This window comes from Nannobrachium achirus, assembly GCF_963921795.1.
Source record: "Nannobrachium achirus genome assembly, chromosome: 10".
Taxonomy (NCBI): domain Eukaryota; kingdom Metazoa; phylum Chordata; class Actinopteri; order Myctophiformes; family Myctophidae; genus Nannobrachium; species Nannobrachium achirus.
Genome location: NC_137819.1, coordinates 8,335,236 through 8,407,324, shown reverse-complemented (window position 1 = coordinate 8,407,324; position 72,089 = coordinate 8,335,236). Strand labels below are relative to the sequence as shown.

General features: G+C 43.2%; 2 protein-coding genes across 2 annotated transcripts in view; both read right to left on the bottom strand.

Annotated features, from left to right (window-relative positions):
* sdhaf3 (succinate dehydrogenase complex assembly factor 3) overlaps positions 1 to 9,762 on the bottom strand; it is a 17,749-nt gene extending 7,987 nt beyond the window's left edge. Inside the window, exon 1 of the mRNA XM_080735159.1 lies at positions 9,365 to 9,762. Within this exon, the coding sequence (XP_080591285.1) occupies positions 9,365 to 9,538 (174 nt within the window). The 5' untranslated portion in view covers positions 9,539 to 9,762. The remainder of the gene's footprint in view (positions 1 to 9,364) is intronic.
* Positions 9,763 to 15,092: 5,330 nt separating this feature from the next.
* col28a1a (collagen, type XXVIII, alpha 1a) lies at positions 15,093 to 63,245 on the bottom strand (the record flags this gene model as incomplete). Its single annotated transcript, XM_080735213.1, has 35 exons — positions 15,093 to 15,265; positions 16,385 to 16,661; positions 17,664 to 17,824; positions 19,473 to 19,800; positions 20,596 to 20,822; positions 21,103 to 21,139; positions 21,345 to 21,380; positions 22,061 to 22,141; positions 22,961 to 23,029; positions 23,124 to 23,192; positions 24,190 to 24,258; positions 26,136 to 26,204; positions 28,752 to 28,820; positions 28,919 to 28,987; positions 30,048 to 30,116; positions 31,219 to 31,290; positions 31,989 to 32,057; positions 38,644 to 38,715; positions 40,103 to 40,171; positions 41,309 to 41,377; positions 42,112 to 42,180; positions 42,276 to 42,344; positions 42,991 to 43,059; positions 44,124 to 44,192; positions 45,935 to 46,003; positions 47,098 to 47,151; positions 50,347 to 50,391; positions 51,785 to 51,811; positions 52,797 to 52,841; positions 52,955 to 53,008; positions 58,460 to 58,519; positions 59,076 to 59,248; positions 60,282 to 60,546; positions 61,597 to 61,805; positions 63,119 to 63,245. The coding sequence occupies 35 exons, from the start codon at positions 63,243 to 63,245 to the stop codon at positions 15,093 to 15,095; spliced, it is 3,558 nt and encodes a 1,185-aa protein (XP_080591339.1).
* Positions 63,246 to 72,089: the final 8,844 nt, after the last annotated feature.

The following is a 72,089-nucleotide window of genomic DNA, read 5'->3' as shown; positions in this document are numbered from 1 at the left end:
CCGTGATGATCTACTGCAGTGTTTCTCAACCACTGTGCCTGGGGACCTTTGATGTGCCCCTGAGAAGGGTCGAGTGTGCCCCTTGAAACTGCTTGAAAGCCAGAATTGTATTTATCATTTTAAAAATGATTTAAACTAGTGAAAACAGCCGATCTACAAGCACACAACGCCTCGCACCCGGTGCGAGGCGTTGTGTGCTTGTAGATCTGCTGTTTTCACTACTGTTGTGCAACAGCCTTGTATGATGAAGCAGGGAAGAAACGTACAAATTTGAAACTTGGGAGATACAAGGTTTCTCCCCGACAGCGACGATATTTACACCCCCCGTATTATGTTGGTGTGCCCATGGATTCTTGGGACATGAAAAGTGTGCCCATGCAGAAAAAAAGGTTGAGAAACACTGATCTACTGTACAATAGATTGTCTAGTTTATGCGGCAAGTGACATCGGCGCGTCACGACATCTCTCTCTCTCTCTCTCTCTCTCTCTCTCTGCAGAGAGCTAGTGTGTCTCACTGCATCCATTCATTAAGGGGCCGAGACCCCAGCTCGCCCCGTGGGATCCCCCCCCCCCCCCTCCTCAGCCCCCCTCCCCACCACTAAATGGATTAGACTCAACCGCTCGCTCACTGCTGCTGCTCTAATCATATTATTTGGGGTCTCTCTCTCTCTCTCTCTCTCTCCCTCTCTCCTCGTCTGTCCCTCCCTCTCTCCTGACTCCCCTCCCTCGCCCCCCCCCCCCCCCCCACTTCCCTGCCTCCACCCAAGACACAGCAATAAGAGAGAGAGAAAGAGAGCAACTGCTTTTACTGAGCAGTTGCTCAGTAAAAGTCTCAGTAAAAATACTGGTTTTAATGAATGCAATGTTACTTTAAACCCCCAAAATGACTTTTTTTTTTATTGATTACTCACACCATGTAGACTTGAGTTCAATGATGTTTTTAGTTTTTTGTCGCATTCCTATGACAAAGATTTGATTACAATAAATGTACCCCCATTGCGTCCGGGTGGGGACCCTAAATGTATTTGGGTCCCCGTCCGGAATCAATGGGGGTAAATTTATTGTAATCACATTTTTGTCTTAGGAATGCGACATCTTTCTTTTTTTTATTGAACTCAAGTCTCCATGGCGTGAGTAATAAATAGAAAAAAAGTCATTTTGGGGGTAAACTACTCCTTTAAACTAAAGTATAGCCTATGTGTGTGGTAGAGATAGTTCATCCCCAAAATAACTTTTTATTCTATGGATTACTCACCCCATGGAGATTGGAATTCACAGATATTCTTTTATAGTTTTTGTGGCTTTCCTAAGCCAATAATGTGAGGAGACTCTTTGTGTCTCCATAGGGAACCACTGCTGCTCATCAAATCATTGGCTTATAGGAAAGCATGAAGCTTTTTTCTACGGACCCTAACTAAAGACTGGATGATCACGGTTTTAATGTTATTTTTCCGTTGGAAAGAAGACAGAAGTCTTTCCAACATCACCTCCTCTGTTTACACGGGGCGGCAGTGGCTCAGAGGTAGAGTTGCCGTCTTAGAACACAAAGGGGTTCGAACTGGGTTCCCTGTTTGATCCCGGGCCCCCAGAGTTAGCGTGGAAGAGTCCTTGAGCAAGACTCTGAACCCCTAACTGCTCCTGATGAGCAGGTTGGTGCTGCGCATGGTTTCCTCTGACATTGGTGTATGAATGTGTGTGAATGGGTGAATTTAATGAATCTGTGTGTGAATGGGTGAATGTAATGAATGTGTGTGTGAATGGGTGAATGTAATGATTGTTTGTGTGTGAATGGGTGAATGTAATGCACAATCTCTGTAAAGCGCCAAACAAAAAGTGAGGGGCTGTTCGGATGTGGGAGGAAGAAATGCACGTACGTGTGCGCACGCGCGCGGCGCACACACACACACACACACACACACACACACACACACACACACACACACACACACACACACAGTAATCACCCATCCACTTCATTAGAGAGATTACCTGCCCCCCCCCCCCCCCCCCCCCCCCCCTCTCTCTCTTTGTAATTCATAATTGCATGCAGAGTAAACATTGGGCTGTGGCTGCGATCCCCTGTCCTCACATAAAACAGCTCTGGCTGGCAGGCGTTTTATTTTGGGGACAAAATGATTAGTGGTTCTGTGAACCTGTGGTGTCACATGATGTATGCGAACATGGCTTGGCTGTCATCTGCAGAGTGGGGCAGGGGGGCCAGCTGGGGGGGGGACAAAGCTGGCTGCCATCAGCCCACATCAGGGCCCAGTTCTGGGTCCGATGGCTACCTCCCCAAAGTCAACAAAGGAAAGTTGCTTTGATTATTTTAGATTTTTTAGATTTTTTATTCTGACCATCAGGTCGCACAGTTACTACCAGTAAGACTCCCTAATCGGGAGATAAGCGACCGTAGGTCGCTTATCTCCACAAATAGGGCAAAAATGTGTTTTTCCAAAATGTTCCTGATCCATGTTGATGACATGAGTGTAGACATACTGTGTAGTGATTTTTGTGATTTTAGGGCAAAATCTGTAGGAGCAGTGTCCAAAAATGTGTTTTTAAAAATCGGCCTGAAGGTGGCGCTATATGGGACAGATTCATGTTGATGGGATGAGTGTAGACATACTGTGTAGCGATTTGCGTGATTTTAGGGCAAAAACTGTAGGAGCAGTGTCCAAAAATGTGTTGTAAAAATCGGCCTGAAGGTGGCGCTAGAAGAGGGCCATGTGAGAAATGAGGGGTGGGGTCTCCGCGTTGCCTTGGCGGACGAATAGGTACCGGCCCCGGCTCTCCCGGACGCTCCTAGGCCGAGTTAGGGCATTTTATGTGAGCTGCAGTGGAGGGGGTCCTCCACTGGGGGCGCCACCACTTTTGCATCCGTTCTGGAGCAGCAGGAGTGGGTGGTCCCCAGGAATTCCCCGTGAGCAGCCCCGTGGGGGTGGTCATTTGGTCATTTTTGCACATTTGGTCATTTTTTACACCTGGGGGTCCCCTAGGGACCTGGGGGTCCCTGGAGCTCCGGGGGTCCTTGGAGGTTGTAGTTTGGCAGGTAAGGAGTGTGTGTGCAAAAGTTGGCATGGATGGGGGCAACGGTTGTGGAGATATGAGCAGGGCAAAAGTGTGACGTGTGACGTATGACTCACGGACGGACATTTTTTTACACCTGGGGGTCCCCCAGGGACCTGGGGGTCCCTGGAGCTCCGGGGGTCCTTGGAGGTTGTAGTTTGGCAGGTAAGGAGTGTGTGTGCAAAAGTTGGCATGGATGGGGGCAACGGTTGTGGAGATATGAGCAGGGCAAAAGTGTGACGGACTCACTCACTGACTCACTCACTGACGGACAGCCGGTGGAGGTTTTGGTAGTAAATGCGACCTACGGTCGCAATGAAAACCTACACCGGCTGTCCGTCTGTCCCTCACGTCACAGTTTTGCCCCTACTCTTATCTCCAGCACCGTTGCCCATATCCATGCCAAACTTTTCACACACACTCCTTGGCTGGAAAACCACAACCTCTGCCCCTGATTTCTCATATGCCCCTCTTCTAGCGCCACCATGAGGTTGTTTTCTGAAGTATAAATGCTACCTGACAGTCTCCCCCGATTAGGGAGTCTTACTGGTATTAGGACTGTAAAGAAGAAACTGCGGCGGCACAAACGTTTGTATTGGAATCGTCAAATGATTGTATTACTGTGGTAAATACATGGTAAATGGTGCATTTATATGGCGCTTTATTCAGTGATGTTTTCTTTACCGGAGGGGCGGTCATTTATTGATGTCACGTTGAGGGTGTATAAATAGTAGTCAGTTTTAGTCTTTGAAAATGTTAATGAATGCATAGGAGCTGAAACTAAAAGTTTGCTTTGAATTAGTACAACCCTCTTCTGCTGTGTTGGTGCCTGAGGCATTGTTGCATGCAGACAGGTTAACAGTAGCAGCCCTACTGAAGCCAACATGCTGCGTTCAGTGCAGGCATCTACGCGAGGTGTGAGGAATGCATTTGCACACTCCCTTGTAAAGCTGTTATGCAAAGTAGCCGGTTGGGGTTACCGTTTACGGTCCCATCCTCTTTTACAGTACACTTTAAGACATAATAAGACATAATAAGACATAATAAGAAATAATGTGTTGGTAATTAGAGCTAATATATTTTATTAGACAGAAACAACGACAGAATAGTAGAAAGAGCGAATACATTCTCTGGCACCGGCACCTGCCGCGGAACTGCAGCAGCAGACACTGCCGCACGACCGGCAGTTCGCACTGCATCGCCGGCGATAGGACCAGCAGTCCCGCCAGTAGGACCGGCGGCCGCCGCATGGACCGGCAGGTCCCATAGCGGTAAACTGCCCGTCCGTGCGGTGGTGGCTGCCGCGGCAGTTACCAGCGATGCCGGTCCTACCTACCGCTGGGACTGCCGGTTGAACTGCTGGTCTGTGCAGCGGTGGTGAAGCAGTCTTATCACTGGCTATGCAGCGCGACTGCTGGTTGAACTGCCGGTCGTGCAGCGGTACCTGCCGCTGCCAGATAATGTATTCGCTCTTTCTGCTATTCTGTCTTTTTTTTATCTAATAAAATAATATTAGTTCTAATTACCAACACATTATTTCTTATTATGGCTTTATTCTGTCTTATTATGTCTTATTATGTCTTAAAGTGTACTGTAAAAGAGGATGGGACCCCGTTTACTTGGCTCATAATCTCTCGAGACAGCCTCAGAGTCGCTATGCTTCTGAAAAAGGAAGAGAGACAGACCGAGTGGGCATCCCCTTTACTTTGACGACAGCTCGTCAGATTGCTTGGCTCATGAATCGAAGGGTCTCAAGAGGGACACGGCACGCGTTGTAGCGTGCACATCCGTACCGTACCTGCGTGTGCATGTGAGAAAAAAAATGACAGCCAAACGCTGTTGTACCGCGTTCAACGCCCAAAGCACCACTGGCTTTATTTCCAAAGCGTTTCACATACTGTAGATTGTGCATTACATTAACCCATTCACACACAGTCAATACATCGATGGCGGAGGAAACCATGCGCAGCACCAACCTGCTCATCAGGAGCAACTAGGGGTTCAGAGTCTTGCTCAAGGACTCTTCCACACTAACTCTGGGGGAGCCCGGGATCGAACCGGGAACCTTGCGGTCACTCTACCCCTGAGCCACTACCGCCCCAAAACTCCAGCCATGTGAACATAAGATTAAATAAGAACTTGATCACTAAAGAAGTCCTAGACCATTGATTATCGATGCTTTGACTTCAAAATAAGTGCAAGTCTAAAGTTACCATTGGAGAACATTTAACTTATAGGCATCAAACTAACTAATGAATGAATAAAAAGGTTTTTCTTTTTATGGATAAAAACTTCAATGTGAAAAATAAGTAACATTTCACTTTAATTATACAACGAACAATCAAACACGCTAATCTGAAATAAAGTAGCCTCACTTCCATCATCTGTGCTGAAATTCAGATCATTCTCCCGCTAATGCATTTTTAAGTGGATTTAATTTGCTTGTTTTGGTAATTAGGAATTTAAAAGCGAAACAACTGGAAAAAAGAAACAGTGTCACCATCAAATCACAGAGGAAAGCACTTAGGCTGTAATCATTACTGAAAATATTTCTTTCCAAAGTGGTCCTCGATAGATAGAAAAACAAATACATGGAAATAAACCAATCTACGTAAACAAACTAATTACGGGTTATAATGCCCTACAAAGCCAGAGTTGGGTAAGAAACTACAATTACACAAAGACCCAGAATATGCCCCCTCCACCTCCACCATACGTCAGAGGGTGAACCACCCGCCCATATGGCCCGGCCAGTCACCACACCAGAACATCTCAGCCTCCCAGGCACTAATAGAGTTGTTCTAAACCTGTGGGTCGGAATGATTAGCTTAATGTGCAACACTGTTTTCTCTCTCAACAATAAACAAACTAACATAAAGTTTAAGGGTATAAAGGGTATCTGCACATTTCTAAAGTGGACTTTTTAATACCTCTAAAATTACAAATTAAACATTGGCCAAATTGTCAAATATTAAAGGCAGAAATTGTGAAAATAGCAGATCTACATGCTCACAACACCTCGTGTTTGTGAGGCGTTGTGAGCATGTAGATCTGCTATTTTCACAATACAACCATGTTATACCAAATATAATGCCTCAACTCTTAGTGCTCGTCAGGGCGGGGGGTTCCCAGTTAAAAAATATATCCACGACTTTCCAACGCCCCATAGTGCATTGCGCAGACGCAGTACCGAGCTTCCGGCGCCGCAGCAGGAAACAGGTGGATATATTCTTTTGGGGGTCGCAGCCTGAAAAGGTTGAAAACCACTGCTCTAATACACGCACACTAGACAGCAGTGGTGGAAAAAATACTCACATATTTTATACTGCAATATAGAAATACTCTATGATACAAGTAAAAGTCCGGAATTCAAAATGTACTCAAGTAAACGTATGCAAGTTTTGGCACCAAAATGTAAAGTACCAAAAGTATAGGTAGAAAATGTTTAAGCATTGCTTAAATAGCAGATATTTCGATAGATCGGCTATTTTCAAAGGAGAGGGGGTCATATTTCTTTATGCATACCGGTATTTCCCCTGCACCTCTGATTTTTTTCCAGATTAATGTCAAAATCAAATCAACTGACTACATCTATAAAAGAAAAACATTATTATTATTGAAAATTAGGCGGGGGGAAATGATGGAACAGCTTCAGAACCCTGGGGGGAAAACCTTAGGACCTCACTGAGATCCTGACTCCTGCCATCGGGACCCCAGAGCTTGGGATAGTAGCTAAATAAACTCATCAATACTTAATTAACTATTTGGATTAATCAATAAAGCTGTAAAAGAAAACAAATGTACAACTGTAGTATTGAGCCTTTCAGAATGCTTTTAGTCAATCTATGGGCAAATCAAACAAAATGGACCCGTAACTCTGTACATTACGTAGACTTACAGAGTTACGGGTCCATTTGGTTTGATTTGTACACTGACTCTCACAATTAAGTTAACACTGGAGATGTACAATGTAAGATTGAGGTCACCGAGATTACAAAAAAAAGAAAAAAAGAAGAAAAAAAATAATAACAGGAACATGGTATCAAATCCAGTGGGTGCTCAGTGAGTGGCCTAAAGTGTGGTCCAGGGACCCTAAGGGTCCCTTTTGGGGGTTTCCAAATGACCCCATACAAGTCTCTGAGAGTGTACAGTGTTAAAGGAATATTTTACTTTCGAAACATGTTTGGGTTCTACTCAGTTTCATCCCAGACAAGTTTTTAAGTTGCTTGGTTCAGTATTTAGATATTTGATGTTCATTTTTATCAGACCCGCCCCGTTCATATACAAACCCAATGTAACTTCCAACTCCATTTTAACCATGATAGATTCATTGAGTTTAGCCTTGGCCAGGAGGAGGAGATGGGCAGTGATTTGGCCACCACTGCCGACCCTGCCATCAGGAGGGTGTAGCGGTTCAGAGTTGAAACACCTGATGAGGATGGTTACCGCCTGAAGACATCAACTCTTCCTGGCCAAGGCTACATTCACCAAATGTGAATGGAGGAGAAGCATCTTTAGATGTAATTATACTCATTGAAAACACCTGTCTGTATTATAATTATAATTTGGGGGAAATGAATGATAAAATGATAAAAATGTAATTAATTAAAACATAAATTAAAATAAACACGGCCCCTCACATATTAGAAGGTCAATGTCAGCCACCAGACCAAAGGACATGTGTTTTCAATTAATCTATCATGATTAAAATGGAGTTTGAAGTTACAATGGCTTTGTATATTAACGGGCGACGGGCGTGTCTGATAAAATGAACATCAAATGTCTAAATAGTGAATCAATCAACTTAAAACTTTCTGTGGTGTAACAGTAGTAGTGAAGTAGTCACTACAATGACCCCAAACATGTTTGAAAGTGAAATATCCCTTTTAAGTATACCTGTCCTGCAGTGCCATCATGTGGCAAGAAAAGGCATGTGCAGCTTTCAGATGTGGCAACAAAACATATTGTAGTCAAACATGTGTCCAAGTCCTAACAACAGTAGCCTATAGGGAAACTCACTCACTCACTCACTCACTCACTCACTCACTCACTCACTCACTCACTCACTCACTCACTCACACTCACACACACACACACACACACACACACACACACACACACACACACACACACATGCATTCATTCATACATAGAGATCCACCTAAAAAAGAATATTGTGTAAAAAAGCATTCAGATTCCATAGCATCTCAAATCATAACTGACTGAGGAAACATCCCACTGTACTTCAAGCAACTCTGACTTCAGAAGGTTGACATTTCTCTATTATAAATCCTTGTTTTGAGTGGTCCCACAATGTTCTATTTTTTATCTGTACATACATCAGGGATTGACACTAATAGAGGAACTTGCCCATCGGGCAAGTACGGGTCAGTAAATCGAATCGTCCATTATAAAATGATAGGTGTACGATTTGAATTACAGTTCAATTTAACACTTATTTTGTTTTACTTCCTGGGGCTTGTGGGATAAAAACATGTCATACCTAATTTTGTATCCAAATACCTACATAGATTGAATATGACTATGGGTTCACGCCTATTTTATATTTTTAAGTGTAGCAACAGTGAAAACAACATATTACATCTGGTGTTGTGTTTATAGACAGTTGCGTCCTGCACAAACAATCACTTGCCGGTCGGGCAACCTGAAAGTAAACTCCACCTGCCCTAAAGTTTTATTTAAGGCAAGCCTTAGTGTCAATGCCTGATACATGCATTCCCTAGTTTATTCACTCACGCACTCATTCATTCATAAATGTATCAATGAATAGAGGGTATGCGCGTGACATCATCATCATACCCGGATATGCAGGAACGCCTACTGAGTGGCAAAACAATACTTTCTGGCCTTGACAGCCCATACATCCTAACAGAAAAGTCCTGCTTGATTGCATTAAACAACGTTAAACTCACTTTGCCACTCACTTTGCCATTCACTTTATGCATGGGCATACCCTCTATTCATTCAACATGTTTTTGCAGTTCCTCACCTCCCATTCCTTCATAAAGGCAGCAGCAGTCTTGTGTCTCCTGAACTCATTAATACACATACTGTACATTAGTTTCTCACCTCCCATTCCCTCATATAAACGCCACCACCTCAGTAGGAGCAGCTGTCTTGTGTCTCCTTAACTCATTAATTCATACATACTGTACATATTAAACATGTTGTACAGTAGTTCCTCAGTCCTTGCCTCCCACTCCTTCATAAAGGCACCACCAGCAGCAGCAGCAGCAGTCTTGTGTCTCCTGAACTCATTAATGTACACATTTCTTACCTCCCACTCCTTCATAAAGACCACCACCTCAGCAGCTCCAGCAGTTTTGTTTCTCCTGAACTCATCCTTCACATACTGGTCCCCCAGGGCTCTCAGATCTATTGGCAGGAACCTGTGCAGCAGCAGGATCCTCTTGTACAGGGATCGAACCCTGGACACGTGAGCCGAGGCCATGCCGGTGGTGCACTGGAGTGTCTGTCAGAGGACCTTCACACTTCAACCTGTTCACACACTGTAGTTATAAACTACTACAGCTGTAATACTGTAATAATACTATGTAATGATATACTAGATGTTGCCAGGCAGAATGCATCTATTTACATGCTCCTATTTGTTGTGATTGTTGCATAAAACGCCGATCTAAAGCACAGTTAAAACAGCACTGCTTCAATGATGTTGTGTAATGATGTGTGTGTCCTTGTTTATCCAGGAAGTGATACTTTGCCCCCGCAGAGCTGACATGTGAGTTGATTTGTTTCCCTATACTGACCTCTAGTGGCCAGTTACACTATAGCATGATCTTTGACTATAATCATCAATATCAATAAGCAGTGGTGTAAAGTAACTGAGTACATTTACTTAAGTTCAGTACTTAAGTACAATTTTGATCTATCTGTACTTTACTCGAGTATTTCCAATCTCCAATACTTTTACTTCCACTCCACTACATCTTGGATCGAAATAATGTAATTTTAATCCACTACATGTATTTGAAAACTGCATTACTTTGTAGATTCATTATTATTACAAAACATACATAACCCACTTCAGCCCTATGTATAAACACTTTGGCTATTTGAAAATAGCAGATCTACAAGCATTGTGAGCTTGTAGATCTGCTATATTCAAAAGACTTTTGGTACTTAAGTACATTCTGTTTGACCAGGTAGATTATTGTAATAATAGGCATTCTTACAATACTAGATATACTGTTAATGGTCATATTATTGTACCAAGTTCAAATACTTATTCAGTGAAAAGAAAAAAGTCATTTAAGCCATAGTCTATTGGAAAAATTTACCACTTAACATTCGTCTAAATACTAAATAAATCAGCCTTTAAGAAAAAAGTGCTGAGGTATTTACTGGAAAGCAGTTAAGGATTAGCTTTAGGCTAAATTCATTTGTAAGTTATTTCCTACCAGTATTTGTTTTAATCTATTTCATATTGATGTCACTAATGTGAATTAATGCAATTTAATGTTTAATGTATTTTGTAATATGATTGCTATCAATGCTATGGCATCAGCTAATGGGGATCCTTTTCAAATAAACAAATAAACACATTTCCAGCAACGTCATCATTAACAGCCAATGAGGGACCAGCATTCCTGGTGATGCCAGTGGTGATGTCACTGGCATCGCCAGTGGTGATGCCAGTGGTGAGCGCGCTCTGCTGGCGCACAAGTAGGCCATACATGGTTGGCACTTAGACAGCCTAGGCCTAGGGTTATATTATTTTTAGAGGGCTTACTGTTTTCTTTTCTTATTTAAAGGGCTGCGGGCTATTCTTTTGAGTGGTACTAACCGCTCCTGGCTTTGTCTGTTTGTAAAACCTCAGATTGACTAGCCATGAAGTTCAACAGTATTCCATTTGTTGCAATAAATGGTTAAATGTACTTTGATGTGAGTGTTCCTGACTAAGGCATAGGCTACACAGAGCTGGATATTTCATATATCCCGGTTTTTCAGATATCCACATAGAAAAATATCTAGGTCCACACGACAAAGATATCTAGGTCTAACAAGCACACACACAGTAAAGTCTTCAGAGATATCCGGGTTCCCTGTCTACACGGATCCAGTGAATGGGATATTTTTCTTATTTATCCGGTTTCAAAAATATCCAGCTTCGCAGCCGAAATATCCAGCTTCATGTGGCTGTAAGCCCCAAACGCATACAAAAATGTCTAGCTTCAGAAATATCCAGCTCCGTGTAGCCGGCGCCTAATGGCTACACAGAGCTGGATTTTTCATATATCCCGGTTTTTCAGATATCCACATAGAAAAATATCTAGGTCCACATGGAGCTGGATATTTCATATATCCCAGTTTTTCAATCTCTCCACTTATATCCGGTTTAAAAAATATCCAGTTTCACAGCCGAAATATGCAGCTTTGTGTGGCTGCAAGCCCCAACAGCACAAAAAAATGTCTAGCTTCAGAAATATCCAGCTCTGTGTAGCCGGCACAGGCCCTTTCACCAACCCCACCTAGGGCATGGGCACTGATGACGCAGAGGAGAGAGTACGCCCCCAGCGCCCACTTCGTCCCCAGCGGGAATTGAACCCAAGGCTTCTGTGAGATGACGCTCACAAAGCGCTACAGACTTCTCCACGTGCAGTCGTGCACAGTCCTTTTTCCCAACTTCTGAATGCAGTAAGTCAATACCAATGCACTAAATACTTTACAGTATATCAACTGTATTGGCTGTTTTTGTTCTAGTCTAATTCATAGAGAAGGCAAGGCATGGCAGTTGTATTGGAGAACGATGTAAACATAACTGTTTATGTATTTAGTTTGTGGTGCATCTTGGTGTATACGTCAATTTTGTGAGTGTCTGTCTCTCTCTCTTTAGCACCCACTTTAGAGGGTGAGTTGTTATATAATTTATATACTTGAAAATGTGTTTTTAAAGCTAATCTCATGGACCAATTTTTAAAACAAATCTTCTCTCAATCACCGCCAATGACGAGATTATTTTATTTCATTTATTTAATAACCGTGATGGTGCACATCTGCTGTAAAAGAATGGGATCCGGTTCCCAACAGGAAAAGGGAAGAAGGAGTGATCAATGTTCTTCCCATGTTAAATGTTGCAGGAAATATCTGTGTGAGCTTGTAGGTCAGCTATTAGTGATTTTATAATAAACAAATAAAAGTATCTTCAAATCTACTGGTAGCCAAAGCAGAGATCTGTGCTGCAGCGTTCTGTCATATTTGTCATTTTGCAGTTGTTTTCAGACCATCGAGCGTTACCGTAGTCTAAGTCTTGGACTTCACACCTACTTCCACAATACAAGTAAAAGATAAGAAATTAAATGTGAGAATACATCAAAGGAATGCAAATAAAAGATGATAATAATTATTATGTCAACAGTTAATAGGCCTATATGTGTAAATATAAAAGGTGCACCACAAAGTAATGGGCCACAAGTCAATTAAGCAATTCACCCTTTGTTGAGTCCCGCCCGTTGTCCCGCCCCTCTTCACACCCATTGGTTGCTGTGTTATGGTGGGACAACAGTCCTTTCTCTCCATCCACTACCATTGAAATTCAGTTGCTTCTTATTGTTATTTTGTGTATTCAATTCTCATTTTAAACTTGGTTTCAGTAAAAAAGGAGCCTCTGGGCAGTATAGTGACTGGGCATGTTTTTAAATGCTTTTATTTCTCAAAAAATTATGTTTTAACAAATTCAATATAAAAAGGGCGGAACCAGGGCGGGACAAGGCAGATAGAGCCTGCTGGTTGGTCAGTCAGGGACCAATCAGAATGCTAACAAAGGGTGAATTGCATACTATGACTATGTTAAAAAATCACACTTGTGTGAACTGAACGGTGGAGGCTGCGCGTGTGTGTGTATGCGTGTGTGTGTGCGTGTGTGTGTGTGTGTGTGAGTGTGAGTGTGCCTGGCCTGAACAACAGCGCCCCTCCCTTAACATGTGTGGTCAGAAAAGGTACTGCAGGCTACATACAGACAAGCACACATACATAACCACACACGGCCACGTATAGGAGACGGTGTGACCACCGCTCAAAAACATACACATAACTCACACGTCATTGATGAATGCAGCAATGTCACCCGATTTTACTTTCAAAAACAAGTTTATTCTAATGTCTTCAAAGTTGTCACTTATATACAGTCCATTGAAATGGTCACAATGTTAAATACAATGCATATACGTTTGTTATTTATTGAAATATGCTGGTTTGGGTGTGATAACCAAGTAGGCCTATATGTTTAACAATTCCTTCTAAAGCTTTTTAAAGTGTTAAAACAATTAAACAACTTATTTTACATACAGTCAAGTCTTCAAGCGTTGTCCTTTTTAAAAAAAAATATCACATCATGAAGATTAATAGTAATTAATTAATAATAAAAAGAGAGAGAGATAAGAAGTAGGACTTGAGACATTATTTACATTTGGTATAAAAGCAACTATAAGGCAGTTAGACAATAACATGGATATCATTTATTACCCAAGTTGTTTCAGTTTTAGTGTTAATTCTTTCAATGGATTAAATGTTGTTTTATTTGATGGCCTCCTTGCCCTGGCAAAAAATAAAAAAATAAAAGTGGCCAGGCCATGACCCTGAAATGACCACACACTCACTCACTCACACACGCGCTTGCACACGAACGCACACACACATGCACAGCCACACGCACAGCGACACACGCATACACAGCCACACACAATTTGTACATTTTGAATAATATTTGAAGTTCAGGCCTAAATGGGTTTACAAGTCCATAAATTATCACTTAACTGGCATCTGGTGACCCCCCCACAAGGCATCTGTGGACTCCCCCACCCCCCCCCCCCCCCTAAAGATTGTTTGGGTCGTGGACACATTTTTATGTGTCGTGAGTAAATATCCCCTTTTTTCTGTCTCCTATGTTTAAAAAATATAAACTGTATGTATTTCAAAATTATGTATAAAAATTTTAAACAAAAACAAGTCACAACTTTTCATCAATTAAAGACAATTCCAACATAAAACAAAATCAAATAAAATAAAATAATTTCCATAAATACATTTAAAAAAGGTTTAAGGGCACAGACACATCAAAGTCTATGAGGGCGGTTTCTGCCGTCTATGAGGGCGGTTTCTGCCAACTACGCTTTTCAATGGCAACAAATTACCACTCCGTTCTCATTGAAAGGCATGGTCTGAATCCACCCGCATGGGTTAAACTCCAGGTAGGTGTGACCGCCGCACCCTAAGAATAGTGAAAATGGCAGATGTACGAGCTCACAGCGTGGCGCGAACTCCGCGAAGCGACACGTTGTGAGCTTGTAGATCTGAAATATCAAATTCACCCTCCCCTACACAATGTCTTCATGAAGGATTGGCTGTTTTCAAATAGATTATAGTGATTGTAAAGTTGAAGTAATTCTTGTTTTTTTTAAAAATGCTTCTCTGTGTCAGACCCCAGGAAGATGAGCTTTTGTCATTTAAAAGCGTCATTTATAATGGGTTGATGGGTTTTATAAACCCAAGGGGCCCCCTACTGGCGACAGTGGTGAGGATTATTATTATTTTTTTATTAATTTAGTTTTCAATTTAATACAAATAGCGGCCCATAGTATCTACATATAAAGTTACAGGCTATTATATTTAGTAATTTCCAATATATTAAGGGTCTCTAATCTCCTAATCTATGGCCCCCCCCCCTCACAAAAGTACGGGCCATTTTGATCTGAAAACCCATGCAGAATAAGGTGTAATTTGGCCCCTGTTCAAAAGCTAAAAGAGTAGGTACGTTGTGACGTTCTGACGCTGAGTTTCTCTATATGGAGAATAACATCGGGTCATCTTAGAATCGTCTCACAAACCCCAAAACATTTTGAGCAATGAAACGTCTTCAGTGCATGCCTTCTCAGTCCAGCAGTGACATCATCTAAACAGGTTAAACTCTCTCTCTCTCTCTCTCTCTCTCTCTCTCTCTCTCTCTCTCTCTCTCTCTCTCTCTCTCTCTCTGGCTCCCCTAGTGTTCGTTACGTGTAGACGCAGGCGTCCTTGCAGTTGGTCTCGGTGTCGAAGTTGTTGTCGTTGCCCTGGCACCCTCCGTACCAGAACTGGGCGCAGGCGTTGGCCTCGGGGTCGTAGTACCACTTGACCACGTACTGCCGGCACGGCCCGGGGTCCAGCGGCTGCCCGCACCCCACCTCTGGAAGGACAATTAAAGCGTCAGTGAGACTGTTTTGTGTTGAAATTGTGTTAAAGGTAGGGTGATTTCACTTATAGGTGACAGGCCGGGGCCTTCCTCCAATCATGAGGAAGTGGGGGCGGGCCTTGGTGCGCGTAAGGCCCGCCCCCACTCGACCATGATTGGAGGAAGGCCCCTCTCTATCCTGATTGGAGGAAAACCTGTCACCCCAACAGTTTTGCAACTGAAACTGCTTTTTTTTTGCACACACATTCCCACTAGGCAAGAGGAAGAAATGCCACTTCAAATTTTTCAAATCAGTCTCATGGTGGTGCTCTACCGATCAGAGTAAAACGTTTTATGCCTCGCGGAATACTACATCTGGCGACTTCTGGCACCCATGCCCATTGTATGCATCCTGGCTGCAGAAATCTCTTGTTTGTTCAAAATGGCCTGTTTTCTATGGACCATAGCTTACACACAGATCATCATGTTTTCTATGGACCATAGCTTACACACAGATCATCATGTTTTCTATGGACCATAGCTTACACACAGATCATCATGTTTTCTATGGACCATAACTTACACACAGATCATCATGTTTTCTATGGACCATAGCTTACACACAGATCATCATGTTTTCTATGGACCATAACTTTCACACAGATCATCATGTTTTCTATGGACCATAGCTTACACACAGATCATCATGTTTTCTATGGACCATAACTTACACACAGATCATCATGTTTTCTATGGACCATAGCTTACACACAGATCATCATGTTTTCTATGGACCATAACTTACACACAGATCATCATGTTTTCTATGGACCATAGCTTACACACAGATCATCATGTTTTCTATGCGGCTTACACACAGATCATCATGTTTTCTATGGACCATGGCTTACACACAGATCATCATGTTTTCTATGGACCATATCTTACACACAGATCATCGCGGTAGTATTTTTTCTTCTCCGCATGAAAGAAAAGACTTTGAACGGCCGTGAACGGGAGTCGCCTCTCACACAACGTGCGCACTGCACAGCGCCACCGTAAATCCTTGGCAGCTAATCTGCATGGCAGTCTAAGTGTTAATATAAGACTTAGGTACGGTGTAGAAGAGTTTACCTGGTACAAAATGCTCTGTGAGGGGGGAGGGCTGGGGGGTGAGGGGCGGGGCGCGGGTGGTCTCGGGGCCGTAGAGCCAGTTGTTGCGCGGGGTCTGGGGTCCCATCACAGAGCTCTGCTTCCTCCGGTCCACCGGGGGCGCTGTGGTGGTGACTCCCGGCAGCTCGTTGGAGGACTCCTCCTCCTCCTCCTCGTAGAAGGGCGTGGTCTCCGTCAGCTGATCCGGGAGGGGTGTGGTCGGGGGCGGGGTCAGCGCCACCTCCACCGCAGGTTCATGCTGGGAAAACATAGCGAGAAACGAACACATCGTTGCTGTTGGGGAAACTTAAAGGGAAACTAGGTAACTTTAAGTCTATTATTTTATATATATATATATATATATATATATATACTGTATGTATATGAATATTTTTGCAGTCATTTCCCTCTATCAGCCACTATGTTGTTGTGCTGGGGTGTTTCCTTGCAGAAAGACACATCCCCCTGGCTGTATCTTTGGTTTTGTTCCACTGTCAAGTGCTCGTTGGTGATCTCTCTAATCAACAGGGGGTCCGCGACCCCTAGGGGGTCCGCGGAGGTACTGCAGGGGGTCCGCGAAATAATAAAAAAAAAAGAAAAAAAAAAAGATTTCAAAATCTTTTTTTTTTTTCATTTTTCACATTTATGTTAAAAAATAAATCATGATTCTATCCATTTTGAATAGCTTGAATACATGATCACTATGCAATTGACAGATTGTTGATATTATTTACATTGCATTCTCAGTTAGTAGTATGTTTAGAAATGGTAGTGGTACGGCCCACCCTGCTCGCTGTAACTTGTACATGTTTAAAATAAAAAATATGTCGTAGGCCCGACCTCCCACACTACGAGGTGGTAGGGGGTCCCTGCTCCATCTCCCCATCAGTTTGGGGGTCCCCGGCCTGAAAACGTTGAAGACCCCTGCTCTAATCAATGAAAGAATCAAGGCAACGACCTGTTTGATGCCTGTCATAGAGGGGAGGGAATGTGTTACAGACTTGACTACCTCCCCTTTAACATTTTATGTTTTTGTCTTAATTCATTGATCGTTGATTGAATACTTTACCACACACACACACACACACACACACACACACACACACACACATACACACGCACACACACACACACACACACACACACACACACACACACAGTGTGTGAGCCTGTGTGCGTGCGTGCGTGCGTGCGTGCGTGCGTGCGTGTGTGTGTGCGCGCGTGCGTGCGTGTGTGTGCGTGCGTGCATGCGTGCACTTACCTGTCTGTCTGGGACATTGTAGTGATGGGGAGCAGGTGTGTGGGGGAGGGTGTCATGCGTGGGAACGGCCACCAGGGGGGGTCCGGGCTGGAAGGAGTTGGGGATGAACAGCGTTCCATCGTTGTACTCACAGATATGACTCAGCAGTTTACTCTCTAGAGCTGGGGAGACAATGAATGACTCAGCACTTTACTCTCTAGAGCTGAACACAATGAATGACTCAGCACTTTACTCTCTAGAGCTGAACACAATGAATGACTCAGCACTTTACTCTAAGTGTCCTACTATTATCATTTTAACCTAGAATTAGCCAACATTTTTTATTTCTGTTTTCACCATAGGCTACCATGTTATTCAGGATATGTTTTTTTTTTTTTATAATTGAGGGCCACATGGGGCTCCCCTTCCTATATAAACCCATTGTAAGTTCATCACTGGAGCCGCGATCTGTAACTCTGTAGATGTAAAATTGTGAAGGCCCCCAATGGGAGACTGCATCTCTAGTTATTGGCCGAGTTTCCCAAAGCAATTTTAGCCCATCATAGCTCACGCATGGTCGTAGAGACCAAGCCCCGATGTCATGTTTCCGGGTTTACATGTGTTCGGGCAGAGCGACTTATTTAACCCCCTACAACTACACTAACATTCAGATTTCACAAAGTGCTTATAAAGTCTCACACCTGTCTAAATACGGTACGGCAATCTATAATTACCCGTTTAACAAGAAGCCTTTTTATCCGATCGCGTTCTGTTTTCCCATGTATTTCCTGGCGTTCCCCATGCGCACCAACCCCATTGAGATAAACAGACAGTGATCGGACAAAAAGGCTTCTTATTAAAGAACACTGAGGATACGGGTAATTATAGAAAGCCGTACCGTTTTTAGACAGGTGTGAGACTTTATTAAGCACTTTGTTTGTGAAATCTGAATGTTGGTGTAGTTGTAGGGTTCTAAATAAGTCGCACTGCCCGAACCCATGCAAACACAGGAACATAGATAGATAGATAGATAGATAGATACCTTTATTATCCCAAGGGGGAAATTTAGTTGTCCAGTTGTAGCACAGCAGTATACAGTTATTTACAAAGTTACAGAGAAGTAGGAAAAAATAGATAAGAGTAAAAACAAGAGCAGTACAGTACCAAAAAAGAGAAGGTGCATCAATAGAGGGGGCGAATTAAATATAAGTATATATACATAAAGTGTCTTACAAAAAGAGACCAAAGCAGTCAATGCTAGTTAGTGCAACAAGTATCTCACTGTCATTGTTAAACAAGACACATACTCAGAAACTACCAACACAACCTAATAGTGCAATGTCGAAAAACAGTGCAAAAAAAAACAACAGAAACAGCTCAGAGCAGAAGAAACTAGGCAGCGTGTCACCGCAAGACGCACATGAGCACTCTCCTGGAAGGTCCTTAGAGGTCAAAGTCAATACAGCAATAGTTCCAACTTAATAGCGCAAAGTAAAAAAAAAAACAGTGCGAAAAAACAAAACAATAACAGCTCAGAGAAGAAGAAACTAGGAAGCATGTCACCGCAAGACGCACATGAGCACTTGAGAACATGACGATCGGGGCTTGGTCTCTACGACCATGTGTGAGCTACGATGGGCTTAACGATGGGCTAAAATCGCTTTGGGAAACCCGGCCATTATTATTAAAGTTGGACTGAAATGGCTTTTTTTGGTCATTTTATTTAGATTTTTGAAGTATCAGTCTGAAACAGAGACCTGCATGTACAGTATGTGTTACTCTCTGGCTCTCGGCAGATGAGTCAGCCTGGCTACGCGAGGTGAGTCTCACCAGGCAGTGTCATGAAGTCATCTATCAGGTAGACGTGCTCGTCGTCGGGGTCGGAGGCGATGGCTCTCATCTCGTCTCTGAAGTCCTGGTACATGGGGTCCCTGCTGCTCACCACCCCGATGACGAACACCTCCACCCCGGCGGCGTGGGCCGCGGCCGCCGCCTCCTCGGGCTGCGTGGCGTCGCGGCGGTCCGCCTGCCCGTCCGTCAGGACCACCAGCACCTTCCTGACGCCCGGCCTGGACGCCTGCAGCAGCTGGCCCGCCCGCAGGATGGCACTGCCTGTGAAGGTGCCCTCGCCCAGGTAGGGCATCTTCCTCACAGCCGCCTGGACGGACAAAGTATATATACTCCAAGTAAATACTCATAGCATTCAGAGACAATATGGACAGGCCTTTAAGTTAAGACATAAGAGCTGGTACTCATATAATATAAATATAGCCCTCTGAGTCAAAAGGTCCAATTGAAATACACTGATATAATGACATCATAAACTCATCCCCTCTCCTTTTACCATACACCCAACACTGTGGGTGTGGCTAACTTCAGCTGGGTCACCACCCACCATGACAACCAGGCATACTTAATTAACTGGTGGGTGTGGCCACCAGTAATTTTAAGACTTTCTTCTTTTTTGAAAAAAGAAAAAGAAAAGAAAAAAGAAGTTCCTCCAAGTATAATCATAATACCTGATGGATGTGTTGTAGGAGGGGAAAAACATAACTAATTAATCGTGACGTTTTAATTTGCGGTCACACATTAAAACGGGTCAAATAGTCCCAGCCCCTAAAAAACACTTTTTCACCCAGTTCCAATTATCGAATGTAATCCTGGGCACTGCTCTCCCTCTGCCAACCTGGGGAGAGCAACAGACTGACCTCATGCTTCCTTCTATGCATGAGGAGGTTAAGTTGCTTCTTATCACCTGACAGGGGGGATATTCCCCGGTTGGAAGTAGCGCGTGGAAGGAACACGTTATTCCAACCAATTCCTTTCCCCTCCATCCTGGCTGGCCAGGAGGAGGCAGTATAGAGACCAGTATTACTGCATGTTTCTTTGTGAGGGTATCTACCCTAGGAGACACGGGGAGAACATGCAAACTCCACACAGAAAGCAGGCCTACCTTGATGTCTTCCTGGCTGCTCTGCTGGGTCAGACTGACCACCACCATGTCCACGTGGCTGTACAGGACCACACCCACGCGACTGGCCTCGCGCGACACCGACACGCGGTCAATCAGCGCATTAACAAAGTCCTTGACCAGCTCGAAGTTCTCTGGACCCACGCTCTCCGAGCCGTCGATTACAAACACCAGCTCCAGGGGGCTCTCCCTGCACTTCAGACCACAGCCTACAGGGGGCACACAACACAACATAACACACACATTTCCGCTTAAAAAAAGACATAATCAAAGACAAAAATTACATTTTTTCAAAAATAGAAGATCTACAAGCTCGCAGCGCGTGCTGTGAGCTTGTAAATCTGCTATTTTTGAAATATTTAAAGCATAAAATAATGGTTAAAGCGGTTGGTCTTAATGGGGTAAGGCAACGGGTACATCGGGTACAACGGGCACCGATCCCAGTGGACATCGTTCCCAACGGGCAACCTTACCCAGTGGACAACTCACCACAGATCTCCCTTATTATCTTGATGACTTCGTCTCTCTGTGGACAAAAAGAAAGAATCATTGCTACATACTGTACTGTACAAAATGTTTTTTTTTTTTTTTACTATCCATCCTATTCATGCAGGTGCTGATGTGCTCTTTCCTTTTATTACCACATGCATTCATTCATTCATTCATTCATTCATTCATTCATTCATTCATTCATTCATTCATTCATTCATTCATCCTTGTGTTTTACTCACTGTCAGTCCCGGGTCGCCTTTCGCACCGTGCCGGCCCTGCAAGATTTGACTCTGATTAGAACTGAACTTCTAAACGCAACTGCAAACAAACATAAATAAAAATAGACCAGTAAGACTCCCTAATCAGGTTAGGGTTTAGTAGTAGTGTCTCAGTAAACTAGTAGCATAGGTAAACCATGAACATATGGTATAGCATTAGTCTACTCTAAACAATATAATGTGTACTGATGTGTACTTTGAAACCAGTAAGACTCCCTAATCGGGAGATAAGCGATAAGGCAATGGTAGCCAATCAGGAGGGAATATGGGAAATGGGACAGATCCATGTTGATGACATGACTGTAGACATACTGTGTACCGCTTTGCGTGCTTTTAGGGCAAAATCTGTAGGAGCAGTGTCCAAAAATGTGTTTGCAAAAATCAGCCTGGTGGTGGCGCTAGAAGAGGGCCATGTGAGAAATGAGGGGTGGGGGTTGTGGTTTGCCATCCAAGGAGTGTGTGTATGCAAAGTTAGGCATGGATAGGGGCAACGGTGCCGGAGATAAGAGTAGGGCAAAAGTGTGACGTGAAGTGTGATGGACAGACTGACAGACTGACAGACAGCCGGTGGAGCTATTCATAGTAAAGCAGTACTTCGCACTCTGCTGGCACAGCGCAGTAATAAAAACATGCATGCATGTTGGTCAGGGTAGCATAAAGGTCAGAGGTCAGGGTACCATTGGTCCAGCAGATCCTGGTTCTCCGAAGTCTCCCTTATCTCCCTTCTTGCCCCGGTCTCCTGGGATGCCCCTGTCCCCCTGAAACACACACACACACACACACACACACACACACACACACACACACACACACACACACACACACACACACACACACACACACACCTGTGTTGGCTGATCTGAATGCACAGGACTTCCAACGTAAACAAGAACGTGTTTAACTGTACTTGTACTGTACTACATTTCTATTGTATCGACTATACTTGTACTGTTCTCCATTTTTGTCGAATAACATTTTCAATCAATCGAAAACATATCTAGCTCCATCAGCATGGCCAGGGGCGTCACACCAAATTCTGGGCCCTGGGTACAAGGATTGACTGCGGGCCCCCCATGAATGTTAGCCATTGAAAAATAGCAGATATACAAGCTCACAGCGCGGCACCGAGTGCCGCGCTGCGAGCTTGTAGATCTGCTATTTTTTGAAAAATCGTGAAAATGTGTGCCAAGAAACCTACGTTTCCATGTCAGTGATGCTCACACTTTTTCATGTGAAGGACCCCCCCCCATCTCAAAATATTTAGTTCCAGGGACCCCCCCAGAAGCAAAATTTGAGTTACAAATGTTCACTTAAAAAAATACATATATTCAAAGATTTGCGCACATTTTCACGACTTTTCAAAAATAGCAGATCTACAAGCTCGCAGCGCGGCACTCGGTGCCGCGCTGCGAGCTTGTATATCTGCTATTTTTCAATAGCTAAAGTTACTAGGGCCCCTCCACCTTGGGCCCCGGTAACTCAGTCCAACTTTCCTACCCCTTGTGACGCCCCTGAGCAATGTGAGCATGGCACCCAGTAGCTGTGTGTGTGTGTGTGTGTGTGTGTGTTGTCGGTACCTTTTCCCCGGGCAGGCCTTCCCCTGGGGGCCCCCGAGGGCCCATCTGTCCCTGGAAGCCAGGCTCTCCCTGGGGAAAGAGGGGGGGGGTCAAGTTATACGTTTAGATTTGATTTCATCTCCTCCAGTGTTGGTTTTCATGCTCTGCTGTGTGTCTGTGGTACCTTTGGCCCCTGGATGCCTTCCCCTGGGAGCCCATGGAGACCTGGAGGGCCCGGTTGACCAACAGAACCCTGGGAAACACACAACACAGTTACAGTATCAGCAGTTGTGTGGAAAAAGCACTTGCATATTTTAGTAAAAGTAATCAACACTGCAATGTAGAAATACTCTGTCACAAGTAAAAGTCCGGGAATTCAAAATGTACTTGAGTAAAAGTATGAAAGTGTTGGCATTAAAATTTAGTTAAAGTACTAAAAGAAAAAGTACAAAATGTTTGAAAATAGCAGATCTACAAGCTCACAACCTTGTAGACCTTGTAGATCGGCTATTTTCAAATAGCCAAGGTATAAAATAGGGCTAAAGTGGATTTATGTATGTTCTATAATATAATCATTTACAGTACATCTGCAAAGTAACTAACTAAACTAAATAACTAAAGTTTTCAAATACATTTAGTGGAGTAAAAGTACAATATTTGGAAATTGGAAACACAAGTAAAGTACAAGTACTTACTTTTAAATCTACTTAACACCATCCATTGCAGTAAAGTAACAGAACAGTTACAGTACAATTACAGAACAATATCCATATATATGTAACGGAGGTGATCCGAACCTCCCCACCCGGCTTCGAACCCGGGTCTCCCACATTAAAGTCCAATATCTTAACCATTACTCCAAAGGGATATCCCTGTGGAACAAGGGCGGATACTAGACTTTTGAGGCTTCAGGCTGGGGCTGCGACTCTCTCCGCCACACTCACCCCCCTTTGACCTCCTCCTACTGGGAAGCCCGGATCCGGGTCATGGCACCAATGTAACGGAGGTGATCCGAACCTCCCCACCCGGTTTCGAACCCGGGTCTCCCACGTTAAGGTCCAATATCTTAACCATTACTCCAAAGGGTAACCCTAACCCATATCCCTATGGAACGAGGGCAGATACTAGACTTTTGAGGCTTCAGGCTGGGGCTGCGACTCTCTCCGCCACATATATACAGTAGGTGCAGTCATTATAATGTGACATCATTTTACTTGTCCAGATAAATATTCATTGACATGGACACTGACCTTGGGGCCAAACAGACCGATCCCTGCTGGTCCCGAGGGTCCGGGGATCCCAGGACCCCCTCTGTCACCCTGAGAGACAAAACAACACCTTGATATGAACCTGTTATATTGTAATCTCCATACAGAGGTTGATTTCCCTGGGATTGAACTCTGGGTGTGTAGAAATGGAACAACAGAGACTAGAAAAGAAAATTTCTAAGAAATTTTAAGTGTGCCTGCAGCTCGCTAAGTGTGTGCAACCTTGTATGTGTTAACATTAGCATATTTGTTAGCATTAGCATTTGTTAGCATTAGCATGTGTTAGCATTAGCATTTGTTAGCATTAGCATTTGTTAGCATTAGCATTAGCGGTTACGTTTTGCGCGTTTGTGGTGCCCCCTATGGGTCGAAGTGGAAATGCTTTTGGGTATATGTTCAGTATAGCGTCCCCCACTTGTGGTTAAAATTTGGTGTTGACTGGATGTTTCGTTTGTGATTTATGGCTACTTCTTACAAAACGGGCTCCTCCCGCTAACTTTGGAACCTTGTTACGGAAGAACGGTATGGACTATCAAAATATCATTTAAATATGTTTATCGCATGAGTCCATAGATCGTGTGTATCGATTTTTGTGACATTTGGAGAAAATATGTAGGAAAAGGAGCAAAAAGTGTGTTTTGAAGAAAATTCAAAATGGCGGAAAATCTATCCTGACGCAAATGGGCGTGGCCTATATGAGGAGATGCGTCATGACCCAAGGAATCCAGGGAAAAAGGAATTTTCATTTTCCGACCCACGGTTCAAGAGTTACAGGCCGAAAGGTAAAGTGGACTGTTATAGCGCCACCATGAGGCCAACTGACGAAATTATTTTGTATTTAATCCTTGATATCATTATAAATCTCCTCTCCAAGTTTTGAAACTGTAGCCCCTATGGTTTGCGAGAAAAAAAATATTGAATGTGAGTTTTTGCGATTCCCATTATAAGTCAATGGGTAAAATTAATTCACTAATAAATTAATATCAATTAAACGATACAACTTTTCTCTTAGAAAAGTAATAGCACACCATTCCCGGCCGAGCCGCACGTTTTGATGTATATATTGCGTGGGTGGCGTAAATTGTGCGGCAGTTATTACGAGCAGAAATTTGCAAGAACATGACTTACTTACTTACTTACTTACTGACTAAAGTATGGCGGATTACAATAAGTGTTTTGCCATTGCATGGCAGGCACACTTAATTAGTAAGGGTTCTGCAGCACCCTGGTACAATGTTTTATTGTTAAAATACTGTTCTTGAGCTTGTCATTTTAAAAATGGTTCTCAAGTCAGAAATGTGCTCTTAATAAGGGAAACATAAGAAAATCTGCGAACTAAATCGTTACCAAGAAAGGTCTTCACCAATGTGTTTCTAAAGGTGTGTAATAATGTACTAAAAGGTTGAAATTCAACTCCCGGGGGAACAACCTTTTTCCTGAACTTTACAGGAAAAAATACAAAAAATAAATCTGCTTTAAGTAGCATGTGAGGGGTCAAACTAGGGGTTTTACATGATGCTGAATCCATTGCAAGCATTTGTTTTGCACGAAAAATATTCCATGTGCTAAAAACACCCCCACATACCTTTTTTCCAGTTGTGTGGCCAATTGTAGCCCACGGAATGTTTTTCGTGCAAAACAAATGCTTGCAATGGATTCAGCATCATGTAAAACCCCTAGTTTGACCCCTTACATGCTACTTAAAGCAGATTTATTTTTTGTATTTTTTTCCTGTATAGTAAAGTTAATGGGATACACACTTTCATCAGTTTTTTTTATGAAGTTTCCCCCGGGAGTTGAATTTCAACCTTTTAGTACATATTATTACACACCTTTAGAAACACATTGGTGAAGAAATCTTTTGGTAACGATTTAGTTCGCAGAGTGCGTGCGTGCGTGCGTGCGTGCGTGCGTGCGTGCGTGCGTACCTTAGGTCCAGGTATACCGATGCCTTCTGGTCCGATCTCCCCCGGCTGCCCCGGTAACCCTGGTGGTCCCTGTCAATCAAGTTATAAGGAAATCAGAAACACCTTCTTATTCTCTATAAACACCCACACTGTTTCATTTAACTCTGGTACTGTACCTACCAATGTTATAATATATAAACACCCACACTGTTTCATTTATCTCTGGTACTGTATCTACCAATGTTATCCTTTATAAACATCCACACTGTTTCATTTAACACAGTGGGCTGTATTTTGATTGTCGTAAGTACCAGTTCTTATGCCTTAACTTAGGGCGGATTCACACTGCAATCCGTTTGATTAGAACTGATTCTGAAAACGGTTGCTGGTTCACGCTGGCCAGCATTCACATTGGCATGCCTTCTGGCCTCCCTGTAGATCACTAGCACTATACGTCCCGATCCTATAGGTGGCGGTATGCACATAGTGCCTCGCTGTTGAATACAGACGTCATCAACTATGCGACATTGCTGATTCTGGTCGCCAAGAAATTCAGGCACGAAAGTTGATGTAACAATCCAATGACGCGCGACAGCGCAGTGTGGAACAGTGTTGCAGTGATCCCCGACGACCAAACCTTTTCTGAGTCGGGGTCTCGCACCCCCCGAAGTTCACACCTCGAGAACTGTTTAACAAAGAAACAAGCCTATTTGCATATCAATAGACCTGTATAGTAGGCGTCGAGTGACGTTCGCTGATCTACCAGCTCACAATGCCTCGCATCCGCGACGCGTTGTGAGCTTGTAGATCTGCTATTTTCCAGGCGCAGAAATGAATGAATGATGATGAGCGAGTCACTGTGTCAGACTTCCAGCGCAGCGCACGTTATTATTTTTATTATTTAATAATCAACATAGCCTACAATTGAAACGCTTTCACAAGCCACAGTGTGGCTTAATTAATGTTCACATTAAGGGTAACAAGCACGTCAAGCAGGCACACTGCATGCACTGCACATTACATTAGAACAAGTGTGCTAGTGAGTGCAAATCAGTGGCTTCCTCAAAGAAAAAGAAACGAGGCGAAAAAGCGTTGGTACACTAGTATTAACGCTACGACACCAAAACGGGACATGCCCGTGCTGTCTTCGGCTGGAGAGTGGAGTCGGAGATGCTACTGGTGCTGCTGATGATGATGATGATGATGATGAAGAGAAGTTGGCGGTGTTGACGGACTCGGATTTATTGGACGGGTGATGGGTTGTGATTCTAGGTCTAGGATGTCAGGGTTAAATAAATGTATCTTTTTCATCTGTGGAGCTGCCAGTTTTTAGCAGAGCATCCTTAACTTTATGATAGTGTAGTTTGAGCCACTTGACTTTAGCACGGCATTGTTCTATTGTTCTGTTAAATCCACGCTCACGCATATAGGCCTACTCACTGATTACCGAAAATATGTCTGCATTTTTGTGGGTATTGTCTAATTGCGTTTGGATGTCAGCGTCTGCGCAAATCTCCAGCAAGCAAGCAATCTAACGCGTCGCTGATCTTATGGCCATGTCGACAACTGTTACCTAGTGTTTATTTGTGGCGACGCCTGACTCGTCGAATTTATATGAGGTCACGTTCAACATCAAAACCGGTTTTGTGGACGGTTGCTTCACACTGCAGCTCACCATTCACAAGGTCGCATCAAGCAGCCTCGAGACTACCTCTTGAGGTGGTTTCGAGGCTATCCGGTTCTGAGGAAAACCGCAGGCTTCACACTGTCAAAACCGGTCTAAACATCTGCCAAGTAGCCTCGAGACCGGTCCCGAGACCGCAGTGTGAATCCGCCCTTAAAGGCCTGTCCATACTGTCCCCGACCACCAGACTTTTCGTCAGAGAGTTCTGACTTTCTGACGTGTATCTGTGCATTTCCCATATTCCCTCCTGATTGCCTACCATTGCCTTCTAAAGTGTGTGTATGCGACCTGACGGTCGCTTATCTCCCGATTAGAGAGTCTTACTGGTCTCTATACGGTGTTATCATCACAGCTCCGACAGCACATGTTGGGGTACAAGTAGCCCGCTACAAACTCGATGTCAAATAAATCGAGTGCCCGGTATCTATAAGCTTTAGGCTTATCAAGCCTGTTATCGAGCACTTATTTGTATCGCTCGAAAAATAAAATAATTAGATAGATATAGATATGTGTTGTTCACAATGACCGTCCACAGTTCTTAGAGTCCCAAATGGGCCGCCGTAGTGGGCTGTTGTGGCTCAAAGGGGACTGTTGAAAATGTTTGGAAGAACATTTTGATAATTTATTTTTAACATAAATCTTAATTCTCTTCTGCATGGGGTCCCTGGCAAAACCTTTTCAGATTGGGGGTCCACAGCCAAATACATATCAGTTTGGGGGTCTTTGACATGAGTGTGTGTGTGTGTGTGTGTGTGTGTGTGTGTGTGTGTAACGGAGGTGATCCGAACCTCCCCACCCAGCTTCGAACCCGGGTCTCCCGCGTGAAAGTCCAATATCTTAACCATTACTCCAAAGGGATATCCCTATGGATTGAGAGCAGATACTAGACTTTTGAAGCTTCAGGCTGGGGCTGCGACTCTCTCTGCCACATGTGCGTGCATGTGCCACCTCACCTGTGGTCCCGGGTAGGCGTCTCCCTTTAACCCTTGAGGTCCCACGGGTCCAGGACTTCCTCTGTCACCCTGCATGGATGAAGGACGCACACAGGATCAGCTCTCTAGCGCCACACAGTGGTGAGAAACTCACAGCACACGGTGTGTGTCCATGACATGTTGTTTACCTTTGGCCCGGCGATGCCAACACCAGGCTCTCCAAGCGGTCCTGCTGGGCCCACCGGTCCCATGTCTCCCTGTTGTATAAAATATATAACGATATAGTTATGTAAACATCAATAAATACTGTGTTATATACAGTAGTATGACACACATCGTATTTATTTGTTCTTATTTGTTCTTATTGACTTATTTGTTCACTTTCCCCAGCATGAGTGCTGATCCTGGCTAACTTAAGCCAGGATAGTTGATAATTCCAGTCTGTATCAAGGTTTTGTGAAACATAGTTTGGTTGTTTGGTTATTCTGCTGTTGGTTTACCTATAGAAATAGTCATCTACCTTATGACTATTTCTATGTATTCTCTGGATTAAGAGCATCTGCTAAATGCCTAAATTGTAAATGTACTTGCAATGCATATCGTCACTGTCTGACCAAAACCTCTTAACTTCATTTTTGAGGTTTTGGCATAAATCAATATTGAACCAACGAAAAGTAATAAAAGGTGCTTGGGACAAAACCTCCTAACTCCACACTTTCTGCCAAAGCAGCTAACTCCACCCAATTGGCCCTCTCTTTTTTTTTTCTTCTTTTTTTTTTTTTTAAATAAATGCTATCGCACACCCTTTATGTCTGTGTGTTGGTAATATTGAACCAATGAAAAGTAGTAAAAAGCCCATGCACTCCACTTGAGCTAATTTCCCCCAAAACATGTTTTGGACTTAGCAGAGATATTCATGGCATATATTTGTACATAATTATGTGTGGCAAAAAAAAATATATATATATATTAACCCATTTAGGCCCTATTAAGTCCGACTTGAAAAAAGCCTTAAAAACCTATGTCTGTTTTTCTGGAAAACATATTACTCAGCCTCTGTAGCAGCTAGAAACTAAATTCCAAAACTATTTGATAGCTTACACCTTTGGCCTTTCATAGAAACATTTCAGAAAAACACCATATATTTAGTGCGTGTACCTTGGGTCCTGGAAGGTTAAAGTGGTCGTGTGTGTGTGTGTGTGTGTGTGTGTGTGTGTGTGTGTGTGTGTGTGTGTGTGTGTGTGTGTGTGTGTGTGTGTGTGTGTGTGTGTGTGTGTGTGTGTGTGTGTGTGTGTGTGTGTGTGTGTGTGTGTGTACCTTAGGTCCTGGAAGGCCTCGACCAGGAGGTCCTGGAAGACCCATCCATCCCAGACTGCCAGGCTCCCCCTGCAACATGACCTTCAACAGTTAAACATGACCTCTACTGACCTTTGACCTTGACTAGGTGAACACCACCCAAGACTAGCTGAGAGCGTTGACCTCCCACCTGCCTCACCTTGACCCATGAACTTGTAGATGAGCTATTTTTGAAAAAAGTTTACCCATTTAGAGCGGGACCGTGTCTGTGTCACTTAATATTGTTGTACAACTTTAACTGTTATTTCATACTTTAGCAATTAAAAAAATAGCAGATCTACAAGCACACAGCGCGGCACCAAGTGCTGCACTGTGAGCTTGTAGATGCTATTTTTTTAATTATCGTGGAAAATTTGTGCAAGTGTTTGAATATGTATTCTTTGAAAATGAAAAATTCTAATTTTGGGGGGGGTTCGTGGCCAAATATTCATCATTTTGAGTAGCCTGACAGTCAACTCAGACTGAATTGCATTTCGTTTCACTCCATTATTCAGTCTGAACTTGCTTTCATCCAAGGCAGTTTCTGGGATGGGCGTTGCCAAAGAGACAGTCTTCTGCGATTGGTTCACCGTCTGACCAACACAACAGTAGCAAAGCAGATCACGTAGTGTTGTTATGTGGCTGGCTAGTGGCTAGCATGTTGCTTGCTAGTGCTACTTGCTAACCAAAGAAACAGGCAGAATAGGAGCGCTACGAACTATAGTATCAAACACAACATAACATGTCTGCTTGATGTTTCATAGCGAGATCGATATGATCGCATATTACCGCGACGGATGACGTAATGTTTATGTTTGGGAATGTGCGGTCCGGTCCGGCGGCGTCGCTGCAGGTTACATGGAATCACACATAAGTTCTTGGAAAACCCCACCCACGCTGTTCACAAGACACTGATTCACGACGCTGATTTGCCGTACAGTGGAGAGCAACACCCGACTCCCTGAATCACCAAAAGAAATTTTTAAAGGGTGTGGCTAGCGATGCAGCGAGTCTGGAACCAGGCTACATTTTGAGGGTCCTTGACATGAAAATGTTTGAGCACCACACATGTAGAAACAACAGCTTTTTCATAAAATTGTTGGGATTTGGAAGGCATTTTTTGAAGGGGGGGGGGGGGGGGGGGTGCACAAACCTTGGCCCCTGCGGGTCCCACAGGGCCCAGGGCCCCCGGCAGACCCCTGGGTCCACGGTTACCTCTGTCCCCCTGCAAGCGGAAATACAAACACATCACATTATAGACAGTGGTGGTTTTTACTTGAGTTAAAGTATCAATACTGCAACGTAATTGTAACGGAAACTGTAAAGGGTCTCATATGCTGATGTACACCTGCTGCAGATGTAAACCCTGGTTTCGTGGTCTTTGTAAAACTCTCCGCTATGATAGGATAAGATTTTATAAGTGAGACACTTAATAAATACAATTAATAAACACTATACCCAGGTTAATAGTATGGTGTCAAGTTGTCATATTATGACATCTTGACAGAGGTTGACTGTGTGTGTGTGTGTGTGTGTGTGTGTGTGTGTGTGTGTGTGTGTGTGTGTGTGTGTGTGTGTGTGTGTGTGTGTGTGTGTGTGTGTGTGTGTGTGTGTGTGTGTGTGTGTGTGACTTCCTCCTTTATGCATAATGTACTTTGATCTCATGCTATGTTTGTATTTTCCACAGTATTTGTCTTTTGATGAATCCAAGCTGTGCTATTTAGGCCATTTAGGCCTAGAATTATTGAATGCTTTAACCCGTGAAAAATAGCAGATATACAAGCTCACAGCGCGGCACCGAGTGCCGCGCTGCGAGCTTGTAGATCTGCTATTTTTGAAAAAGTCGTGAAAATGTGTGCTATCAGATTATTTGCAGAACCTTTGACTCAGGAGGAGACAACGTGGAACCTTTGTGGATCTGACCTTTTCTCCGGGGACTCCTTTCCCGGGGACCCCCTCTAGGCCTCTGGTTCCTGGTAAGCCCATCTCTCCCTGCGTAGAACAACATTAACAATCATGAGAATAATTAACCATTAATGTAATACATCCATATATCAAAAAATCATTAATAAAATCTAACCCTGGGTTTAAGAACTCAACAACATGCATGAGTTAGTAGGCTATTATCATAGATCAAAAAAACATTAGTTAAAAAAAAAAGTCTATATCATGGGTCTTCAACGGTGGATCCGGGACTCCTAGGGGGTCCTCAGAGTTCTAACGGGGAGGGGGTCTCCACACTATTACATTAACTTGAACCATTTTTTGTGTTGTGTTCCCTTAGGGGAATCTTAGATGGCCTCATATAAGATCTGTTCCAAAAAATAAACAAACTATCCCAGCGATTTATGAAGCATCGACTAAAGGTGGACATGTACACATTTAGCCAAATAGTAACACATTAAACGCTAGGAACGAGTCAAACAGAACCAAACGACTACATTTCCCATGAACCTCGGCTAGTAGGGAACAGTGGTTTCAGAGCAGGAAGTGTCCCGGGAGTGTAGTTTACGACTTTTTCCAGCATAATGAACTCAATCTTCCCCAGAAACAACAGGCCATATCAAACATGAAAAATATCATAAACGACGCTATTTCAGTCTGTCCTTCTGGGTTGTATTTTAACCACTTTTAATCTTTATTTTATACTTTGGCTATTCAAAAAATAGCTGATGTACAAGCTCATAGCGCGGCACCGAGTGCTTGTAGATCAGCTATTTCTTTAGAGCGGTGCTAACCACTCCTACAGTACGTTTCACTTTGTGTGTGTATGAGGACAGATCTCCATGTATGGAGATAACTGACATCACAGACAGGAAGGCCCATACAAGGAGATATGCACGTGTGTCGTGTTTGAGTGATACCATGCTCTCTTTGCACAGGTGAGATTTATGCAAATCTGTGCCAATCTTTATATGTAACGTCCAGGATTTGTACCCATGTCTCCCGCATGGAAGGCTAACATAAATCTAACATATCTTAACCACCAGGCCAAAGGGACAGCCCTATGGACCGGGAGGCGATTTTAGACTTTTGAGGCAGTGAGTCACTCTCAGAGGTTCAAATCCAGGCTACTCCTGTCAACATGTCGAAGTGTTCTTGAGCAAGACACTGAACCCATAGTTGCTCCCGGTAGGCAGGTTGGTGCCTTGCATGGTTTCCTCTGCCACCGGTGTATGAATGTGTGTGTGAATGGGTGAATGTAATGCACATTGTAAAGCGCTTTGGATAAAAACGCTATATAAATGCACCATTTACTATTTACACTGCTACACTCCCCCATCCCCCCTTTTTACCTCCTCCCATGGGTGACCAGAATCCCGGGCGTTACATTGGTGCCGTGACCCGGATATTCTTAACATTGGTACTCAAATAATAATGTGCTTCTATGGAGTCTCTGGAACAAAATACTTTGAGATCGGGGTCACCGAGTGCCGTGCTATATGGGCTTTTAGATTTTTCGAAAAATGATGAAGATTTGTGCAAATCTTTGAATATACAGTATACAACGAACATTTGTAACTCAAGTATGTGCATAAGGGGGATCTCCGGGAACAAAATACTTTGAGATGGGAGTCAGCGGCCAAATTCATATAATTTTAGGGGGGTCCTTGTTCTTAATGAAAAAGTTTGAGCGTCACTTATGCATACACTTTTTTTTTAATATACATTATATATATATATATATATACATTAGACATATAGTTCTTCTCAGGTAGGCCTACATATACAGTATTGTTGCCTTTGCCCCGTTCCAACTTGTTACATATTTTTAGTGTGGCGTTTTTACTCATCTCATGTAACCCTTCAGCCAATCAGACATCATGATTTCCCCGTATATATACAGTATATATATATATATATATATATATACCATGGTATTGTGATGTCATCCTTTTCCCCCTCTCTGATTGGCTCCCCATTAGAGTCAACGGCAACCACACTTGCAATTTCCAGTTGGATCTTTCTAGTTAGTGATTATAACCAGTGTTGCACCAGCTATGGACACCCAAAAGAATCACACCTAGTGAAAAGTGAGCGGTGCTATTTATGAGTTAATTTCATTAAGCGTCCCGCGAAGCTTGGCCAACGTGACCCTGGGCGTACAACAAACTTTGGGCGCTTTGTGACAAGATGCAGTCCAGATGTAGAACAGCTGTTGGCCAGATGTAAGCCAGATGTAGGCCAGATGTAGGCCAGATGTAGGCCAGATGTAGGCCAGATGTAGGCCATGCTTCAGAGCCCGAAGTAAAAACAAAAGTGCCAATTGGTAGCGCCTACAATACATTTGGTGCTGATCAGTCCAGTGGTTCGTGAGATTAGCTCTGGAAAAAGTGACAGACCCTCTAGTCTCTTACAGAGCCACGTCATGAAACCTTTTCTCTTTTAATAACATTATTTTTCATTATGTTGTACGTTTCTTCATCTTCAACTACTGGAAGCCATCATCTATATCTTCAGCATCTTCCACTACAACATCTCACAATGATCTTGTTCTATGCTTGGACTCCGTTTGGGCATGTTATTGGTTTCTGTTGCCGTTGGTATCATGGCTGCCAGTTCCCACCTGATGTTGTGTGGGAGTTCAGACTCATCCAGACCATGCTGAATAACTGCCAGCTTGCATAACGTCTTCAGGCTAGGACTTAAATCTAACAGTTCAGCTCATCAACGGGAGCGTTGTCAGCTTTGTATCCTCCAAAGAAGATGATACAATCTCCCACCATGCAACAGCACCTCTGATGCATCCTACAGGGACCTTTCCCCTTGGGCTCAACCTGCTTTTAGGAAAAGGACTCTGGACAGAACTTCCACAAATTGAAGTACCGTTCCTGCCTCCATATATGTAGAGCTCTCCATTGTAGGCAAAGGCTGAATGATCACAGCTCCCTTCTGGGAGAAGGCGTACAGAAGGCGTACTCAGCCAGCAGTTGGTCTCTGTATCAAACACTCTCATGATGTTGTTGTAGTCTCTCTCACAGTCCCCAAATACATACATCTTTGTTCTGATGATGGTGGCAGAGTGACGTGCTGAAGCAGGAGGTGTACTGCCTCTGGTGTTAATTAAAGATCAGACCATTATGGTGGTGTCCAACTTGTACATGTCATTAGTCCATTTACTCGGCTGGGTGTATCCTCCATACACATACATGACCTTCTCCAGGACACAGGCTGAGTGGGACATCCTTGCTGCTGGAATAGTCCCAGAAATATTGGGTTTGAACCAGCTGTGGGTGTCGACATCAAAGGCATAAAGAACATTGCAGTTAAAACACCCTCCCCAGATGTAGACAATGTCTTCTATCAGCACAGCTGGGTAGTTATAGCGCCAGGAGGGAACCTCAGTGGGACGTTGTCCTCTTCCATTTGTCACTGGGGACAACTTCTTCCAAAGCAAAGACACTGTGTTGAAGATGTGGACTTCAATCTGATCACTGTTGTTCAGGTAGCTGTAGTTTCCTCCAAATGAGTACAGCTTGTGTCCGACTACCAAAGCAGCATGGCAGGAATCCTTTGGTCCTCCTTTCAGATCTGTTGTCCAGTGAAACATTTCACACAGCAGCACCACCGTGAATAAGTTCAACAAAGTTACGGATAAGTTATTAAAGGACAGCTAGCTTAACCAGTTGGAATAGTTGTTGAATGACATATATTGTTTATTGGAAGTTTACTTTGAAAGGACAAGTACATCGGTTGTGATGACAATGTTGTGATGTCATTGCGTGATGACGTAATTATGTAGAATATCTAATGGAATTTCGATCCATTCAGACTAGTGCAGATCATCTAGACTAGTATAGATCGTCCAGACTACTACAGAGCCCTGGTGGATCCCAGTCAACCAAGGCCATGTTTAGTCGACAACGGCCTCTAGAGAAAACAGCAAAGTCTGGTTGCATTCTCACTTTTTGAAGCGGTGTGTCCCCCACGTCCATATATGGTCATTTCAGTCCAGAATGAACAGGTTTTATCTGTCCGTAAATGTGTGTCCCATGTGTGTCCCCCACGTCCATATATGGTAATTTCAGTCCAGAATGAACAGGTTTTATCTGTCCGTAAATGTGTGTCCCATGTGTGTCCCCCACGTCCATATATGGTCATTTCAGTCCAGAATGAACAGGTTTTATCTGTCCCGTATGTCCAGAATATGTGTGTAGTGTCCGTCCCGGTCTGATGATTGGATGATTAAAAATGTCCAATACTTTGAGGATTGGTCAAGCTTCACATGACAATTCGGCCCTCCAGATAAAATCATTCATTCATTCAGAATTCTGAATTCTGAAGGTCTAGAACACATACCGCTTCACTTCGAACCGAAGTTCATAGCTCTAGAACACAGAATAAAAGTTCACCCCTTCACTTCGAACCGAGGTTTGATTTTTGAAGCGATGAAAACCGCTTCCAATGAGTGGCTTTGTGTGTCCCACGCCCATATAGTCATTTCAGTCCACAATGAAAAAAAACAAAATGTATGTCACCTCATGTCCATATATGGTCACTCCAGTCCAGAATGAACAGGTTTTTTCTGTCCCGTACGTCCAGAATATCAGTCCAGAATGAATAGGCTTTTTCAAAAAGCAAAATGTGTGTACCATGTCCATATATGGCCATTTCAGTTCAGAATGAATAGGTTTTATCTGTCCTGTACGTCCAGAATATGTGTGTAGTGTCCCTCCCTGTCTGATGAATGGATACTTTGAGGATTGGTCAAGCTTCACATGATAATTTGGCCTTCAGGTTTTATCTGTCCTGTACATGCAATAGTTCTCACCTACTGCATCCACAACTAATGCTTCACCGCTTCACTTCGAACCGAGGTTTGATTTTTATAACAGTGATTGAAATCACTGCAGTGTGCATGCCATGTCGCTAGATGGCGCTGACGCACTGCCAGATGGACCAGTCACACACTTCCGCCCTACTTCCTTGTTACTGCCCCATCAGAGTGTGCAAGTACTGTGTTCAGTGTATTTGTGCGTCCCGTACGCCTGTGTTTACACTGTCATCCAATGGGGAAAACCCTTGAAAAAACACAGGGTGAAGTCACCAACTTGGTGACTTCCCACATACTGTACAGATAGCACCCAACAGCACCGATCGCACTCTGCTGGAGCACTAGTAGGCCATACATGGCCACGAGTGCACAAGGCGCAAGTTGGACAGAGGTCAGTCTAGTTTACAGTCATCCAGAAGGGCAGCGAGAAAGGCGAGGCGGAGCGTCTTCAAAGATTTACACCTTGGTAGGTGGCTTCACTTCTTTATATACTTCAGCTCAGGATTAACCACACCATTATTAGATAAACCAGAACATTTATTGATATTCACCATTTATGCAATGATATTGCATTTAGTTTGGTGGCGTAGTTCTGCTGTGAACATGACATGCTCGAACATGACATGAGACATAATCTGATCTCACATGCACACAACATATAACCTTCAGTTGCATGATTTGAAATGATCACATATCATAATAATCCATAGAACTCAGTACTATCCGTAAACAATACATTAACATATGAAACTACATTTCACAGGGAGGAGGCTAAACACCTAGAATGAACATAGAACAAAGGACTGAGATGCATTGTGGGTAAGATGCACACACGTGGTGCATGATCTAGGCATGGGCGTGCATGATCCGTGCACTATGAATTACATGGAAGTCTATGGAGACTGGTGGCAGCCTGGAAGAGATTTTAAGGTGGCAACCGTTGTGTTAACACAGTTTTCTGAAAAACGTACGTTGAATCCCTATTTTGGGGGGAACGTCGAAAATAGCAGATCTACAAGCTCACGATGCCTCACTCAAGCACGCTGCTTGTTGCAGGCCCGTAGCCAGGGTTTAGGAAATGCCGAGGCCAGCTGATCTACAAGACCACAACGCGTCGCTGACCCAACGTGGTGAGGGCTTGTAGATCATAGTTTTCCCATGCACACCATTGTACATACGAAGCAAAAACTGTCAATAGTTCATGTAATTTTGGCATTGTAATATCTTTGCTGCACGAATATAGAAAAAAAATGTGTAATCTGTAAAATACAGAAGTCATGACCTCGGTGTCCTCACGGCCATGGTTTGTTGTAGATTGGCTATTTTCGGCAGTGGTTACCGTAATGTACGTTTTGTAATCATAATCTAAATCCACAAAGTCACGTGTAAGTAACTTGTAAAGTTTTTAAATAGTTATCGTGGAGTAAAAAGTACAATATCACTAAAAGTAAAAGTATATCACCATTGTAGGCCTACAGTACAGTACAGTACAGTAAACTGATATTAAGTAACTTTCCGCCAGCGGTGACCTTTTCCCCTGACAGTAGGTGACAGGGGCGGCAGCTTGGCTCAGAGGTAGAGAAACCGCCATTAGAACACTGAGGGTTCCCAGTTCGATCCCGGGCTCCCCCAGTCCCTAGAGTTAGTGTGGACGAGTCCTTGAGCAAGACTCTGAACCCTATAGTTGCTCCTGATGAGCAGGTTGGTGCCTTGCATGGTTTCCTCTGACATCGGTGTGTGAATGTGTGTGTGAATGGCTGAATGTATAATGCGCAATCTATGTAAAGCTCCTCATGTACTGACCTTTGGCCCCACCGCCCCGTCCTCTCCAGGAATGCCAGGTATCCCAGCGGTGCCTTCAGGGCCCCCCTCCCCCTGGAACACACACGCACGCACACACGCACGCACACACACGTGCACGCACGCATACACACGCAAGCACGCACACGTGCGCGCACGCATACACACAGAGCTGTCAACTCAAGATTACTGCTCAAAATGTTTAAATTAAATATTATGATATTTTTTGGGTTAATAATAAAGTTTAAAAATTGATATAGAGTGTTTGTTCAGTAACAGTGTTAAATAGCTCTATATTGTGACAGTAATCGTTGCTATAGAGTGTTTATTCAGTAACAGTGTTACATAGCTCTATATTGTGACAGTAATCGTTGCTATAGAGTGTTTGTTCAGTAACAGTATTAAATAGCTCTATATTGTGACAGTAATCGTTGCTATAGAGTGTTTGTTCAGTAACAGTGTTAAATAGCTCTATATTGTGACAGTAATCGTTGCTATAGAGTGTTTGTTCAGTAACAGTGTTACATAGCTCTATATTGTGACAGTAATCATTGCTATAGAGTGTTTGTTCAGACACAGTGTTAAATAGCTCTATATTGTGACAGCTAGTAATCATTGCTATAGAGTGTTTGTTCAGACACAGTGTTAAATAGCTCTATATTGTGACAGTAATCATTGCTATAGAGTGTTTGTTCAGTAACAGTGTTAAATAGCTCTATATTGTGACAGCTAGTAATCATTGCTATAGAGTGTTTGTTCAGACACAGTGTTAAATAGCTCTATATTGTGACAGTAATCATTGCTATAGAGTGTTTGTTCAGTAACAGTGTTAAATAGCTCTATATTGTGACAGTAATCATTGCTATAGAGTGTTTGTTCAGACACAGTGTTAAATAGCTCTATATTGTGACAGCTAGTAATCATTGCTATAGAGTGTTTGTTCAGACACAGTGTTAAATAGCTCTATATTGTGACAGTAATCATTGCTATAGAGTGTTTGTTCAGTAACAGTGTTAAACAGCTCTATATTGTGACAGCTAGTAATCATTGCTATAGAGTGTTTGTTCAGACACAGTGTTAAACAGCTCTATATTGTGACAGTAATCATTGCTATAGAGTGTTTGTTCAGTAACAGTGTTAAACAGCTCTATATTGTGACAGTAATCATTGTTATAGAGTGTTTGTTCAGTAACAGTGTTAAACAGCTCTATATTGTGACAGTAATCATTGCTATAGAGTGTTTGTTCAGTAACAGTGTTAAACAGCTCTATATTGTGACAGTAATCATTGCTATAGAGTGTTTGTTCAGTAACAGTGTTAAACAGCTCTATATTGTGACAGTAATCATTGCTATAGAGTGTTTGTTCAGTAACAGTGTTAAATATAGCTTTAGTTTATATACTATAGAGTGTTTGTTCAGTGTTTAGTAAACTGTTTTTCGGGTCCCTAGTCTCCGTCTCACCTTGGGTCCAGGCTCCCCCAGCCCCCTCTCCCCCTGAGGACCAGGCTCTCCGGGGAACCCCTGGTCCCCCTGAGGAAGAACAACACAATGAATTAGGGTTCCGCACCACAGTTAATGGAATTAATTGATTTAATTGATTATACAAAGGTCGATAATCTGTGGATTCTGACCCCCAGACTCCGCTGTGTGAGCACAATTTACAATTTACAATTAGGCATTTAGCTTTAATCCAGAGAGATTTACAGTACAGTAAGCAAGACAAACAAGAGAACACATCAAATGCATAGAAATAGAAATCTGGGATCATACTGTAGGCACACCAAGAACCCATCATCAGTCTAAACATTATGATATAAACAATTCAATAATATGTACATTGAAACTATAGGCTGCCAGGTCAACACATGAACCTGTTATCTGTCACCATAACATGCTATAATATAATAATATAATAAAGGCCCCACGCCTTGGGGTGTCACAGTACATTCGCGAAATGTGTCCTCTGCAGTCTGCATTTTACCCATCCTATAATAACTAGGAGCAGTGAGCAGCCATATGTGACGCTCTGGGAGCAATAGGTCTTGCACAGGGACACATCGACACATTGCTGGCCTGGCCAGGAATCGTACCTGGGACAACCAGGGGCTCTGTCTCCCCAGGCAGGCTCACTGACCACTCAGCTATGGCCGCCCGCTATCTATCTAAGTTGCATTTTAACCGCTACATATCGCTATAGGGCGTACTTGGCTACTTTTCCAACCCTGTGGTGTAGGAGATGGTTCCACCAACCTTAGGTCCTATGATCTAACACTGTGGTGTTGGATCCCCAAATTAGTCCCCAGGTGATGAACTTGATGTGCAATATTGTTTCTCACTCAACAGTAAACAAACCAGCATAACGTTTAAGTGTACACTGGTATATGATATTTTCTAAAGTGACAATTTAAAGACTTTTTGATACCTCTAAAATGACAAAATAAACATTGGCCAAATTGTCAAATATTAGAGGCAGACATTGTGAAAATGGCAGATCTACATGCTCATGGGGCTGCTATTTGCACAATAGAACCGTGTCATACAAAATGTAATGCCTCAACTCTTAGTGCTCGTCAGGGTGGGGGGGTCCACAGTTAGAATATGATTATTTTGGGGGTCGCGGCCCTGAAAAGGTTGAGGACCACTGGTGTAGGAGATGGTTGCACCCACCTTAGGTCCCATGATGCCCAGTCCGGGAGGTCCTCTGGGCCCCGAGGGGCCCACTGGGCCCTGGTCCCCCTAAAACAGCACACACACATCTCAATTAAAGTGGAGTAGAGGTCTTCGGGTAGGTCCGAGAACCAAAATTCCCTGGGATCAGACCCGGCACCGAGCCGGGTCTGGGTCCATTCACAAGAAGAAGGTCGGAGCCGCTACAGTATGTCCCGGGTCCCGGGTATCTGACAGTGAGATCGGCGGTTCCAGTCAGCCAAAATTGGAGAGAGAACAACGTGCAACTGCATATATTATATTATATTATATTATATTATATTATATTATATTATATTATATTATATTATATTATATTATATTACAATACCTTGTCTCCTTGGATCCATTCTATAATAATATTATAATATTATATTATAGTAGTATAATAATACCTTGTCTCCTTGGATCCATTCTATAATAATAATATTATAATATATTATATTATATTATATTATATTATATTATATTATAATACCTTGTCTCCTTGGATCCATTCTATAATAATATTATAATATTATATTATAGTAGTATAATAATACCTTGTCTCCTTGGATCCATTCTATAATAATAATATTATAATATATTATATTATATTATATTATATTATATTATATTATAATAATACCTTGTCTCCTTGAATCCATTCTATAATAATAATATTATAATATTATTATTATAATTAATAATACCTTGTCTCCTTGGATCCATTCTATAATAATAATATTATAATATTATAATATTATATTATAGTATAATAATACCTTGTCTCCTTGGATCCCGGCTCCAGGAAAGCCCATCAGCCCTGGAAGCCCTGGAGCTCCTGTTCCTCCCTGAAAGGTCAGGGGTGGAAGGTCAGAGGTCATCTGTTTGTTTTTAAACACCAGTCAGATCAGTGTGACAGCGACCAGCTAGAGGTGAGTCCTACCTTGTCACCTTTGACCCCTAGTCCCGGTGGTCCGCGGCTGCCCTTGGGACCCTCGTAGCCCCGGTCGCCCTGGTAACAAGCACAGTGTTATGAGAACATGTAGGAGGTTTGATGTTAAAGCAGGGTATGCTATAGGAGGCTTGATCATAGGCTTGTGATGGTTCTTCTTTGTGTGCTTTAATTGTCGGCAAGCTCAACACCACATTCTCCCAAGTATCCCTGCGGTTGCATGTGACCTTTGGCAGCCAATAGGATTCGAGATGGTACCATTTCTACCAATGAACGTTGATTTCTACAATGATGGCGGCACCCGTACAAGGGGGAAAAAAAGCATAATTTTCGCAGCATAGAAACCAATGGCTTAACACCGTCCATATTTTTTTACAGTCTATGACAAGGACAAGGTGTTCGTCATTGTTACATCTTGAGTACAGGTACATGAGAGAAACACTTTTTGGGGGGTTTTACTTGCAGCAGCATAAACTATCACATCACATTGCTATTTACACTATCAATGTTCTTTTTTAAGTATAAAGTTGTCAAATATGTAATTAATTTCTTTGTATATTTATGTGTCATATCTGCCATGTGCAACTTCAAAGCCTACAAGCCAAACAGAAATGTAATTGTCAACGACAAAAACGTATTGGCAATTATTTGAGTGACAATGAATGGTGGTGTAAAATGTCCTAACGGTGACAGTCCTACAACTCACTTTGGGTCCAGGCAGACCTTCTCCAGGGAAGCCCTGGGAGCCTTGTATTCCAGGAGGTCCGACTGGTCCCTGGAGAGAAGAAACACATCACATACACAGGTCATATATAGTACCACATCGACATCACATACATGAAGCTTCATTATCAGAGCTGAGAACAGCATGTATCTATTCTGTTTGACCCACATTTAGAGTGAAAATTTTAACTTGATAATTTGCTTCTGGGGGTCCCTGGAACCAAATATTTTGAGATGGGGTCCACGGCCAAATAGATATCATTTTGGGTTGAGAACCTCTGCCGATTCTACAAATGTCTTCTAAATCCTAACAGTTTTCTGAAAAACTTGTTGCTATGAGTGGTTCTCAAACTTTTTCATGTCGAGGACCCCAATGATATGTATTTGGCCACGGACCCCCATCTCAAAACGTGTTGTTCCAGGGACCCCCAGAAGCAAAGATTTGAGTTAAAAATGTTCACTCTGAATTTGGGTCTTGCGTCTTGCCTCATGCTAGATGCAGAATAGATACACGCTGCAGAGCATGATGGCATTCATCCATTACAACTGCTGAGTGTTTACTGGAAATAGAGCCCGCCTAGTGGACAGGCTGTTCAGTGCAGTCTGTCATGTATTGTTTGGCCATGTTACAGTAACACTATTATCCTTTATGTCAACCACAAACCTTGTATCTCCACATTTCAACTTTCTATGTGCTTTTGAGCTGTAGTTCCAACATGTGGCTTTGTCCGGTCAAAGACCAATGGGAAAACACGTAAAAAAAAATCCGGGTTTTAAGTAAACGGAAGCTACAATGTCCGGCTTACATCCTGGCACAAACGTCTCAAAGTTTGTTGTCCGGTCGAAAACCAGAGGGAAAAAACATGTAAAAAAAATGTCCGGGGCGAAAGTTTGTTGTTCGCCAGGGTCCCATTGGCCAGTGGGACGCTTGATGACTCATAAATAGCACCGCTCACTTCACACTAGGTGTTTTTTGTTTATTTTTAATTAAATATTGAAGCAATGAAAAGTATTAACGAGAAGCTTGTGAAGCTTTTTGAAACGTTCCCATTTTCAGATTGGTCATACAGAACGGTACAACGTATGGACCTGACAGCGTAGATATTATGAACTCACCATGGGTCCTGCCTGACCCACGCCCGGCGCCCCCGCTGGCCCGGGTCGGCCCTGGTTACCCTTGTCTCCCTGAGAAAACAACACATTACATTTAGTACACTTATAACAGGATGTTGAACATATCGTTTTAAAAGCAAACATTTGTGAGTAAATATTTGCTTCTGGGGGGTCCCTGGGACAACGTATAATACGTGTAATTCTAGGGCTCCTTGACATTAAAAACTTTGAGCATCACTGATGAAGAAGAAGGATTTAGAAGACAAAATATTCAAAGACTTTCAAAGATTTATGATTTAAAAACTAAATAGCAGATCTACAAGCTTGCAGCGCGGCACTCCGTGCCACTCTATGAGCTTGTATATCTGCTATTTAATAGTTAATGCATAAAATAATGGTTAAAGCAGTTCAGATCTAAAGTGACACAGATTTGCGTTGTGTGGACATGGTCTGAGGCCTAAGGTCCAGAGTATAGGGTTAGTCTCAATAAGTGGAGGTCCGTGAGGGCTAGCAAAGTATTCTCTGAAGGTCCAGCACTTGCCTGATGAAGAAATCTATATTTAATAATATATATTTATTTTTCGTTCATTTATTTTTCTGCTTTCATTCTCTCTCACTCAGTCAGGCTGGACACACTGCTTCCACTAGGGGCGCACGTCTAAAAAAGCAATTCGTTTTTTTAACCAATCAGGTGTTTTCTTGTGTTGTCTCCAGGTAAGATAGAGCCCCTCTGAACCTCAGTTATAGTGCCTGCTGCCTTTGAAGTGAATGGTTGTTGGGCAATGTATTGTTATTGGCTGGTTCTTTACCCAATCACAGCCCTCCTGGGCGCATTTTTTCAGATGGGGACACCCTCTAGAGTGTTCTAAAGATCCCATCTCTGGGAAGAAATATTGTCCAATCAGAGAAGAGAACTGCTGATATTCACATCCCAGCCCTGGGAGGAAACCAATCAGAAAAGAGAATTGCTTCCTGTTTCACATGTTGTTTTCGTTTGAGCTGAGCAGAGCTTGAGAGAGCTACATTTATACATTTACTCACAACAATTCACAAATAAAGAAACGAAAAATGGCGGAAGGAGGAGAAGAAACAGATATGGATTTACTGGACAATTTGTCAAACTTTTTTCGAGGACGTTTGGACACATGAGCGAGTCGAGCGACCGTGGTTGTTAATCAGGAAACCTACCGGAGTGTCTGGCAAACACCACCGGAGATTTGGGTAAGAGAAACAACACTCACGCTGTGTTGCACATTATGGAATATAACGTTTCAACACAAGATTTTGGGGCAAGACTTGTGCTGTCATTAATCTAGGCTAGTTGTCTTAATGGATGATATTTTTTAATGCTGTCAAAGTGATGTTTGTAGTGTGAATATTAATGTCAGAGTGTTTGCCAGAGTGGAGCTTCTCACTGCGTTCTGCGCTCAGCAGTGGGTGGGTGTGTGTGCGTGCGTGTGTGCAGACTGTGCAGTGTGTAACTCTAGTCCCAGAAGCTTGGCTGGTATGTGATGAAGCCTGTTGAATCATGTGTGTATATCAACATATATTTTGCTTGCTTTCGTGTTGCTATGAAAATATGGTTGTTTGTGACTAAGTTTATTGTATTGGGCTCTGCTACTGGTGCAGGCAGCAGCACTCTGTACGGCGCAATATTGTCAGATCGTGGCTACGCGAGGGCGTGTGCACGTGCGCGGGCGTGTGCACGTGCGCGGGCATGTGCACGCGCGTGCATATGCGCAGCAGCCATGGCGAAGGCCCGGGTATTGAACCCACGGTCCGCCAAATGTGTGCAGGACATGGCCTGAGGTCACCTTAGGTCCAGGGAATCCAACTCCTGCGTCTCCTGGGGGTCCGGTGGCCCCGCCCGGTCCACGGTCACCCTGTGATGATGACATATATATGAGACTAGAAAAGAAAATTTCTAAGAAATTTTAAGTGTGCCTGCAGCTCGCTAAGTCCCCTGAAAAACGCGTTTTGGCATGAAACGGTTACGTTTTGCGCGTTTGTGGTGCCCCCTATGGGTCGAAGTGGAAATGCTTTTGGTTATATGTTCAGTATAGCGCCCCCCACTTCTGGTTAAAATTTGGTGTTGACTGGATGTTTCGTTTGTGATTTATGGCTACTTCTTACAAAACGGGCTCCTCCCGCTAACTTTGGAACCCTGTTACGGAAGAACGGTATGGACTATCAAAATATCGTTTAAATATGTTTATCGCATGAGTCCATAGATCGTGTGTATCGATTTTTGTGACATTTGGAGAAAATATGTAGGAAAAGGAGCAAAAAGTGTGTTTTGAAGAAAATTCAAAATGGCGGAAAATCTATCCTGACGCAAATGGGCGTGGCCTATATGAGGAGATGCGTCATGACCCAAGGAATCCAGGGAAAAAGGAATTTTAATTTTCCGACCCACGGTTCAAGAGTTACAGGCCGAAAGGTAAAGTGGACTTTTATAGCGCCACCATGAGGCCAACTGACGAGATTATTTTTTATTTAATCCTTGATATCATTATAAATCTCCTCTCCAAGTTTTGAAACTGTAGCCCCTATGGTTTGCGAGAAAAAAAATATTGAATGTGAGTTTTTGCGATTCCCATTATAAGTCAATGGGTAAAATTAATTCACTAATAAATTAATATCAATTAAACGATACAACTTTTCTCTTAGAAAAGTAATAGCACCCCATTCCCGGCCGAGCCGCACGTTTTGATGTATATATTGCGGCGGTGGCGTAAATCGTGCGGCACTTATTACGTGCCGAAATGTTGTGGCGACATTACTTACTTAAGTATGGCGGATTACAATAAGTGTTTTGCCATTGCATGGCAGGCACACTTAATTAGTGTGATGACATTAACATCAGTTGAGTGTGATGACATTAACATTACATTAATATTACATTAACATGGTCGCCCTGTGGTGTGCTGACATGAACATATCAGATTCATACATTTCCATTGTATCTATTGCTTACTTTAGGTCCCATGGGTCCCTCTGCACCCTGGTCCCCGGGATCTCCTCTCCCTCCCTGCAAAACACATTGTCATAGAGTGACACCATGTGAGTGCTCTGTGGACACCATGATCACCTCCTTCAGGTTCAAGGCCAGGTTAGTTCATTCAGTGGACTGTGAGTTACAGAGAGTGACGGAGCAGAAAATAAACACTTTAAGTCACTGTAAGGAAAGCTTTTTCTGCGGGCACAAAATGTCTAAACAACCCTTTCTCTTCACAAAATGTGTAAACGAACCTGTCTCATCACAAAATGTCTAACGGCCGGACTACTACACCAAGACTTTTCACGCACGTCTTTGCGTAGAATTTACTGCGTGCACACAGCGCGTTTGGAAAGATCCAATATACAGTATATCAATGATATTGGCTACACCAGACTCATGGATATCGCGAGCCCGGATACGTATGCTGTAAAAATAGAATTGGTTCTATTTTGTACACGTGCGTATGCGTTTTGTACACAGACTCTCTGGTCTCCTGAACAAATACTCTCTCCTTGGTGTAGCCAGGGGCTTTTCGGACGCGTGCGCACACATTTTCTGGTGTAGTCCGGCCCGTATCTTCACAAAATGTCTAAACGAACCTGTCTCTTCAACAACCAGTATCGTGTTCAAGGACTTCTACACAGTACATCCTTTATTTGGAAATATGTGTTTGGCCTAATGGTGGCGCTAGAGCAGGGTTCCCCAATAAGCGGCCCGCGGGGGGCTACTGTCTGGCCCCCACCAACCCCAGTAATAATGGTGGTATAAGAGCAGCAACAACACTAGTATATCGTTGTTGTCGGGTGGAAACCTTTTATCTCCAAATTTGTATGTTCTTTCGCAAAGTAAAGCCCTGCTTCATCATACAAGGCCGCCGCACAAAAGTAGTGAAAACAGCAGATCTACAAGCACACAACGCCTCGCGATGCGAGGCGCTGTGTGCTTGTAGATTGGCTGTTTTCACTTGTTTAAATAATTTTTAAAATGATAAATGCAAAGCAAACGGTTTTGGACATACAACATTTTCACCCAACAACGACGGTAGGCTGGAGTAGCGGGAACGCCACCGTCGCCCCCTGCAATGTTGTGGCCCTCGGCTTGGTAACCTAGACATAATTCGGCCCTTGGGGAAAACTAATTGGGGAACCCTGCGCTAGAGGAAAGGCCATGGGAGTTTCATCCTCTTTCACTTACCAAATGTAATTCTGAAATTCTGGCGGTCCCTAGCACAAAATATTTCAGATACAGTATGTAGGTCTGCAGCCAAATAGGCCTGTATACATACTAGGGGTGGATAAAAAGCTGCTGTAATGTTGTTGTTTTCTTTGCTCGCAGCCATTTTCTCAAGAGACGTCACTAAACAAACCAACATAAAGTTTAAGTGTATATAGACTCTAAATTGTGAAAATAGCAGATCTACATGCTCTACACAACGCCGAACGAGGCGTGAGCATGTAGATCTGCTGTTTTCCCAATAGAACCGTGTTATACAAAATGTAATTCCTCAACTCTTAGTGCTCGTCAGGCTGGGGGGTCCCCAGTTAAAATATGATTATTTTGAGGGTCGCGGCCTGAAAAGGTTGAGAACGACTGGTTTAGATGAAAGAGTAAGAGAAACCACTGGACTACATGACAATAACAAACAACATGAGCCTCCTTGAACCTTAAATGACCCTATGGGAACCAGAGGGGGGGGGGCGTGTCTGTCACCTAATCTAACCCAGACGGGTCCCGCCGTGCACAGAGTGACCAGCGTTTAAGAAGACACAGAGAGGGAATGGACAACATGCGCTGCAACACTAATCCTATAGAATACAGTCTGCTCGGTGACAATGCTGGCCGTGGGTTCACAGCACAGCGCAGCACTGGGAATGGGATAAGATCTAATCCCTGCATCACATTCCATTAGTGCACAGCATTCAGTGAGGGGGGGGAGGGAGGGAGTCAGGGGTGTCACTCCAAATTCTGGACCCTGGGTACAAGGATTCACTGCGGGCCCCCCATGAATGTTCTTCATAGGGGGAGGAGGGGGTTTAACCTATTTAGACTGGGAACGCATTATTACGCATTATTTTGTGCTTTAACTATTGACAAATAGAAGATATACAAGCTCACAGCGCGGCACTGAGTGCTGCGCTGGGAGCTTGTAGAGTTGCTATTTTTGAAAAATCGTGAAAATTTGTGCAAGTCTTTGAATGTTTCAAAAGAAACCTGACAAAGTCAAACCTTTTCATGTGAAGGACCCTCAAAATGATATGCATTTGGCCGCAGACCCCCATTTAAAAATATTTAGTTCCAGGGACCACCCAGAAGCTAAGTTTTGAGTTACAAATGTTCGCTTAAAAAATACATGTATGGAAAGATTTGCACACATTTTCACGACTTTTCAAAAACAGCAGATCTACAAGCTCGAGTGCCGCGCTGCAAGCTTGTAGATCTGCTATTTTTCAGTAGTTAAAGCATAAAATAATTAAGGCCCCTCCACCTTGGGCCCTAGTGACTCAGTCCCACTTTTTCCCCCCTTGTGACGCCCCTGAGTATCCCCCCTCGGCCCTCGCGCTCCGCGTTTTTAGCCTCTGTTCCCCGATTTGTTTCAGCGCGGATGTGAAGGCTGCATGTCTGCTGGACAGCAGGAAGAGTTGATGTCTGACCAGAAGAGCCAGTGATGGACTACTGAGTCAAAGTACTTTAACTCTTTTACTGCCATTTAGGTTGTTCACAGTCTGCTCACGGCCATCAAAGAAAGTAGCTTACCTTTGTGATTTTATAGAGGAATATCCATCCATTATTTCAACCGCTGTCTTTTGTAAAAGACAGGCGGTCTATTAGGCAGAAATTCTCCGTTGTCCAGCAGAACCCAGCAGCTCTCATAACATAGAAGCCTATCACTTTTACACTAGGCTTATGGACTCCACTCTATGCTGTGAGAGCTTGCTCGGTTCTGCTGGGGAAACTGGACAACGGGAGCATTTCTGCCTAATAGACCCCTATGGACAGTCTTTTGGGATCAATATAAGTAGGAAAATGAGCCTAGATGTTATTTAGGGTGGAGTTGTCCTTTACTTGGGGCTGCTCTTTTTCCCCATACACACTTTGCCAAAAAAAAAATAGTGATCTACAGTACAAGCTCTCAACACCTCGCAGCGCTAATGTCCCCCCACCCCCCTCCCTGTGGTACAAAGTCGAAAAACGTTATCTTGGTAGTAAATGGTTTAAAGAGCTCACCGTCTCTCCTCTGGGGCCCCTGAGGCCAGCGGATCCAGCCAAACCCTGCAGAGGAAGACATGAACATCAAACCTCATGTTATGACATCTTCTCATAGTAAGCCTACAGTACAGAGTACAGTAGCCACTAGCCTACACAGAACTTATCAAACAAAGAGTCCTTCTTAAAACCTACTTGTTCTCCTTTCACCCCGGGGGCTCCACACTCTCCTCGCTCCCCTAGGAGAAAATAATAAACAATAACGGGTTTGAATGCAAGAAAAAAAATCACACCCGTGTGAACTGAGCGGTGGTTCCCCCCCCCCCCCCCCCCCCTCCCCCCCCACCCCACCCCCCCCCACCACCCCCCCTGGTGGTGTGTGTGTGTGTGGTGTGTGTGTGTGCGTATGGTGTGTGGTGTGTGTGTGTGTGTGTGTGTGTGTGTGTGTGTGTTGTGTGTGTGTGTGTGTGTGTATGGTCTGGCATGAACAACAGCGCCCCTCCCTTAACATGTGTGGTCAAAAAAGGTACTGACAGGCTACAGACAGACAGACAGACAGACACGAGACAGACAGACAGACAGACAGACAGACAGACAGACCCCACACACACGGCCACGTATAGGAGCGTTGTGACCACCGCTCAAAAGAAAGAAAAGAAAAACATGTTGGCAACAGAGACAACTTTCACCAGTTAGTCAGGGACCCACAAGCCCAAAAGCTCACGGAATAGGTTGTACCTGTGATGTCATGCCATACTTTTTATTTCAGTTTAATCTATTAGTTTGGTCATTAAGGTCCACAGAATGAGAGGTCTGCTCTGTTATTATATAAAAGAAAAAAGAAAAGAAAATCTTCTTTAAGTAGCATGTGAGGGGTCATACTATGGGTTCTTCATGATTCTGAATCCATTGCAAGCATTTGTGTAGCATGAAAAACATTCCTTGGGCTAAAACGCCCCCACAAATCTGTGAAAAGTGAAGACTCATCAAAAAAAAAGGTGGAAAAAAAAGTGATGACTTTTTTTTTGCGATGTTTCCGGCAGAGCAGGCCTCTCATTCTGTGGACCTTAATGACCAAACTAATAGATAAAACATAAATAAAAAGTACGGCATGACATCACAGGTCATCTCACATTTTGGATGACTGGGTCCCCCAGCTAAGTGGTTCTCACCTATTTCATTTCAAGACATGCACAAGCCCACGACCCCCGTTTGATATGATATGTGGGGCCCTATTTTCATCCATGCTAAACCCTATTTTGAAAAACATTTAAAAATACTTCAAATAGCCGATCTACATTGACAGGTTGTGAGCTTGTAGATCAGCTATTTTGAACTATTTAAAAATGTTTTTCAAATAGTTAATAGCTAGTTATAGCTCCCAGACTCACAAACCATAAGAAACACCCACTGCTTTATAGACTTAAATGATTTAAAATGTTTGCAGTATCGGTCCTACCTTTTCCCTCGGAGGACCAGCTCGACCCTGCAGAGAAAGAGAATTTTATATCTGGGTTATTTGTACCAAATTATTATATTTTCTTTTTGTTTTTTATTATAATTTTTACCCCACGATTTTGCAACCCATTTTTTTCACCGAGTGCCAATTGCCTATGTAATCCTGGGCTCTGCTGTCCCTCTGCCGCGCCTGGGGAGACAACGGACTGACCTCATGCTTCCTTCAATGCATGAGTAGTCCAAGTTGTTTCTTTTCACCTGACAGGGGGGATTTCCCCCGGGATGGGACGTAGCGCGTGGAAGGAACACGTTATTCCAACCAGTTCCTTTCCCCTCCATCAAGCGCCCCAGCTGGCCAGGGGGAGGGCATTATTGAGACCAGGATTACTGCATGTTTTTGTGAGGTATCAACCCTAGGAGACACGGGGAGAACATGCAAACTCCACACAGACAGGCCCTATCGCCAACACCACACACCAGGGTGTGGGCGCTGATGACGCGGAGGGAGAAACACGCCCCCAGCACCCACAGCGGGAGTCGAACCCAGGACCTTCTAGCTGTGAGGCGAAGCGCTAACCACTGCGCCACCGTGCCCCACAATTATTATATTTTCTGAGTAGGTCCCATGCACACACCTTATGGCACCTCAGTAGGCCTATGAAGAAATCAAGGTGTATTATTATTTTTTAAATCTTTATTGAGATATAATATTTCCCCATTTCCTGTCAGTAGACTGACAGAATGGGGAAAGGAGATGGGGAGTGACACGCAGCAAAGTTCGTCGGGATCGGGACTCGAACCCACAACCCGCTGTCAGGCATCAGCGCCTATGTGGTATGTGTCTGGACCAGTAGGCCAGCGGGCGCCAAGGTGTATTGATTTTAATACATCTTGATTTTCTCATACTACTACTTCCATGTCTTTCTTAATGTTAACTCTAGTGTAGTGCTGTATATAATATGAGATAATAATAATCATCCAAGTAATGATTGTTGCATCATGTTGATTCATACCTCGATGCCCTCCATTCCTGGACGCCCGTTGATGCCAGCCTCGCCCTGTGTTGGCACAAACATAACCGTCAATACAGGCTTTAGTTGGAGCGGAGCAAAAAGTACAACATTGGCCTCAGAGTTGTAGTTTTTAGTAGTAGTTTTGTTGTAAAACTTACGCGGGATCCTTTTGGTCCAGGAGCGCCATCAGAGCCAGGATCACCAGGTTTACCCTGCAGGGGCACACAGAGTCATTATTGGGGGGCTTGAGCCCTGCCTTTTATCTGTCTGTAAACAATGCCCTCTGCAGACCATTATGCAGATTTACTATGGTGAAAGAAATGCAAAAGAATTGCCTTGTCCAAACTCTCCTGAACTTGAATGCAGCATCTTATGTTGAAAGAATTGACCTCTCTGTGTAGAAATCCATGCCGTTACGCCACATCTCCAGTATTCACTTGATAATGATAAGTTCAGTGTTGGTATCAAGCACCGAAAATAGCCGACCTCACTGCAACGCTATTTTCAATATTTTCACCAAGAGGCCCTTTTAGAAATATCAGACCCTGCCTCTCTAACATTCTCTGCACGTCCCTGTTGGGGGCCTCTCTCTCCCCTTCCCCCCTCCCCTCCCCCTCACATTGTGTTCACAGGCAGCAGTGCAAGGTCATTGAAAGGGCAGAGGGCAGATATGGTAGCCTGACACTCAGCCTGAATTGACATTTCGTTTCACTTCATTATTCAGTCTGAACTCAGTTCCCCCATGGCATTTGTAGGGATGGGCGTTGCCAAAAAGAGGCAGTCTTCAGCGATTGGTTCACCGACCAACACATGACATAGTGTTGTTATGTGTGACCGGCTAGTGGCTAGCCTGTTGCTTGCTAGTGCTACTTGCTAACCAAAGAAACAGTCAGAATAGGAGCACTACGAACTAGTAATCAAACACAACATAACCATGCCTGCTACTGGTGTTTCATAGCGAGATCGATACGATCGCATTTTACCGCAATTTACCGCATTTTTACCGCGACACGATGTGCGGTACGGTACGGCGGCGGCGCTGGTGTACTTGGAAACACACATGAGTTCTGGAAACCCCCACCCACGCTGATCACAAGACGCTGATTCACGACGCTGATTCGCCCGTTTCGATTTTCAACCGAGGCAGGCCTCCTCATTGAGAGCGATTCTAGACCTGAATCGCCGAAACAAAAAAAATTAAAGGGGTGTGGCTAGCGATTCAGGGTCTGGAACTAGGCTACAGATATGTACAGAATGTTCACAAACGTTTTCGCGCCAGAGCCAAAAAATAGCATCTCTATGAGCTCATAAAGTCTTGCAATGTAGCGATCATTGTGAGCTTGTAGATCTACTACTTCCATGTTTTTGTTGTGTGTTGTTTTTTCATGGCATTTCTTTAATGTGTTATTTATTTAAGAAATTATTTCGATTTTTCTTTTAATTATGTGTTTTTTTTACGGATTCTCAAATAATGATGAAAAAAAGATATATGTGGGAAAAGGGGGGTATATTTACTCTCGTTTTCTAGAGGGTTAAATGTAATATGTAGACTATCTGTAGTGAAATAAATAAATCATGGTAATTACGATCTGATCCCTGCGCAGCCCTGCGTCAATCAAAGTCACTGTATTGGTTTAAAGATGGGGAGTTAAGAATTCAGAATCTCAAGTAACTGGAAAGAAAGAGACACTGGTTGTCTACATATTGACACGAGAGAGACAGAGGAGAAAGTGGTACAGTGACAGTCAGCTGGGGCATTAAGGCCACTGTGGTCTCAGGTCATGCCATTGTTTTGAGGGGTACAAGGCCAAACTGAGGGGCAACGACGGCCATGACCTTCATGGCCTGCATGCAATTCCTGCCCCTGGTCCTAACTCTCTGTTTGAGAGCCTCAGAAGAATAAGATAATGATATGATGCGACATTAATACAGCCCACACACCTGTGTGCTATCTGTCACTGTACATCTATCTGCATGCACAGTGAAGTGAAGTATCTGCATTGAAGCCCATCCTAAGTACCAGGAGTAGTGGGCAGAGTGGTCTAATCAGAGAGTTCTGCCATTGCGGGGTCAGAAACAGCGCTGGTCACGTGGTTCATTGTCACGTTCCCCCTCATAGACATAAATGCATCTGGTTCGTGGTTTGTCACTATACGCCAATAGATGTGTGCGAAGACCTGACGATTAAGTGAACGGTAGTGACACGACTCTCTCCATCCAACACTCTGGCAGTGGGTAGCGCCTCGGGAGTAGTTTGGGGTTAATTAAAAGTGTAGTTCACCCCCCCCCCCACCTAAAACAACTTATTTTCTATCAATTACACACCCCATTCATGATGTTTTAGTTTTTGTCTCATTCCTGAGACGATGATTTGATGAGCGGTTCATCGGTCAATAGAGACACTGAGTCTCAGGGCTGGAAATGCAAAATAAATGTCCATGAATTGGAGGCTTCATGTGGTGTGTAGTCTCGTGTGGCCAGACTGTTGCCCTCCGCGATTTGGTCAAATGCTCCGTCTCATACAGTCTGGCAAACCGGGGAAGAAATGATGAGTGCGAGATGAAGCGGAAGTGAAGCCCCCTCGTCACTTCCGCTTCAGTCTCACATCGCACACATTTATCATTATATAAATAAAAATCATATAAGCATGTTTAGCTTGCTGCTTAGCAGAAATGACATTTTAAAATATATTTTCTTGAACGGTAATGCCCGTTTCCATTACTCGCCGTTAGGGAGGCTGCTGTCCAGACTCTATATAGCATTCAGAGATTGTGGAATAGTTGTCTGGCTACGCGAGACTATGTGGTGTGTGACTGATAGAAAATAAGTCATTGTTATTGGGTGAACTGCTCCTGTCTTGCTCATGGACACTTTGACACCCCTGAATTACACTGTTGATGTTTAGAATCTACAGTGTCACAGAGAAATATCCGTTTCAGAACTGACCGAAAATAACTTCATACTTGACATTTAACCACGTTTAACCCCAATCCCTATTATGGGGGGGGAAGGGTCACAAAAAATAGCAGATCTACAAGCTCACAACGCGTCATGTTCAAGCACAGTGCATATCAATTTTTTACAAAGCATAGTGAAGTGATATTGATGTAGTGATAGTGATAAATTCCAAATGTTATCAAATTATTCTGCAGCACCCCTGGACTGGCATCACAGCACCCACTTTGAGAAACCCTGCTCTGACCATTCAGCTATTCAGGAGCCTCTCCTCTCTCTGTGTGTTTGGTAATTATGGTTAATGGTAAATGGTTGTGTTTATATAGTGCCTTTCTTTCAAGGCGCTTTACATAGATTGTGCATTACATTCACCCATTCACACACATTCATACAGCGATGGCAGAGGAAACCATGCAAGGCACCAACCTGCCTCATCAGGTAGCAACTAGGGGGTTCAGAGTCTTACTCAAGGACTCTTCCACACTAACTCTGGGGGAGCTGTGGGGAAAATGTATAGATTGCCAACTCTATGTTTGGCCTTCCATTCAAACTCATTTTGCAGCAAGTGTTTGTGTCACTGTGCTCATTACAACTCAACTACAGCTGTCAATCTTAACAGCTGATTGTATGTTGCCCTTATCTTTAGCACATGTCCTTCTAACCTTGCGGTTGCCAAGCCCAAGCGGCTGCGCTACCCCTGCTCTAGCCCAACATGAGCAGCAGAGGTGGAAGGAGGTCACTGTGTGGTCGTAAGTTCGTGACCTGTCTGCAACCCCTGGCCAGTGAAAAACATCCACCTTCCCCGCTCACCGCCGTGTGTTTGCTCCGTGTTTAATCTACCGTCGCTCGACCTTTTTGCTTTTTTTTCTTTATCCCTCCAAGAGCTTCTAGTTCCAACAGCCCAGTGGCTGCAGTGAAAACACCAACGGGTCTTTCTTTCTTTCTTTCTTTTCGCGCCAGCGGACCCCCCTCTCTCTCTCTCTCTCTCTGTAGCCCTGCTACACTTGCAGTGTGGGAAAACGTTTCCTGGCCTTTGATGCCGTACCGCCGTCCACTCCGCTATAGTCTGCCCCCCCCCCCCCCCCTGAGGCGGGGGGCAGATGCACCTGTTGAGGCCAGGCCAGCTGGACCGCTGGCCAGCTGTTATAGTCTGACAGAGATAACAGTCCACTGTCTGAGGATTAAACCGCTTGAGACGGGAGCTTGTAGATCTGCTGTTTTTGAAAGAATCGTGAAAATGTGTGTGCATTTGTGCAAATCTTTTAATAATATACTTTTCAAAGCAAACTTTGGTAGCTACACATCTCTGATTCTGGGGGGGGGGGGTCCGCGGCCAAATACATACTTTTGGCTGGTCCTTGACACGAAAAAGTTTGAGAACCACTGATTTCGAAGAAGGATTTAGAAGATATTCATAGAATCGGGTCAAAAGTGTTTTCAAAAGACTTGCACACATTTTCGTGATTTTTCAATTATCTCAGCTTGTAGATCTGCTATTTTTCAATAGTTAAAGCATAAAATGATGGTTAAAGTGGCTGAAATCTAACGCCACACAGATGCGCTCCCGTTCCAGATGGATTAACAGGCCTCACTAAACCTATGTCAACCTGAACTAGTCAAACACACACACACACACACACACACACACACACACACACACACACACACACACACACACACACACACACACACACACACACACACACACACACACACACACAGGCTGAATGTTGACACCTTCATGACCTGTTGTGGACATTGTGTCGCGCGTAGTGTTTGATTTGCTACTATACGGTCAGATTAACCTCTTAAACCCCTCTCTGTACACAGCGCTAAGACAACTCCTCTTCTTTTTACCGCCACACCACATCTCTGTCCACAGAAACAGCCGCCAATAACATCTACACGCTGTGTTTTTGGGGTGAAAACCTCCCCCCTAGAATGTGGATGCTGGGGTTCAAGTGGTAATAAGCTCAAATACAATGTACTGAGGTTATAATGAAAGAATTAGAATGCACCTTGAGGAAGAATTTAAGCCAGACGGCTGTTGTTTTGGTACAGACTATCTTGTTATGGATCAGCTTGTCCATGTAGCAGCTACAGTAGAACTATGATCTGTTATGGTTCATACAATAGAACTATGGTCTGACCCCTGTGATCGTTGGTAGAACGGCCGTGTGTCTACTTCTCCCCATGATATTTTGACACTTGATTTGGCAATGTAAACGTACGTTTTCTCATGCCAATAAAGCGCCTTTGAATTGAATTGAATTGAATTGATATGCATTAAAGCTTAACCATGATATCACGTACATTAATCAAAGCATACCTGTACCTATCACCACCTAGAATATTAGAATATTGTCTCTGTAGTTACTGCCAGTTGCACTTAAAACAACAGACTCACTCCCTATAGCTTCTGCCGTGATCTGAAGACTCACCTCTTCAGACTCCACCTACTGTAATGACCATACATGTAATTTAGATATTTTAAGTGTTATGAAGTTTTTACTGAATTGGTGCTTGGTCTAGCTGTTTTTCTCTTAGATTTGCCAACTATTTCCTTCCATTTGATGTATTGATGTTGATGTATTGATGTACTGATATATCACCTTGTGTGGTAAATCACACTGGATTAAGAGCGTCTGTTAAATACTTAAATTGTATATGGTAAATAGTAACTAGTAACTAGTAACTAGTATACTCACTGCACTTCCAGGGTGTCCTCTCTCTCCTTTGCTGCACAGGCAGGACTTTGGCTCTGGACACTGGCAGGACAATGAACAGTACGGTGGTTTAAACACTGAACATGATTACCTTCTTGTTTATGAAGGAGTTTACATTAATTAGTGTTGTTTTGGTAATGGTACAGGAGTTGACATTAATTAGTGTTGTTTTGGTAATGGTACCTACCCCACGGCTGACTATTGTGCTCTGAAAGAGAGAGAGAGAGAGAGAGAGAGAGAGAGAGAGAGAGAGAGAGAGAGAGAGAGAGAGAGAGAGAGAGAGAGAGAGAGAGAGAGAGAGAGAGAGAGAGAGAGAATCAGAATCATCGTCGTCATAATCATCACAGGTCTACAGTGTAAAACAATGGCTGAATGTTTTAATATTGTGGCAGCAAGGTTTTCGTCATAGTCTATTGAATAAAATGTCTGAAATGTTTTAGTTTTAGTTTTTGTATAGTTTCAGTCGACTAAGGGACATATTTTTGTCCATGCTAAACAACCCTAAACCCCTACATTTCTTTGCCTTTTTTTACTATTTTGAAAAACATTTGTAAATATAATGGATAAATTAATAAAGCAGCTTGGAAGTGAAACTGACCAGTTCTTTGAAGAGCCTGTCGTCCAGCTGGGCGTCGCCGAGGCTGAACACGTGCTGATTGGCCGGGGCGCTGGCGATGGCGCGCAGCCTGGAGCTGGCCACAGTGCCCGCGTCTCGCGGGCGACGCCAACGGTCGCGCCAGAACTCCCTCACAACCCCCAGGGCCTCCTCACCTAGGGGAAACATACACTATCACCATATTCTGACAAGCTGTAACACGATACTGTCTTATCACGATTCTTTTTCATGTTGTTTTTTATGGTTATTTTTCAAGTTACTTAACAGCATAACCACCTACAAGGTAAGAAAACTAAAAGAAAAAGGAGAAACAGAACGTTTAGACCAGTGGTCCTCAAAGTGGGGTCCAGGGACTCTCTGGGTTCCTTTTGGGAGCTCTAAAATTGACCCTTACAAGTATGTAACTCTGACAGTATACACATGAGTATACTGTCAGAGTTAAGGGGAGACCTTGACATTTTAAAGTTTGAGAACAACTGATTTAGACCAAAATGCAGGTTTAAATGAATTCTGCAATGAATCTCTCTGTATTAACAATTCAACAGGATTTTTTATAAGATTCCCTCGTTGTATCACGATACATAGGATATCTCTGAGGAGGAATATCGTGAAGACATTGTATCATCTCAACCAGGCCTGGAATCTCATCATTTTACATATTGACAATAAAGAGACACCGGTGTCTACATGACAAGAAAGAGACACCGCTGTCTACTGTCTACATATTGACCAGAAAGAGACACCTGTGTCAGCTGGGGCATTAAGGCCACTGTGGCCTCACGTCATGCCATTGGATTGAGGGGCACAAGGCCAAACTGAGGGGCAACGGCAGCCATGGCTCTCATGGTGATTTGGTAAATGGTGCATTTATATAGCGCTTTTATCCAAGGGCCAAGGCGCTTTACATAGATTGTGCATTACATTCACCCATTCACACACACATTCACACACCGTCACCGATGGCAGAGGAAACCATGCAAGGCACCAACCTGCTCACCGGGAGCAGTTAGGGGTTCAGAGTCTTGCTCAAGGACTCTTCCACATTAACTCTGGGGGAGCCCGGATTCGACCTGGGAACCCTTCGTGATCTAATGACGGTTTCTCTACCCCTGAGCTCTGCCACCTCCTTGAAATCCCTGCCCTGGTCTGAAGGATATTTATCACCATATCCCCCCCCCCTATCCTCACCCTCTCCGGGTTGGGAGACGGCGGTGGGGCTCAGGCCCACAGCGAACAGCCTCACGTTGTGGTTCTTGACCTCAGCGGCGGCCATGGCGGCGCTGGGGCTGCGCGGGTGGTCCACGCCGTCCGTTAGCAACAGCGCCACCCGCAGGCTGCTGGAGGAGGTCTCTTTGCTGAACAGCTGCGTGGCGTTGCTCAGGGCGTAGGCCGAGTAGGAGCCGTGGCCGATGTAGGACATGGCCGCCACGCGGCTCTGGAACACATCCACATCCTGAAGGGAGGGAGGGGAACGTTATAGTGGAAGAACAAACCCTCAAAAACAGCCTTAGTTTTTTGGATAGCCCTCCCCAAAACGCAACATAGTTTTTTTTTAATATATATATATCTTTAGAATGTCCAGTGTCCACTTCATGAAATGGATTGTCCCGAGTTTTACTTTTACTCATCACATAGGCAAAAAAACGCCTACCCTGAAAGAGTTCCAAGTCAATCCTTTGTCATTTTCTGGTTGTTTCTACCTCATACTTGCTCAGATAGTCTACAGGTAGTGTCCTTACATCCCAGAACAATCAGAATGCAAAAATGTGGTTCTGTTTTGAATCTGCAGCCTTTTATATAAGGACTTTCTATAGGCGGAAATTACATTTTTGAGGAATGTTCCCCTGTAATCATGGTTATAATCTTCTATAAGGGTTAGTACAAACCCTGACAGACTTGTCATGCTAACTTTGACTTGTCATACAAATCCATTTTGTTTGTTCCAAAAGAATAAACTTCATCATTTCATCATTAATCATTCCATGATGACAATCTTTTTATTCAATGAGGTGTGGAATGTGGAAGATGGAAATGTGGCTGTTTTCTGTTTCCCCTTAATTTTTATGCTACTAATGTGTTACAAAATCATTATCTAAACGTCCATAATAGGGCAGTCGTTCTTAGCTTGTGGCCCTTGGACTTTTTGTATTTTGCTGAGCGGCCCCTGGGCTATCTTGAGTTGAGTAGCCTTGGTCTAGTCTAAGCTTAGACATCTAAAAAAAAAATTCATTTCTAGACGTTGATTAGACAGATTTTAGACTAGCGATTAGACGTTGATTAGACGTCTAATATCCTGAAAAATGCTCAGGGGGAGAATGGTTCAAATCCCAGAATGCTCCTTACAGTACCTGCCAGTCTCTGAAGTTGTGCTCCACACTGCCCCTACTTGCCAGTCTCTGAAGTTGTGCTCCACAGTGCCCCCTACCTGCCAGACTCTGAAGTTGTGCTCCACACTGCCCCCTACCTGCCAGTCTCTGAAGTTGTGCTCCACAGTGCCCCCTACCTGCCAGTCTCTGAAGTTGTGCTCCACAGAGACGGTGCTGCTGTACTGCAGTGCGGCCAGACGGACCCTCAGCCTCCATCCCTGGGAGTTCAGCGTCATGAGGCGCGTGCTGAACCTCAGGACGAAGTCCTTCTGCCGCTCCCACAGCGTCAGCGTGGCCTTCTCTGAGCTGTCCACGATGAACAGGATCTCCACCGGGCAGATCAGAGCTACGCACCGCACCGCAGACAGGGGGAGACAGAGAGCAACATGGGGTAGGGATGGAGCATGTTATTTTTTATTGATAATGAGCACCTTATAGATCCTGCTTATTGAGCCCACTATTGAGAGTTTTCTAATATTTCGTGGAAAGATGTGAAACGACTAATTCTGAACAGAACTGGTATCTTTTTTTTATTGGCCAATTGTAACTTGTGACTGTGAGTTTGTGGCAAAAGTAACAAATATTATCATTAAAAATATATTTCATTAGTGTGCAACAATAAGTGTTAATATAAATGGCTTTATTTTATGAATAGTACTGTAATAATGTCTTGATTGTTTAAACATGACATCATGGGCCGCTATGCTTGATAACAAGCTTGACAAGCCCAAAGCTTATTGATACCGGGTAATACATTTCTTATCAAGTTTTTAGAGGGCTCTTACTCTTCAGGTCATGGTGGATGTCCTTGGTTGTAGTATAACAGTACGGTATGGTATAACCATTCGTATTTATTTATAGTATAACCACTTTTATTTATATGGTATAACCAGTAGTATAACAGTATGGTATAACCAGTAGTATTTATATCTCTTACTCTTCAGTTCATGGTGGATGACCTGGTTAGTGGTTATAGCAGTATAATAAGTTTAGTAGTGTAACCAGTACAGTAGTATTTCTCCTACTCTTCAGCTCATGGTGGATGACTGGTTATAGTATATTATACAGTATATTTCTCTTACTCTTCAGCTCATGGTGGATGACTGGTTATCTGGTTATAGTATATAGTATACAGTAAGGTATAACCAGTAGTATTTATTTCTAGGGATGTCCCGATACCACTTTTTTTGCTGACCAAGTACAAGTACGAGTACTTAATTTGAGTACTTGCCGATACCGAATACCGATACTGTAAGTTACGTTTCTGTTCTGTAAAATGCTTTAAATAATGATGTTGTCATGCCTAGAGTGAGAGAAGGTGACAACACTGTTCATTAGTTGAACTAACACACAAAACTGTGTCTTAAGACTTTTGATATGTTGTTACCAACATATTTATGAAAGAAAATGGTATCTGGCGCTGCTGTGAGCAATAATAGACGAGTACGAGTACAGCAAAATAGGCTGGTATCGGGGCGAGTACTGATACTGCGAGTACCGATACCGCATCCCTATTTATTTCTCTTACTCTTCAGCTCATGGTGGATAGCCTGGTTATAGTATACAGTATAAAGTATAACCAGTAGTATTTATTTCTCTTACTCTTCAACTCATGGTGGATGACTGGTTATAGTATATAATACAGTATATTTATCTTACTCTTCAGCTCATGGTGGATGACTTGGTTGTCGTCTCGTTGGTTCTTCTTCCTCCCGCCTCGGATTGGCTGTGTTGTCAAAGCCAAAACAAGCAATAGGAACTCTAGCACCCTCCACACTGCTGCCATCTGCTCTGTCAGTACAGACACTCAGCCTGAAAGAAAGAAAGAAAGAAAGACAGAAAGACAGAAAGACAGAAAGAAAGAAAGAAAGAAAGAAAGAAAGACAGAAAGAAAGAAAGAAAGATCTTATAAACAGAATAGAACTGACATTTTTCCCATAGAGAGTTACAAAAATATTGATATCAATTACAGTATTGTCAGGTTTTGTCAAGGGTTAGAACTGAAGGAAAGGCTAAAGAGAAAGGAAACCCTCCCTCCCTCCTCTCCACCTCCCCTCCTCATCACCTCCCCTTCCTCTCTCCTCCTCTTGCCTGTGGTTGTGTGGGTTTGTGTCACATCAGTCAGACTGTAACTCACACTGTGCAGACTCACAGCCCAGTTATAAGGCTCATTCACCGCTGAGTCGGTTTCTAAGGTCAGAAAACTACAATATTGCGCCATTAGCCGCGGAGAAGAGCGCTTCACCCCAAACCCCGACGCATCTTCCTGCTTTTACTTTCCCACATCACCCCATCACCCCATCACCCCATCACCTAAAAAAGTGAGGAGCTATTCACTTCACCCTAGTATGAATGAGCCAATTAAGGCCTGCCACAAATAGGACTTCCGGGGACACGTTCCCTGGAGTTTGTTTTTGTTTAACAGTTTTTTTGTCTCCTGCTATTACAAATACAATACAAAACATGTACAAATACAATGCAGACCAAGAGTGTGACTGCGGACCGGGCCTCCATGGAGCACGCCTGTGGATTGCCATTATATTATATTCTACCACTATACTGTATATTATTATTTATATTGTATATTATCTCAACATTCTTATATTCTACCATTGTATACTGTTTAACATTATTGACCAGTAAGACTCCCTAATCGGGAGATAAGCGACCGTTGGTCGCTTATCTCCACAAATATCACAGCCTCCACCTCTCACGTCATACGGGCAGCCATAGTTACACCTGGAATGTTGAATCTCCATATATGGAGATAACCTACCCATCACACAAAGTCTGACCTCACCAGCCCATACCTGGGCATGGACGACTTATATCTCCATATACGGAGATGGCCATATATGGAGATACGATGACATCACAGAGTCCACAGCTGATGATGTGGCGTGATGTCATACAATACACAAACAAGCCCTATATAAAGGGGCAATTCTCACCAGGGAAGAGAGCATTCCCCACTAGCTGAGTATCTTAAGATGGTTGGATGTGATGATAAGCCACAAATAGGCCAAAAGTTTGTTTTACCAATTATCAAGACATACGGGCAGTTGACAGTTTGCCATTGTTACTCATTGAAGTTGAATCTCCATCTGAATCCCTTTTATGCCCATATATGGAGATCCCTGCTCTGAGTATCTGACATCACTAATCCCTTTTATGCCCATATATGGAGATCCCTGCTCTGAGTATCTGACATCACTAATCCCTTTTATGCCCATATACAGTATGGAGATCCCTAACAGAATCCATTTTATGCCCATATATGGAGATACCTGCTCTGAGTATCTGACATCACTGTGATGTCACCTGTTTATGCCTAAATATGGAGATCCCTGCTCTGAGTATCTGACATCACTGCGATCTCACCTGTGATGTCACAGTGACACATCACCTCAGTATCTGTGATGTCACAGTGACACATCACCTCAGTATCAGGCGTTACACGTATACATTGAGCAGGGCAAAGGTGTGACGTGTGTGACGGACGGACGGACGGACGGACGGACGGACGGACGGCCGGTGGAGGTTTTCATACTAAACTGCGACCTTACGGTTGCAATAAACCATATTATATTACATACTATCTTACACTATTATTGCGACCATAGCTCGTAAGTTTACTATGAAAACGGTCGCAGCTTGTCTGTGCGTATCTCTGTCTGTCAAGCCTGACTGTAGTTCTATGGGTTTGTCTGTGGTTCTATGGGCGTGTTGTCTGTGTGACATCATGCTCTGATGTCACTGTGATGTCAGGGGAACCACTCTTAACAGAATGGGTTTGCCGCTCTGACATCATGCTCTGGCTTGATGTCCCTGTTATGCCCATATATGGAGATTGCTGATGTCATCACGAGTCCTTGTCCGTTTTATGCCCATATATGGAGATCCCTGTCCTGATGTCATCAATATTAAGCGCATATCTGGGAATGCTCATATTTGGTAATGCCCATATATGGGCATGTTCTGGACACTTGAATAGAACTGAATTGAAACTTGCGACCGAAGGTCGCAGTTTAGTATGTGAAACGGCACATGCTGAACGTGTACACTTTTTTACGGTCTAAGGGTTTGTCGCTCTGACATCATGCTCTGACATCATTGTGATGTCAGGGGAACCACACTTAACAGAATGGGTTTGCCATTCTAACATCACGCTCTGGCTTCACTGTGATGTCACACTAACAGAATCCCTTTTATGCCCATATATGGAGTTCCCTGATGTCATCAATATTAAGCCCATATCTAACAGGACTTCATATGGGAATTATGGGTACATATTATAATTAATACGCCTCCATACAGTATATTATACTGTATGGAGGCCACATCGGCCACATACCACACTAACAGAATCCATGTATGGCCAAGACAGATGGCCAAGACAGCCCATATCTGTGTGGCTGGCTCTACAGACAGGGATCTCCATGTATGGGCATAAAAGGGATTGTATGTACTGTATGATGTCAGATGTCATAGACCTCATAGGACTTTCACGTAACGAATAACTGAGTAAGCATGTTTGGGCTCTCACAGCATATACAGCTGTATATGGATAGATTACATGGATCTCCATATATCTCCATATATGGGTAACTGGTCCGATATACATGCATGTATATGAGAATATGATCGACCAATGTTCCCCCAGAATATGGATGCTGCAGTTCCAGGTGGGCTTAATATTAATATAATTTATACAAAAACTGTACATACTGTAATATACAGTGAGGTTTCATCTCGACGTGCCTTTCCCTTTTCATAGGAGCAACAACATGGAGATAGGGCTGTTTAAGGGCAGGTGTGGGCAGCAGGCAGGGAAGCCTACATATACAGAAGTCCCTGGACGGGTGCTACACCACAATGTTACTGAACATCAGCCAGGACCTGCACATCACCATCAATCGTCTGTGGACCACAGGGAACTATCAAGTGTATCAGAGAAGATAGCAGTCAGGAGGATGAGACTAGCCGGCCACTGCCACTGACACCGAGAACTCCCGGCCAAAAGGCTTGTACTGTAGGAACCACCAGACAGGCATGATCGATGGAGAAGACGTCATACAGTACCTACGTGGACGTACTAAAGAAACATGCTGGTGCAGAAAGCGCCAGATGTTAGCTCTGGTCCATCACGTCACCTCCCGGTGACGCTCTGAAAGACCCGTCGGCAAATGAATAGACCGCGTTTTCTCTGCCCCTACGAGCGCTCAACTTCAGTCAAAATAAACAAAACTACTTCACTACTCACCAAACCAAAGGTAGTTTTGCGTTGTTGAAAGTCTATTCTCCACGGTGGTGAGCCCCTCAGCACCCCACCCACTCTGCAAAATACATTATTTTTGGCATATATATATATATATATATATATATATATATATATATATATATATATATATATATATATATATATTAAATTTACCTCCATTGATTCCGGATGGGGACCCAAATGCATTTGGCTCCCCATCCGGAATCAATGGTGGTAAATTCATGGTAATCAAATGTGACAAAAAACTAAAAAATATTATTGAACTCAAGTGTCCATGGCGTGATAATCAATAGGGGAAAAGAAAAGAGAATAATAATAATAATAATACAAAACAAAAAGCATTTTGGGGGTGAACAACTCCTTTAAACTGCAGCACAGAGAGACAGAGGCTACAGCATCCCCAGTATAGCTCTCATAAATATCTGACAATTATCACAGTTCACTCTTTATTCCAACAATGTTGGATGAGCAGGCACATATGCACACATAGACATCAAAGGGGGCTTGAGCCCCTGCCCTTTTATCCGTCTGTAAAAAGTGCCCTCTCCAGACCATGAATGCAGTTTTCACTATGGTGAAAGAAATGCAAATGTCCTCTTTCCATGCCATACCTGAAGGCAGCATTCAAGAGAATTGCCCTGTCCAAACTCTCCTGAACTTGAATGCAAGCATCTGATGTTGAAAGAATTGCCCTCTCTGTGTAGAAATCCTTGCTGTTATTCCACATCTCCAGTATTCACTTGACTATGCTTAGTTCAGTGTAGTATAATGCACGGAAAATAGCCGACCTCCAAGCTCACAACGCTTGAAACACTGTGGTTCTCAAGCTCACAACATGTTCGCACTGCAACGCGTTGTGAGCTTGGAGGTCTGCTATTTTCGATGTTTTCACCAAAAGGCCCCTTTTAGATATTTCAGCCCCTGCCTCTCTAACATCCTGTGGGTGCACGTCCCTGCGAATGACGGTGGAGGTTATGTTTGCGTTCTCTTTCGAGGAAAAAAGAAAAGAAAAGAAAAGAGAGAAAAAAGGCGCCTGGAATTTCATGAACCTTCGTGGGAACGATCAGTAGGCCGTGCCGAGGACATGATTCACTTTTTAGGGTGAAAAGGTCAAAGGTCAAGGTTAGAATCTAGGGCAGAGTTGAACCCTAGCCCGGCTTGGGAGGGTTTTCATGGAACAGCCGTGATGTTGATGCCCTGAGGAGACAATTAACATTTTACAAACATCTGTCATGTTCACAGGTGCAAACAGACACACAGGAGGCCTGGAGCGTTTTGACACTTTGACACAATTGCGTGTTGGCCAGCAGGGGTGTCACAAGGGGTAGGAAAGTGGGACTGAGTTACTGGGGCCCAAGGTGGAGGGGCCCTGATAACTTTAACTATTGAAAAATAGCAGATATACAAGCTCACAGCGCGGCACCGAGTGCCGCGCTGCGAGCTTGTAGATCTGCTATTTTTGAAAAGTTGTGAAAATGTGTGAAATATATGAATATATGTATTTTTTTTAACTCATATTTTGCTTCTGGGGGTCCCTGGAACTAAATATTTTGAGATGGGGGTCCGTGGCCAAATACATATCATCTTGGGGGTCCTTGACATAGGTTTCTTGCACACATTTTCACGATCTTTCAAAAATCGCAGATCTACAAGCTCACAGCGCGGCGCTCGGTGCCGCGCTGTGAGCTTGTATATCTGCTATTTTTCAATAGTTAACATTCATGGGGGGCCCCGCAGTGAATCCTTGTACCCAGGGCCCAGAATTTGGTGTGACGCCCCTGGTTGGCAGAGATGCGGTGGTGGAAAAATTACTCGCATGTTTTACTTAAAGGATTACTTCACCACTTTTCCACCTATCTTCATTTAATTCCTCACTAATGTTCATAATAAAATTGCAAAAAAGATTCTACTCGGTCCGAGTCTCTTAGGAGGGCTGCGGGAAGTTCAGAAATCCATAGTCTTGTGACATCATCAATGAGGAATCCAAGCTAATAGAAAATGCAGGCTTTCTATTCCTGAAAAGTTGCAATGTTAAAGTGGAAGCTGTTGTTCTCGCGATAATAAAAATCAAAAATATTTTTTCAAAAATATTGTTTGAAAGAAAATCTGTCAAACGATGATGTCACAAGACTATGGATTTCTGAACTATCCCACAGTTCTTCTAAGAGACTTGGACCGAGTAGATTTTTTTTTTTTTTTGGCAATTTTATTATATTTTTTTATTAGTGAGGACCTATTACAGTATATGAAGATAGGTTGAAAAGTGGCAAAGTCCTCCTTTAAGTAAAAGTATCAATATAGACATACTCTGTTACAAGTAAAAGTCTGGAATAGATGCATGCCTAACGTGAATGGCAAATCGAGTGGCAAAGTGAGTTTAACGTTGTTTAATGTAATCAGATAGGACTTTTCTGTGTGGCTGTATGCGCTGTCAAGGCCAGAAAGTAGTTTTTTTGCCACTCAGTAGGCGTTCCCGGCCGCATAACTTCTGGGTATGATGATGATGTCACATACCTTCTATACAAAATTTACTTGAGTAAAAGTACGAAAGTATTGGCATCAGAATGTACTTAAAGGGGAAGACCACCCATCTTCAATATTGAACTATGTTATTAATATACCTTTAAGGAGTAAAAAGTATTGTGATTTGTATTGCAAATCACAACATGATGACATCACACCGTTGTACTTTACAATACAAACCCCAAAATCAATCCTCCAGTTCTAGGCAACACAGAAGAGGGGGAACTTTTAATTTATTTCCACACAACTCCTCTAAGGTATATTAATGACATAGTTCAATATTGAAAATGGGTGGTCTTCCCCTTTAAAGTACCAAAAGAACAAAATGAAAATAGAAAATAGAGCTCTATAAGCTCACAACGCGTCGCATCACGGCTATTTTAAAAAGTCCTACGGATCCTACGGAGAGATCGGGCTACAAGTGGTTATAATTTATATCTGCAAAGTAACTAGTAACTACATTTTTCAAATACATGTAGTGGAGTAAAAGTACACTATTTGGATCCGAGATGTATAGTGGAGTAGAAGTAAAAGTACTGGAAATTGGAAATACTCAAGTAAAGTAGCCTAGCTACAAATAACTCAAAATTGTACTTAAGTACATTACTTAAGTAAATGTACTTAGTTCCTTTTCACCACTGGTTGGCAGAGATGTAGGCCATACAGTCTTTCTAATTAAAAAGCTGCTGGCTTCAACTAATCGGAAAGATTTTTTGGGGTTTGCCATATTTGAGTTATTATGTTTCCAAGCAACAAGCATCGACCTGTGAACTTTTGGCACCTTGTGGGAACGCTTGTCTAATCTTGTCTCCGCCATGCTGTAGGTCCTCTGAGCCAACACCAGGGGGCGACAAGGTCAACACATCACTGCTCACACTAAAGCCTGGTTGATCCCAGTCACTTAATGGAGTCTTAAAACCATATCAGTTATGATGACAGCTCGTATATTCTGCATTAAAACCATATCAGTTATGATGACAGTTTGTACATCATGCATACCTCTCTCTCTCTCTCTCACACTCACTCACTCACTCACTCACTCACTCACTCACTCACTCACTCACTCACTCACACACACACACACACACACACACACACACACACACACACACACACACACACACACACACACACACACACACACACACACACACACACACACACACACCACTCTTCTTCTGTCTCTAATATCAATTATAATATTCTGGGACAAGATTACAACCTATCAGCAGTGGTCTGAAGTAAGTAGCCTACATTTACTCAAGTAGTCTATTGTAGACTACTTGAGTAGGCCTATTGTATCATTATGTATTACTGATTTTTTTAATTGATTGATTAATTGAAAACTTTATTAGCAGTTCACAGGAAAAGCACAGGAAAGTACTGTTCAATACAAGGTCTGCTATAAGAGAATTTAAACCCAATACAGCACTATATGGCTTGTTTCCATTGGGCTCCTTTTTACTCAATTCATTGAACATAATTATGTACAATGACCAATGGTTGACCGTGGGGATTTATAGTGTCCTTTTAATGAACTTGTTAATAACGCAATCAATCAATCAATCAATCAATCAATCAATCAATCAATCAATCAATCAATCACTTTTGTGTTACACACACAGATGCCTGACAAAAAAGGCTAAATATAAAGAAAAACTAATCAAGCCTTAAATCCATTAAAAACTCATTATTGTCTGACCAGTGAAGGAAACGTGCATGCTGTAGCCATGCATGATCTATAGTAATAATTAAAGATCACAATAAAACGTATCCTATTAATGATCAGGGGAAAAAAAACATAATTAACAATGAAAAGAGCGTTACACAAGCAGTGCCACTAGCCTATCATCAATACGATTGTCTCAACCTGCATTCCGCCTCGTATAAAAGTGAATTCAGTTCAATCAATATAATGAATCAATCGCCTCTCACCTCTGTTGTCGTGAAAGAAAGATGAACAAATGTCTTAATTAGTCCGTTAATCGTCGGAGCATTTGCGTAATCCAAAACCCAGACTGGCAGCTTGTTTTAGTGGCTTATTTTCTTCTCAATGAAAGAGTTGCGCGTCTCGCAGTGGAGAGGAGAGGAGAGGAGAGGAGAGGAGAGGTTTATCCAAACACTAGCAGCCAGGAGCGCACGGTAGAGCGCGCAAAGCGCACGATCACATGCATGCACTGAATGAATGAATCACTGAATGAATGAACGAAGGCAGTGGTGGGAAGTAAGAGCGCTGAGCTAAGAGCGATGCACGGATCATGGATGCACCGTGGGGCGCACTTAATAGTCTTAAGCCTCCTAGTCCTGCTGCTGTGATTCAACCAGCAGTCTCTGAACTCTGAATGGACACATCACTATCAGCTCCATGGGCAGATAAACATTTTGGCCACCGCTACAAAATGGTCTGATTTCCCCCCACAAGAGTAAAAGTATGCTAGTCTATGCTTTGGGAAATGGTCGTAAATAATGTAGGCTAGCCTAGTAGGCCTATAGGCTACATAGACATGCACTGTAATTAGCAGACCTAAACTTACCCTTCAAATTCTTGTTTATCCCCAAAATGACTTTTTGCCGCAAATGCGATGCGATTTCCGGGGCGGTTTACCAGCTATATTGGAACGTTTGTAGAAATATTGGGCCTTAAATGTATTTGGCCCCATATGTTAAATACTGGTATATAGAATCATATATAAAATAATAGCATACAATATAAAATAAATAAATGCATAGCTTATTAAAAATAAAATTGAGTTAATCCTTTTTACCATTTGGGTTTAATAGTTTGCTTCCTTTTAATTTAACCCAGTTTTAAATGCATTAGGTCCT